At 37.5% G+C, this 72,089-nt stretch overlaps 3 protein-coding genes across 4 annotated transcripts; 1 reads left to right on the top strand and 2 right to left on the bottom strand.

The window, feature by feature from the left end:
- Nucleotides 1-7,857: 7,857 nt before the first annotated feature.
- Nucleotides 7,858-9,666, top strand: LOC131649908 (uncharacterized). The gene is made up of 2 exons (XM_058919648.1): nt 7,858-9,013; nt 9,128-9,666. The coding sequence occupies exons 1-2, from the start codon at nt 7,858-7,860 to the stop codon at nt 9,664-9,666; spliced, it is 1,695 nt and encodes a 564-aa protein (XP_058775631.1).
- A 23,495-nt stretch (nt 9,667-33,161) lies between these two features.
- Nucleotides 33,162-55,812, bottom strand: LOC131651943 (uncharacterized). Of its 2 annotated transcripts, XM_058921672.1 has the most exons (15): nt 55,611-55,812; nt 52,046-52,131; nt 51,779-51,932; nt 51,011-51,149; nt 50,446-50,746; nt 49,827-50,010; nt 47,824-47,925; nt 47,373-47,699; nt 47,206-47,289; nt 46,934-47,092; nt 42,965-43,048; nt 36,297-36,434; nt 35,953-36,065; nt 33,965-34,125; nt 33,162-33,619 (listed from the first exon to the last, which is right to left on the bottom strand). In XM_058921672.1, exons 2-15 carry the CDS (start codon nt 52,129-52,131, stop codon nt 33,543-33,545), a joined length of 2,109 nt encoding a protein of 702 aa, XP_058777655.1. In that variant the 5' UTR covers nt 55,611-55,812; the 3' UTR covers nt 33,162-33,542. The 2 variants fall into 2 exon arrangements, with proteins under 2 accessions (XP_058777655.1, XP_058777656.1); XM_058921673.1 differs by lacking the exon at nt 52,046-52,131.
- A 3,650-nt stretch (nt 55,813-59,462) lies between these two features.
- LOC131649907 (uncharacterized) lies at nt 59,463-59,924 on the bottom strand. The gene has a single exon (XM_058919647.1). It carries the CDS (start codon nt 59,922-59,924, stop codon nt 59,463-59,465), a length of 462 nt encoding a protein of 153 aa, XP_058775630.1.
- Nucleotides 59,925-72,089: the final 12,165 nt, after the last annotated feature.

Here is a 72,089-nt window from a genome sequence, read left to right as displayed (position 1 = left end):
AGATGATCATATTAAGAACACGTGAAACAAGCCAAAGACTGCAGATCAGAAGCAAGATAAGCAACAATCAGAGACAAGACCACTCAGAAGAACAAGCAATATCAATGCTTACTGTAATACGGTGAACTGACTTTTATTTTAAAGAAATGTTGCGGTAAGCAAGAGTCGCCACCGACTTTTATTTTATCCAAGTGGAAAGGCTAAAAGAACAGGAAAGACCTTTTGAAAGATTTTGAGTTCGGGGGGTAAGTTATACAAAGGGAAGGTGTAAGGCACCCTTTGCATCCATGGTTATCCATGGGCTCTTAATTGCTTAGCTCACTTTGTTTGAAATGTTTGAAAAGATTTTTGAAGAAGAACTTTAGCTTGTAAATAAGCATAGTCTTTTTGAATTTGATTTGGAAAAGAGGTGTAAAAAGTAATTTGAACTAGAGCAAGCAATTAGTAGCAACTACCCTAAGTTAAAAAAAGTTGTTCTTTTAGTCTTTCGAGTGAAAGGATCTATCCATACCATAAGAGGGCAGAAAGTCTTTCAATTGGATGTGCGGGTCATTGAAGGGTCATCGTTCACCACAAGACTGTCCCTTTGCCATAAAGAGGGCAGGTAGTCTAAGGGAAGGATATAATAGTCATTTAAGGCATCATGCGAGGATACCTTAGCAATAGGGACGAATCATCATCTACTGAGGCAACTTCGAGGGACAAGATCATTTGTTAAGGCAACTTCGAAGGAACTATGATCTTATGATGATGAACTGAGAGTAACATTTGTTTTGCTTAGGTATCCTCGGAATTGAGGGACTTGACTATTTTTACAATTAGAGGCAACAAGCAACAAGGCAACAGAAGAGGTTACCCTAAAGGTGAGTGTGTGCACCAATCACGTGATTGTATTCAGATAATATTTATCTTATAGTTAGTTATCTACTTCTGTTAAAGGCTTGCACTCCCTAAGATTAATAACCACGCAGTTAAAATCATATGGAAATTAAAGGCGGAAAGATAAAAATCCTACGCTATTACAATAAACACCTGCGGGAATGGGGGAAATTAAAACATAAATTTAAATTGCAGTCTTCAGCCTTGATCTTCCTCGAACCCTGATTGACTCTGATCATTGACTCTGATCATCTGAGACTTAAACAGAAAATGATAGCGGTAAGTGTATGAGTAATTCATTGACAGTGGAAATAACCCTAATTCTAATTTAAAAATTAAAGTAAAATGACATTTGAATAAGAAAGGGTTAGGAACTTAGCTTTTCGATTGGTAGGGCGCGTAATCGGAGGATTTTGGCCAACCCTGAAAAATGAAGAAGAGAAAGGGACAGAACTGGGTGCAAAAAATAAAAGCAAGGAGAATGAAAAGGCGAATAGAATACAGTAAAAACATGGTTACCTTATGGGTAAAAAACCTAGACAAACCCAAAGATTAAAACCCAAGGGTAAAAACTCATAGTTAATAGACAACTCTTGCATTGTTGATATTAGCCTACAGTTAACGGGAATAATTTACATAAAGGTTTCCCTCAGTTATCTACGATTTGTGAATTCGAGGGTAATTACTAAGCCTAATTAGGCTAAACTATCTAAACGATTAAAATTGTCGCAAATTAAAATTGATCCTAATTTGTTTAACCTAAAGTTAATCTAAATCTTAATTATTAAAATAATTAATTAATTCAAGACTTACTAAAATTAAAGGGGTTTAATTATTTTAAATAATTAAATTAAAATTAACCTAAACCAATTGAGTTAACTTAATCCTAAAATTAATTAACTAATTATAATTGTGTTAATCCTAATTAATAAAAAGTTAGAAAAGTTTAATGTAAAAAAACAAAATAAAAGGGATAATAAACAAGAAGAAAAAAAAAGTATGGAAAAGAAAAAGTAAAAAGAAAAGATAAAACCTGGATGGGGGCGCTGGATCTAGTATGGCACTCCATTGAGGGTGCATGGTGTGCCTTCACATCTGTGTGCGTTGGATTTGGAATTGAGATAGATCTGATGGCTGCAGCTGGAAGTGCTTCGTACGCGCGTAGGACTGGCTGCACTGGATCTGAAACTAGTTAAATGTTTTAAAAATTTTGACGCTGTGGGGACTCGAACCCCCATCTCAAATGTTACACCATTCTTCCTTTTGCCAAGCCTGCTGTGTCAGTTTACTGATAATAATGCCGTTCAAATCAAATAAATATAAAATAAGAATTAATGGAACAAAGTCTAAGGAGTGACTCAGCCTGGCCCCACGTGCATACGCCCGAACCAATAAGATTGGGGAAGAGACTTTTGACTCGTTGACCATCCAAAGAGTGAGCGCCACGCGTGGAGATTGGTGTTTAAGATTATTGATTGGCCAGTAGGAACTCACGAAGAAGCCACGCGTGCAACAAGTAGGACCACCTACTGTTCATCATCCCTGTCAACGAGATCCTCCCAGGTTACCTGCAGATTTTATCACGAATACAGCTGCGGATTTTCTCGCGATAAAACCTGGGAAATTCTGGAAAATTCAAATCCTGCAAAAACACATGAAACCAAACGAAACAAAGACCCTAATCGACTAATTAGAAGGCTAGGAACACGACGGCGTGGTTAGTTTGGTCTGAATCCTCCTGTAGATGCGAAAACGAAAAGGGATAAGCTCCATGCCCTAATAATGGTGAGCTTCGTTTGGCACGTTAAAATTCCAGCACTATGATTCGAATTCCCTCTAAATGATTTCAGGAACTCAAAACAATGATTAGTTTACATTAAAACAAGCTGAAACATGGGATACGAAAATTCAAGAATATGCATGAAGTCAATGAACATGGTATGCGATTCTTGGACGTGATCAAGGCCTGAAGATTACCTGAACCTACCTTATAGTCCCTTGGAAGTTGAATGGGGTGTTCGTTTGCCCTTTGTCATACCCCAAATTTGTCCTACCCTTTTAACTTCTAACTGGCTTAGGCTTTACATTCATGTACATACATCACTTAGGTCATAATCCATACCCATGCATGCATATCATTGGTCAATCAAAGACTAGCAAGAAAAAGCTCTGTGGCAAAGAATTTTGACCAGAAAATAAGGAGACTGAGGTATAATCATGTGGTTCCATGTTCAAGGAAGTCCTCATAGATTGGGGTTTTTCTCAATCTCAAGTCAAGGCATTGATTGAAGGATACTGGCCTGCAAATCATCTGGTTCCTTAAATCAGGGTTTCTTTGACCAAAGTCAACCAGTTGACTTTCTGGTCAACATTTAATCAGGAATGGCTTCTATGTGTGGAGAGCTTCTCATACCGACTGTGTGGATGTGTTTGTTTGACTGGATTTGGCTAGAAGAGATTTAATCGGGAATTTCATCAATAGTCGGAAAAATCAGAACAGTGGACTTTTGGGTCAAAATCAGAAGAATTATTCAAATATTGACTTTTGGTGGAAAATTAATCAAGGAAAGTCAAAGAATGGATAAAATCGGGAGTTCGACAAAAAGTTGCCAAAATAGCAAAAAAGGGAAATTTCAACACTTAGAAAAATTTTGATGCTTTAAATCTTGTTGAGCAGTCCACTTCAGCACTGGATTACACGTGGCAAATGGAAGTTTTTGAAGAAAATTCCAACATCAAAGTTGTTCCTCTCATAGAGGAGAACAACTTTGTAGTTGGACACTTTTTCATTTAAAGCTTGTATGAAGAGTTAAAGTGGTGTGAAGTTGCTGAAAATTCATTTGAACCAAGTCATAATCCAGGTCACAAGTCAGGTCATGACCTGGCATTTTAACAAACACATGGCATGCCAAATCTCCAGCCATTTTTAGAGCTCTACAGAAATGCCATGAATGCAAACTTGGTATCATTCTCTTCCTTGTCATCTCCTCTATCCATTGAAACAAGAATTGGGACAATCGAACAAATACTGAGTGAGATGCAAGCCTTCAAAGTGGTGCCCCAACACTGACCAAATCCTACATGCAGCCAAGGCAGATTCTTAGGGCACACGAGTGCATTTCAGCAAACACATGGTGGGCCAAATCTCAATGTGTTTTCCTTCCTCCACAAGTTTCCATCTTGAACAAGCTTGATATTGAATTGTTCCTTGCCATGTCCCCCATCTATTGAGCCTAGTCTCATTAATTTTGGACACGTATGGAGCAAGTTACAAAGCCCCAAAGTCATGTTTCTACCAAGCTATACTTCTGCCAAGAGCACAATCCCATAGTCAAGTCACACGCATGCAGCAACAATCCACCATGTTCTAGCCCATTTTTCTACACTCCCAAGCATCATTTCAAGAAGCCTCCAACTTCAAGTTTGTTCTATGTCATGAGCTCTTCAAGATTGACTCAAAAGTTGAATAAGATAGTGATCCATAGCCATAGCTTTACATGAGCAAAGGAGGTGTCCAAGAAATGTATTATGTGAACATGTTGCTAGCAAACCATCATCATTCATTGCCATAAGAGCCCCTGCAAAAGCTGATACACAAAAGCTATGTGAAGACCATTCCATATTTGCTAAAGTGTGATCATTAAGAATCCTGAGTCCCACACCCAAGAATGACTTTGCTGCAAAGTCTCATCCACTAAGGCCCCACATTCAAGAAACCCTCCCCATTCTCCACACACTCGCCATATAAAAACAGTCACACCCTCACTTCTCACACACGACTCATTTTCCAGATTCTTTCACATCTCACCCTCTTCTCTCTCCTCACTATCTTACCCTCTCTCGGTTCTCTCTCCACCATAACAAACCTCCAACTAACATAACAAATCTCCAACCACCGTAACAACTTTCACCGCCACATCAACTTTCATCTTCGTCTTCAATATAATCACCGCGATCAACATTATCATCATCTTCGCTACACCTATCATCATCATCACCGGATCCTCGACTAAACTGAGTTCACTTTTCATTTGGAGAGCTACGTGGAAGATCCATATCAATCATCAGCGTCATCATCAAGGAGCTTCAAGCTTTTGTAGAAGAGTTCTTTCGTTCTTGGAGTCCAGATTCAAACAAGTGAGTTTTCTGATCGTTTCAGCATGATAGAAATATGCGATAGGTCATACAGTGATTATGTTGCATTCGTATGCCTCCTCTGTTCTTGCTTTGTGATTCGGTTAACATGAATTGATTGCTGTTAGGAGGTTTTAGGCGTTTCTTTAGGTTATGTGAATGCTCAGAAACACGACGCCGTGTTTAGCTTAGGAACTGCCGCTAGTTGTTCATGATAGGATATGAGGATTAGCCTCAGTCTGGTAGATGGAGAGAGAGTTGATGAAAATTAGCATCGGATCCATGCTCAGCACGAAAATCCGAGCGGGATGGTGGTCTCGGTTACGTTTTCTGGGCAAGGTGCGACGGAGCTCCGACGAGGACGATCGCAGAAGGTGATCGGAAAATAAGGCCGGTGTAGGGTTTACACACTGTGTATTCATGCAGATAGCTGAGGTGGCACGATTTCATTTGGCCTCGTTCCTAGCGTTTTGGTTTGTTTTGCCTTCCTTCACGTGAGTGCAGCATATCGTGGCGGGATGTGATTGGCTGGAGCCTGTTTTGTTCTGTAGCATTTTAAGTAGAGCTGACCTATTGATACGAGTTACCAGTTTTTTTATGTCACGTTCGATAAAAGAAACCACATGAAAAACCATAATAATTGCATGCTGATAAGTAAATTGGATAATGAAATGACATAGAGATAAGTCTGGGCCACGTCTGCGTTGGGCCTTAGAAGCGCTTTCCTTTCCACACCCCTGATTGGGAGCCCAATGCGCCTGTGGTTATAGTTTCTGTTCATATGCAATTGCTTTCACACCCCCCGGCTGACTAAAAAAAAAGAAGCAAATAAAAATAGTTTTTTTCTTTTGCTTGACATGTGATTTTTGCTTAAATAAAATTGTGATAAAAAATATTTCCTTAACCAATTAGATTTTTAGATTTCATAGTTTGTTTTTTCTTTAGAATTTAATAGTGGAATTTCTTTGAATTTTGATTGGTTCTAATAATAAAAATGCATAGTTTGTCTTTAGTCTTTAATAAAATAGTTTTAGACATGATAAAAATATAAAATTTGCTTGTAATTAATTTTCATGAATAGTTTAGACTTTAATTCTTTTCTTTTTGTGAATATTTTCTTATATTGTGAGATGCTTAAACAACTTTCCCCCATTCCATTAGGAATTAGAATAACACTAGGCTTAGAAATTAGGCTAGTCCCCCACTTTCATTCTTTTTCTTTTACAACTTAAAACATCTAAAAATACTTGAATAAAAATCCCCATAAAAAATACAAAGAAAACACTTAAAACACTAATAATCAAAGTGAAAATTCTTAAAAAGGGAATGGAAGCTTGAACGTCCCTTGCTTAAGGGAATGTTTGAGTGCTTGGATCTCCCTTGCTTAAGGGTCCCATTCAGGCGTAAGTTCCCAACTTCTAAAAAACACCAACCAAAGAGTAACTCGAGTTTCCCTTGCTTAAGGGATTTCCTCGAAACACTCAAACTCTCTCTCTCTCTTCTCTCCTTTCTTAAGGGCATTGTTATCTCCGCTCTATTGCATCCTAGGTTGCCCCATTATGCAAGAGCGCGAGCGTTAACTCCGCCCAACTAAAAAACACAAAAACAAACAGAAAACCTTGAGCCGAACTACGACGCTCTGATTCCTGAAAAGGATACGTAGGCATCAAGTCGCGGGGCTTGAACGAGCACACTTGTAAATATTTCCTTCTTTTCCCCGTATTTCTTTTGCATTCATTCGCATGTAGACATAGACATAGTACACACCCTTTAGATAGAAACAAACATAGGTGGATACCATCGAGTACGATGGGCGTAAGGGGTGCTAATACCTTCCCCTTGTGTAACCGACTCCCGTACCTTGATTCTCTGGTCGCAAGACCTTGTTCCTTCCTTTGTTAGGTTTTCTGATATTCCTTTCCCTTATGGGATAAATATATTGGTGGCGACTCTGTTCATTTTTCGCGAGCGTGCGACAGCTGGCGACTCTGCTGGGGATAACCTAAGCAAGTCGATCCTAGCCTTTGTTTGTTTTATTTTATTGGGTGTTTATTTGTTTTTTTATGTCTATATCTTGTATATATGTTTGCATGTTTATTTTCTGCTTGCATATCATGTTTATTTCTGCTTGCACATCATGCATCTGGACTATATTATGGGTCCCCGTGGGGGCCACATATTTTTCTGCTTTGTTTTGCAGGTGGGGGTTTTTGAGGTAAAAGGCCCACTACCCAGGCCAGTGACACATAGGATTAGCGTGGATGCTCATGTTGACTCCCGTAGCGCTTGCTATGGCTGAGTTTGACATGAGGTACCACAACTGGGCGAGGTTCTTTCATGGAACACTGTGTCTGGCACGCTTGTTGCCTCAAACACTTTGTACCCCATGGGAACTGTAGACCCTGGTGACCATTAGGGACCACCTATCCGTGTCTAGAATTCATACCTGTGAGTTGGGGAGGGACAGGATACTAGCCTTCATCACACCCGGATTTCCATTTCGCAATCTGAAGTCGGAATTTTGAACCTGTTACATTCAGTGTTACCCAGATGTCCAAAGTTGCGAGGGACATTTAGTCTCTCACCACATTGCACACATGACACATCATGCTATTGCATCCACTCCACTTCATTTGTGGAGAATCCTAAAATCTATTTCCAAAAAAAAAAGAGCATAATGTATATACCTTTTTGCAAAAAAAAAAGGGAAGAAAAGAATAGAAGAAAAGAAAAGAAATAATGAAAAGGCTTTAGGATTCTCCCAATGAAATGCATTCCGCCATATCATTTAACATGCATGTTCATTTATTTTCAGGAACTTTTGGCTTTGTCTCCGACCAACACATGGCTCCACCATTGAAGACTGGTAGTCGCAACATCTCCTATACATTCCCGAATCCAAATCTGGATTCTCTTGGGTGTTTAGCAAAGAAGATCACGCCAGATGAGTCGACCAAGTTCCGAGAGAAATATGGGTATATTCTGAGCCTTCTCAAAATGCCATTCACCAAGTATGAGCAAGAGGGAGTTCATACCCTGCTTCAGTTCTACAATCCTTCTCTGCGCTGTTTCACGTTCCCTGACTATCTCTTGGTTCCGACATTGGAGGAGTATTCTCTTTTCCTCGGTGTTCCGGTCAAAAAGGAAGAAGTCCCGTACTATGGCACCATGGAGGCCCCTACGTCCATTGAAATTTCTAAGGCTCTTTATTTGAGCAGGTCGGTCGTGGAAGCAAATCTCACCAAGAAAGGAGGATGCTTTGGTTTTCGTATGGAGTTCCTGGTTAAAAGGGGTTGCGATGCTGCTGAAGCAAAAGAATGGGACACATTTAGGGCTATCCTGGCTCTAAGTATCTATGGTATCATGATGTTCTCAAACGTGCCCGACTTTGTTGATATGAATGCCATTCACGTATTCATTCTGCAGAATCCGGTTCCTACACTTTTTGGGGACGTTTATCACTCCATCCATCACAAGAATAGTCAAAAGGGAGGTTTGGTTAGATTCTGTGCCCCGTTGTTATATCGTTGGTTCAGGTCACATTTGCCTGAGCGTGGTGCTTTCATTGATAATAGACACACATCTAAGTGGGCTGAGAGGATTATGGGACTGAGGGCTAAAGATATTGTCTGGTACAATAGCGCTTTAGATGACATGGAAGTTATTATGAGTTGCGGAAAGTTCAAAAATGTACCTCTCATGGGTCTTAGGGGCGGAATCAACTATAACCCTGTCCTAGCTAGAATAACATTTGGATATGCTTTTATCAGTCCACCTGAGCAAACAGAGATAGCTGAGAACATTTTCTATCATGTGGCCACCAACATTGGACAGATGGCAGAAGCTGTGCAAGCCTGGAAAAGTATTTGTTGGAGAGATAAGAAGCATTTTGGTCAAAGAGACTGTGCAACTTATAAAGACTATATTGAATGGGTCAAGACTGTGGCTAACACCCAAGGGATGCCTTTCCCTCCTAAGGATCCCTTATATCTTCCTGCTGGTGAACAACCCAACATTGTCTCCATGCCTCGTTATAATCGAACTGTTGAGCAGAATCGGAAATTGACTGAACAAATGGAAACAATACAAGTTAAGATGAATACTGCTAGGCAAGAGAAGCTTTCTGCTCTCCATAAGTTGAAGATAAGAGAAATAGAGCTTGAAGAATTGTATGCTAGAGGAAGTACTTCTCAGAAAAGGCCAAGAGTGACTATAGACCCTAAATCTACTGAATCTCAAGAGAAGAAGCTGAAAGAACATTACGAGGCCCAGTTGGCAGATTTGACTGAAAGACTCCAGATTCAGACTAAAGAAGCCAATTCAGAAAGGGCTCGTCGAAAGAAAGCAGACAAACTCTTGTTGGAACGCCAAGGAACCTTAGAAAAGTGCTATGAAGAAATCCGAAAGCTGAAGGGTCAAGTAGAAGAAAAAGGCCAAGGTAATACCCAAGCTCAAGAGGAAGCCAGATGTTGGGAGCTGAAGAACCGCTACATGGAAACTATGCATTTCAGAAAGGACCTCCTGATTCAAGAAATCATTAAGAGGCCAACCCGTGCTGAGACTAAAAAGCTTTTTGAAGAAATGAAGACCTGGAGCTATAAGAACATTGGAGATAGCCCTCTTCGTCATTTGGACATGGGGGATCCTGCTTAGTGTTGACTCTATTATAGAATCACCACCAGACTTGTTGGATGGGATTCTTATTTCTATTGCTGCATTTGTTGGCTCATGGGAGCAGAATATTTTGTACTTCAAGAACTTGGTTGCAGAATTAATCGATCATGTTTGCTTATCTTGGTTATGCTTCAATTTTCCCCGTTATCTTGTGTTGTTGGTTTGAGACAAAGCTAAAAAGCCTTGAAAATAATAAAACATGCACACATGCACCCATGCACTCATATCATATTGCATTTACAGGTTTTTATCAGATTCTAATTGGGGTCCCTTCCAACAACATATTTCTTTCCCGACGACGAAGCTGACTTTCTTACATCCTTACCGCACCAGAAACAACGAGAAGAGAATCATGGACCAATTTGAACAGAATCAAGCTGCCCTCCGTAGGGATATGGATGTTATGGGGGAAAGGATGACCCAACTTATGGAGACCCTCCATGTCGTTGTCCAAGGACAAGAAGAGCTCAGAAAGAGCGTTGCTGGATTGATCAAAGATACTCCTACCAATTCTGTTGATGGAGGGGTGAAAACTAAGGAGACTCCTATCAATGAGACACTTAAAATAGTGGATGACCACCATGAGGTTATTGATCTTGAACATGATCTTACTGCTGAGTTGACAGAAACTGCTAAGATGTACCAAGCTCTTGAAGAACGCCTTAAGGCCGTTGAGGTTGCTAAAACTTCGAGTTTCGACACTGCTGCTTTGAGCTTGGTACCTGGAATTGTTATTCCACCGAAGTTCAAGGTGCCAGATTTTGATAAGTACAAGGGAGTTACCTGCCCAGAAACTCACATTCGTTCCTACTGTCGTAAGATGGCCGCTCACGCCGAGAACGAACCTCTGCTTATGCATTTTTTCCAGGACAGTCTCACTGGAGCCCCGTTGGAGTGGTATATGAAACTTGAGAGGGCTAATGTCAGTACTTGGGGAGGACTTGTTGATGCCTTCTTGAAACAATACCACTACAATACTGCTATGGCTCCTAGCCGTGCCCAACTGCAAAATATGTCACAAAAATCTAAAGAATCTTTCAAAGAATACGCCCAGAGGTGGCGTGAACTTGCTGCTCGAGTTCAACCTCCTCTTCTTGACTGAGAATTGATTGATCTGTTTATGGGTACTCTGAAAGGGTCGTACCTTCAGCACATGGTTAGTAATACCTCTCCGTCCTTCTCAGATGTGGTCATCATTGGTGAACGGGTTGAGAACTGTGTAAAAGCTGGTACCATTCAAGGTGTTACTAGTCCTAGCAACTCAAGTGGTAATGGTAAGAAGCCGTATTCTGGGTTTGTGAAGAAGAAAGAAGGTGAAACCAGTACTGCTTCAGTTGACCAAGGTCGAGCTCCTGTATACTCTGTTGTTCCACCTCCTTACTACCCGATGCCATATGATGTTCCCAATCCGTATGCCCCTCAGGCATACGCTGCCGCATTTCCACAACCATGGATGGCACCCCAACAGCCTTTCGTACCACAACAACAAGCTGCTGCTCCTCAGAATCGTCAACAGAATCCTAGGCCTCAAGGTCAAAGAGCTCCACAAAGGCAGAGGTACCCTGAAAGGCGAATAGATCCGGTTCCGATGCCATATGCCCAGCTCCTTCCCCAACTGCTCGCTGGTCAGTTGGTGCAACTCCGTGAAATGGGCCCTCCGCCTAGTCCTCTTCCTCCAGGATATGATGCTAATGCTCGTTGTGAATTCCATTCAGGTGCTCCAGGCCATACGATTGAAAAGTGTAAAGCATTAAAGTACAAAGTTCAGGATCTTCTCGATGACAAGCTTATCTCGTTCACTCCTACTGGTCCTAATGTGCAGAATAATCCTATGCCTCCCCATGCAGGTACGACCAATGTTGTTGAATTGTGTGACGAACAAATCCTGGTAACTGATGTAAATGAAGTCAAAATGCCGCTTGCAATTGTCAGAGAACATCTTGTGCAACAAAGGGTTCTGTGTGAACTACATGACTTCTGTTTGCAATGTTCTTCTAATCCAGAGGAATGTGCCAGGTTGAGGGATGAGATCCAAAAGCTGATGGATGAAGGTGTCATTAGAGTGGAAAAAATTATTCCTGATGACGAAGTGGCTATTCTAGAGATTCCTTATTATCCTGCTGATACGACGAAAGCCCAAAGTACTCCTTTAATCATCCATACTCCGAGTACTCCTTTGGTTATTCGCACTCCGAGTACTCCTTTGGTCATTCAGGCTCCGAGAACTCCGTTGGTTATTCAAGCTCCAAATGCTCCTTCGGGCGCCCCTCCTCAGGTTCCATCTCCTGCATCTCCTGCTCCCTCTTTGTCGATTAACTCTAAAGTTGTTCCTTGGAGTTATAATGTTGTGTATATCCGAGGGAAGAAATATGATTATCCTCCAGTGGGTAATTCGAGTGTCACTAATATCGCCGGGACTAGTGGCATCACTCGTAGTGGTCGAATCTTCGCTGCTCCTCCTCCACTTCCTAAAGAGACCAACAAAGATGCCAATGCACAAGCAAAGGGGAAGCAAGTTGCTGTTGATCCTCCTGAGACCCGTACTGCACAAGACGCTGAACAACTTCTGAGAATCATTAAGAAAAGTGACTACAAGGTGATTGATCAACTTGACCAAACTCAAGCTAAGATTTCCATCTTGTCCCTTTTGGTGCACTCAGAAGCTCACCGTGATGCTCTAATGAAAGTTCTGGCTTCCGCTCACGTAACTCAAGACATTACTGTGCCTCAGTTTGAAGGGGTTGTAACCAACATTGCTGCTGGTAATTGTTTGGGCTTTTGTGATGATGAACTTCCACCTGAGGGTATAGCGCACAACAAAGCGTTGCACATCTCCATAAAGTGTTTGGATGCTGTGTTGTCCCGATTTTTGATTGATACAGGTTCTTCTCTTAATGTGATGCCCAAAACTACTTTGTTTAAGCTGAGTATGGACGGGGTTATGATGAGACCGTGCACTATGAGTGTCAGAGCGTTTGATGGTTCTAGAAGGTCCGTAGAAGGGGAAATTGATCTGCCTGTTTTGATTGGTCCTCATATGTTCTACATTGCCTTCTATGTTATGGATATACGCCCTTCGTACACTTGCCTCCTGGGTCGTCCTTGGATTCATGCTGCCGGAGCTGTGACATCTACTCTCCACCAGCGGTTGAAATTTGTTGTGAATGACAAGATTGTTGTGATCACTGGTGAAGAAGATCTGATAGTCAATAACCTGGCAACATACCGCTATGTGGAAGTGGAGGGAGAGATACAAGAGACACCCTTTCAAGCCTTAGAGATTGTGTCGATGGACAAACTCCCTGTGGTCGAGAATAAGAGGGAACTTGGAGCCCCCCTCTCATCCTTGAATGACGCCAAGGCCTTCCTGAAAGCTGGTGTTCCCCATGGTCCCTGGGGCAAGCTGATTAATGTTCATGAGAAGCGAGACAAGTATGGCCTTGGGTACCAACCATCCTCCTCTACTCAGCTCAGCCCAATCCTTGGAAAGAAGGTGATTCCCCCGATTTCTCAGGTGTTCGTCAGTGCCAGTACTAGTTCTGGAAGTCAGGTTCTCGCCGTGGATGATGATGATGAAGAAGATCTCTCCATATTCATTTGCCATGCTGCGCCTGGACAGGAACTCAATAATTGGACCATATTGGACATCCCTAGAGTCACTTTTATGGAGATGTAATTTTCTTGTTTCAATAAATCATATGCTTTGCCCCAAGCATTTTGATCACTTGTATAAAGAAGGGCCCCCCATGTTGTTTCAATTTGTTTAATATTGAATGAAAAATCATATCTTCGCATGCAATTACTGTTCCATTTCTTTCATTTTTTTTTACTTTAAAAACTTTTTCAAAAATGGCAAAGCTTTTCTTTTTCTTTTTATGTGTTGCATTCTAAGGCATAAATCATCCATCGTGCAGATCCGGCTCGAATTCCATCAAAAATGATAATGTTACAGTTCCATGTATTGATATCTTTGAGAATCCAGTTGACCAAGCTGATGAGGATAGTGGGGAAGATTGTGAAGTCCCTGAGGAATTGGCAAGACTTTTGAGACAAGAGGAGAAATCTATTCAGCCGCATCAAGAAGCCATAGAAATCATCAACCTCGGTACAGAAGAAGCAAAGAGAGAAGTCAAGATAGGGGCCGCTTTGCAAACTGATGTAAAAAGAAGGTTGATTGAGCTGCTCCGAGAGTATGTTGACATCTTTGCCTGGTCATACGAAGACATGCCTGGTTTAGACACGGATATAGTTATGCACAGGTTACCACTCAAACCAGAATGTCCGCCTGTAAAGCATAAACCACGAAGAACTCGACCTGATATGGCTTTGAAAATCAAGGAGGAAGTTGAAAAACAGTTGAAGGCTGGTTTCTTATCTGTATGTGAATATCCTCCTTGGATTGCAAACATCGTACCTGTTCCTAAGAAGGACGGAAAGGTACGCATGTGTGTCGACTACCGAGATCTGAATAGGGCAAGTCCGAAGGATGATTTTCCTCTCCCTCATATTGATGTGTTAGTCGACAATACTGCTCAGTATTCGGTATTATCATTCATGGATGGCTTTTCTGGCTATAATCAAATAAAGATGGCTCCTGAAGATATGACCAAGACCACTTTTACCACTCCGTGGGGTACGTATTGTTATAAGGTGATGCCTTTTGGTCTTAAGAATGCGGGTGCAACATATCAACGAGCAATGGTGACTCTCTTCCATGACATGATCCATAAAGAGATTGAGGTGTACGTCGATGATATGATTGCAAACTCCCAAACTGAGGAGGAACATTTGGTATATCTTGAGAAATTGTTTGCTCGTTTGCGAAAATTCAAGTTGAGGCTTAATCCAAACAAGTGCACTTTTGGAGTACGATCTGGAAAGCTACTTGGATTCATCGTGAGCCAACGAGGGATTGAGGTCGACCCTGATAAAGTAAGGGCAATACAGAATATGCCAGCACCGAAGAATGAAAAAGAAGTTCGAGGGTTCCTTGGGAGATTGAATTATATAGCCAGGTTCATTTCTCATCTCACTGACACTTGTGAACCCATCTTTAAGTTGTTACGCAAGAATCAAGATATCTGTTGGGATGATCATTGTCAAGAAGCCTTCGAAAAGATCAAACAGTATCTCCAAGAGCCACCAATCCTCATGCCTCCGGTTCCTGGAAGACCGCTTCTTATGTACTTAACTGTGCTTGAAGGATCTATGGGGTGTGTGCTGGGCCAGCATGACGAGTCTGGTCGAAAAGAGTGCGCCATTTACTACCTGAGCAAAAAGTTTACCGATTGTGAATCCCGTTACTCACTACTCGAGAAAACTTGCTGTGCTTTGGTATGGGCCGCTCGCCGACTGAGGCAGTATATGTTGACTCACACCACTCTATTGATCTCCAAAATGGACCCGATAAAGTATATCTTTGAAAAACCAGCCCTTACAGGAAGACTAGCCCGGTGGCAAATGCTTTTATCAGAATATGATATCCAGTATGTCACACAGAAGGCCATCAAAGGAAGTGTCCTTGCAGATCATCTTGCTCATCAGCCATTAGAAGAGTATCAGTCAATGAAGTTTGACTTTCCTGATGAAGATATCATGAAACTGGATGGTAATGAAGGACCCGAACCAGGAGAGCGATGGACTCTCACGTTCGATGGTGCATCAAATGCTATGGGCCATGGTATTGGGGCAGTTTTGACTTCTCCTCGTCAAACTCACATCCCTTTCACAGCTAGAATATGCTTTGATTGCACAAACAATGTCGCGGAGTACGAAGCTTGCATAATGGGCCTCGAAGCAGCCATTGATATGAGGATCAAGATCCTTGAGGTTTATGGGGATTCTGCCTTGGTCATACATCAAGTAAGAGGCGATTGGGAAACACGACACCCCAATTTAGTTTCTTATAGGGACTATATCTTGGAGTTGTTGCCCGCTTTCGAGGAAATCACTTTTGATCACATCCCACGAGAGGAGAATCAATTGGCAGATGCTTTGGCTACTTTGGCAGCTATGTTCAGAGTTAGCTCCCCTAGAGAAGTGCCAGACATAAGGATCCTCCGTTATAAATAACCTGCACATGTATTTCCTGCTCATTGTCTCGCAACTGAAGGGGTGTATGACGAAAAGCCATGGTATTATGACATCAAAAGGTATGTCGAAAAGCAAGAGTATCCCGAGGATGCTACGATTGGTGATAAGCGAACGCTTTGAAGGTTACCATCCAAAATCTTCTTGTCAGGAGACGTCCTGTACAAAAGAAACTATGACTCAGTTTTGCTCAGATGCGTGGATAGACACGAAGCATAATTGATCATGCGGGAAATCCATGAAGGATCTTTTGGAACTCATTCCAGTGGACATTCTATGGCCAAAAAGATCTTGCGAGCAGGATATTATTGGATGACGATTGAAAGTGATTGTTATGTGTATGTGAAGAAATGTCACAAATGTCAAGTGTATGCCGACAGAATTCATGTTCCTCCAACTCCTCCGAATGTCCTGATCATGATTGGACGAATTGAGCCCCAATCTTCAAATGGGCACAGATTTATTCTTGTTGCTATCGACTACTTCACCAAATAGGTTGAAGCTGCTTCTTATAAGAATGTAACCAAGCAAGTCGTCACTCGCTTTATCAAGAAAGAAATCATATGCCGATATGGGGTTCCAAACAAGATCATCACCGATAACGGGTCCAATCTTAATAACAAGATGATGGCAGAGTTGTGCGAAGAGTTCAAGATTGAACATCACAATTCATCACCTTATCGGCCAAAGATGAACGGCGCAGTCGAAGCTGCTAACAAGAACATAAAGAAGATTGTCCAGAAAATGGTTAGAACGTACAAAGACTGGCATGAGATGTTACCATTTGCTTTGCATGGCTACAGAACTTCAGTTCGTACTTCAACTGGGCAACTCCCTTCTCTCTTGTCTACGGTATGGAGGCCGTACTTCCCGTCGAAGTGGAAATTCCTTCGTTGAGGGTCTTGATGGATGCCAAACTTGATGAAACAGAATGGGTTCAGACGAGGCTTGACCATCTCAATCTAATTGAGGAGAAACGCTTATCCGCCATTTGCCATGGCCAGTTGTACCAAAAGAGGATCAAGAAAGCGTATGACAAGAAAATTTGGCCTCGAGAATTCCACACGGGTGACCTAGTCGTAAGGAAGATCTTGCCAATTCACACTGATCCAAGGGGCAAATGGACTCCCAATTATGAGGGACCATACATTGTGAAGAAGGCATTCTCTGGTGGTGCTTTAATCTTGACAAAGATGGATGGGGAAGACGTTCCACTTCCGGTCAATTCAGACTCAGTCAAAAAATACTACGCATAAAAGACCCGCTAGGTCGACGTACCTAGGCAAAAATAAGGGCATCCCGGCAAACCAAAAGGGTTTGGGCAAAAATTAGGGATAAAACAAAAGAGAATAACCCGCTAAGTCGAAAATCCGAAAGGGCGACTTAGGAAAAAAGGGGTATCCCGCTGGATTGAAAACCCGAAAGGGCGATCCAGGCAAAAGTTAGGGATCAAAAGCGAGAGGCTGCAGTCTGAATATCCTTCACAAAGACCACCATACGCCCTTGGCAGAACGGACAGATCAATCCAACCATTACCCTTCTGAAGCAAAGCATTGAGAGGATCAAGGATATGGGAACTGTAGCAATATCAGTTTTAATGGAAATTCGAGCATTTATCTTTGCCATTTTGCTCTTTGCATTTTATTTTCTTTTTCGCAACCACCTCATTTAGGAGTTGCTTCCTTGTACAGAAGCCTATTCATAGGCATGCAATCAATAAAATGATCCTATTGTTAAAAAGCTTTCCTTGTTACTTTTCATTTTTCGTATGCGAGATGTGATTTAATTCGTTATTAAACATTGCATTGGAAACATGGGGGAATAATGGTTATGCCAAAATGAAACATGATGTTACCTAAACATAAAAGTGCTCTAAGGGGCACCATTTTCATCCAAACGTTGTTTTCTATGCAGGTTGCAGGTTCTAGCCGTCATCTCGGCTTACGACATGTCACAAAGGTCGTCATCATCCCGCGCGAAAGTTCAAACGTATAATTCATCAGTACTGGTAAGCATGGGGCACCTGAAGAGGTCCATGTCCCTCTTCCAGATGACAGACGAAGAATGGTTTCTCAAAACTCATGATTCCCCAAGTCGTATAGGTGTCATACCCCAATTTTTGACCTAAGATACCACCTCACATCATTTGCATATGCATCATTTGCATCTCTAACAAATTGCATAGCTTGTGTTTGCTACTTGTGACTCAGCAGGATTTGATCAGGAAATCACTCATCAATACAAGTAACAATCAATTAGGGTTTTGTTCTCCCTTCATTTCAAATGAATCATCTTCATCAACAATCAACATTTGGTCCTCAGAGATTCATTTCAACAAACTCAACAGCTTTGAATCGACTGAATTAGGGTTTTGACTGAAGATAGCATACTCTTGACTTTTGCTCAGGATTTGACCTAATGACTTGGGACATGACCTCAAGACCCCAAGTGCATCATTTTGACCTAATCCATTGGCTCAGAACATCTCCTATACAAAGATTGATCAGACAAATCATCAGAATTAGGGTTTTGAACTATCAGGGACTGAAATCAGGGATCACATTTGGGAAACCCTAAAAATCCCCAGGAAGTCAATCAAAGGTTTCAATCATCTTCAAATAATCCCTATGACAATATACAATGGAAATTACATCTCAATCCAAGACCTACAGGCATCAATTTCATCAGGTCGACAATTAGGGTTTTTGACCTAATTCACTGAACCACTGATTTTTTAATCAGGACATGGTGCCACAACTCAAACCATGGCTCAATATCCTCTAATGCTTCAATATGGTCCATTCATACTATTCATTTGGTGAGGATAGCCTGTTTCATTTGAAATCTCCAGAAACGCGATTCGTCTGAAAAAGTCAACTGTACAAGATCACCATTGACTTTTGGGGAATTTTGGTCAACCATGACTTTTGAAGTTTTGAATCATCAATATATGATATGAGAAGTCATTTGATCAAGAAAAATCAAGAAAATCAATCAAGAATCAAAAAGTCAAAAGTTTGACTTTCATACTTGGAAAATTTTTCTAAGTGTTTTTCATGGTTTTTTCCAAACTTTGGAAGGGAATAACTCAAAATTTCACCTACAAACTGAAAAAAACTTCCAACATGAAAGTTGTAGATTTTGATCCAATAAACAACTTTGACACATATAAATTTTTTCCATAAGATCAACCATTTAAGAGATATGGTGCTTCAAAGTTGGTACTTTTTGAAAATTTCACTTAAAACTTCATTTTCATCAAAGTTCATGGATCTTTTTCACCCATTTCCTTAAAGGTCTTGAAGAAACTTTCAACTAGGGTTTTGAAGTGTGTAACATGAGCTTTCCAAAATGTCCAAGAGCATGAAAAAATATGGAGCATAGCTATGGTTTTGAATTTTGACATTAGTGAACTTTTCACTTGAAATTTCAAGCCATTTTCACTAAGTTTCTATACTATATGGCCAATGATCCAAGTGATGACACACCAATGCAATAATTGATAGATATTTTCTGGTTTGAGATCAGAATGGAAAGAGATAAGAAGCATAGCCAATTTTAACCATGGTTTAGTAACTTTAACCATATGCATTAAATGGTAAGATTCCATTCTATCTCTTAAGTGCCAAATCACCATTCTTGATCAACTTGCAAGAGCTTTGTATTCAGAAACTTTGGCCTATAAATAGAGGTCCAAACTTCATTCAAATTCACACCAAAACCTCATAATCATAGGTTTTCTCTCTTCTTTCTTAAGTTACAAGTTTCATGAGTTTCAAAGAGGGAGAATTGCAATTTCCATCTCTTGCAATTTCTAAGCAAATTGAGGGTTCTAACATCCCATAAACATCAAATGTGAAGTGTTTGATCCATCCACACACCCCAAAAACACCCAAAACTCAGAATCATCATCTCACCTCCAAATATGCATAACCTAAGCCTTATCATGCCAAAATCAATTCCAGGTCATTTCTGTCCAAACTAACACTTCAAACACCATCCATATACTTCATATGAACTATCCAAACACTCATCATCAACCTGAAACATCAGAATCATCAAGCTCGATTCTCACTTGCTCCTACTGCAGATCGGGTTCCACCAACTGATCCAGATGTTTTCAATCCACTCCAAGCATCCAGACACCTTCCATATGGTCCATTGAAGCTATCCAGATCAAGAAACAACTTCTGTAACACCTCTATTGCAGAATTCGAATCCCAGCTTGGCCGTTTTTGAGGTAAGTACTCATGAACTTCAAACTCTATGAATCATGCATCATAAATGAAATATTGCTTTGCCATCTTGTTTCTGCACCTATGAGGATCATTAACCCTCAATCAATTGCATCATATCATGATCATACACGATTTCACAAAGATTTGTCATATTAGGGTTCTTCGTGTTCATCAGAAAATTGATCACCCAAGAGTGAAAATAAATGGAATTAAATGGTACCATCATGTTCCTTATGAAAAACCGAGTAAGATACACCCTTCACTTGATCAATTTGGTTCAGTTTTGAAGATTTTCAAATTCAAATGGGGTTGGTGTTCTTGGCGCGTTTTTTTGGTTCAGAAATTTCAAATTCTTGTTTGTTAATATAACTAAATGGACGCGTATATGTTACAAGCCACAAGCGTGGCTCAGTTGGCTTTTGTTTTGAGAAACAACCTCCAGGTCGTGGGTTCAAGCCCTTTGGAAGACAAAACCAATTTTTTTTATCACTATTTTTCTTCAATTTCTTCACAACTTCACCAATTAATTTAACCATTCAAATTAATTTATTTTCCCTTCATTTTTTACACACTTCTTATTTAATATACATATTTTGACAATATCAAAAAAAATCACAAAAAAATATTTATTTAATGTGTTTTTAATTAGGTTTAAAATGACATGTTTTTAGGTATTTTCAAATACTTTAAATATTGTTTTATTTGATTTTTTCAAACCTAATCACTTGTAAATATTTTTGTGATCAAACCCTAATCACTTAGATCCTAATTAAGCATTAAAACTTGTTTAAAACTTAATTAAGTTGATTTCTTTCAAATTCAAATCGTTTTAAAACGAGCGATCGCGATTCTTTTCAAAAACGATAAACCATTTCTTTTTGAACTATTGATTAAATCTTTTTAATTGATCAATTGATTTTCAAAACGAACAGGGGCCTCTCGAATATTAGAGAGTATAAGACCCACTCTTTTTTTCCTTTTACAGTTTTTCTTTGTACAGAAAGCTTTTTCAAAACAATACTTTTTCAAACAGTTTTTCAAAACAATAAATCTCACATCTTTTTTTCAAAACCACCCACCCTGTTTTATGAAAATAAAACAGGGGCCTCTCGAATATTAGAGAGTGTAAGTCCCATTTCTTTTCTTTTTTGTACAGTTTTTCTTCAAACAGAATAAACTTTTAAAACAAACCTTCAAACAGTTTTTCAAAAGCGAAACCTCGCGTCCTGTAAATAAACAATCAACCATGTTTTGTAAATAAAACACGGGCCTCCACGTAGGTATAAGTCCCAAGCCCCTTTTTGTACATACCCATTCCAGTACATGAAATTAGGTATTTCATTGTACACACACTGTTTTGTACATATCTCGATCAATTTGATTTTTAACTTTGAATAACAAACCAAAAATGAAGGTTTTTCTTTAAATCTTCCCAAAAATATACCATGGGCCTCCATGTAGGTATAAGTCCCCAGCCACTTTGTAAAAACCTGTTTACATAGCTTTGAATAAATTCAAGTGGACCTCTCCCCGAGTGTGAGTCCCGAGCCCTGTGTATACAAATGGATCATGCTTACAGGTATATTTCCTTCATAAACTCCATTATATACACACACTTTGTCATATATATAATTGTTCATACCTGTTCATGTTTGTTCATACTTGTTCATGTTTGTTCATATGTGTGATATGTGTGCTTGTTCAACTTAGTATAACACTAGGTTCCCCATAGCCTCCTATTGGGCTACGTGCAAAGAATCTCCACTAGTTTAGGTTAGGACATAGAGTATGGTTTCCCGGTGAAATCGCTCTAAGAGCTCAGACCAACTATACCATGCCTCCCCTTGGGCTTTGTACAAACGAGTGACCCTCCCATAGCCTCCTCTTGGGCTTACAATGCAAGGACCCTGGATTGTCCCTCCCATAGCCTCCTCTTGGGCTTACAATGCAAGGACCCTCGGATAGCCTCCTCTTGGGCTTCGTACAAGGACCCACGGGCTTCTTATAAGCATCCCCAATATCCAAATCAAAAAACCTAGGAGATTAGACATTTATCATCTCTATGATAGGAGTATCTCTTCTATATCATCACAAACAATTAATTTATCAAACTTTTTGCCACAAGGCTGGCTAATCAATCAAACTTTTTTGCCACAAGGCTGGCTAATCAATCAAACCATTTTGCCACCATACTGGCTGATTAATCAAAGTTTTTGTCACAAGGCTGACTTCATTGAAACTTTTGCCACGAGGCTGGCTGATTAATCAAAACTTTTTGTCACAAGGCTGACTTCATTGAAAGTTTTTGCCACAAGGCTGGTTAAACAACAAAAAACATCTTTATCATTCTAAGCACCCTAAGTGGCATGGCCCCGGGCTTATAATGAAAAGATTTTCAAACAAAAAACAAGCAGATGTATGTGATGATATAGATTAGATACATCGAACATTTAGATGACATTTGTCTCTTATCCTTTGCTTCCACTAGCATAAGTGGGAACTACGATTGCTCTGACTTTCTCAACATCCCTTTGAGAATACGTAGGCACAAGGTCGATCCTTGGCGAGCAAAATAAAACAAAAAAAACCATTCAAACCTTAGCACCCGTAGACCCCGAGCTACAGATGCTCTGATTCCCTCTACGGGATATGTATGCAGAGGATAGCGATGATCTTTGCGAGCATAATCAAACAAACACCTTAGGTCCCACCTATTTCACAACAGAACCTCTCAATAACATGGAATGAAAAACAAAGCAAAGAAACCTATAGAGTACTATAGATACGTTGGGTGCTAATACCTTCCCTTCGTATAACCGACCCTCTTACCCAAGATCTCTCCCCCACTTTTAGGTTATTGCAACTTTTTTCCTTTTCCTCTTTTGGAAACAATAAAAAGTTTGGTCCGTACAAAAGAAAAATCATTTTTTTGAGCACTCGAGCCCAAAGAAGGCATCAGGTGTCTCATCACAAAAAACAAACGATTTTTCCCCGCGACAATAGGATGTAAGGAAAGTCGGGCGAAGTCACCTCCTCCCCAACGGAGCTATGTTCTAATCTTCAACACTGTTGCCAATAATCTTTGGTACTGAGGTTTCCAACGCCCACTCACAATGGCGTCTCAAGAGAATAAGCAACGGACCCCAATGATCCCGCTCTGCTACCTCATCAATGCCTTTATTTGGCACTCTGCATATAGCGTTCACTGCATATAACATTGCATCCTCAAAAGCGTAGCATATCCGTCAAAGCGGATCATTACGCCATAGAAAAATTCAAACATGCATACAAAGCATAAGCCAGATAATATAAATCAGCACCCAATCGAGACAATGATACTTCCCCACATAAAATATTGTCCTTACAAACTTCGATTGATATCTGCTACTACATTACAAATCTCCTTATGCCACTGTGCTGATACCTGGTATCCCTAATCCCCGGAAGAAGTCTCATCTTCCCTCCCCAATGTGGATCGGATGCAATGTCTTTCTTCGTCAGAATCGTTGTCTCCGAGGTTATTTCCCGCGTGCTGCGTGCAGAATAGAGCGTGAATGAGGGTGGGCATTCAACCCATCTCATTTTTCAATCGTTTGAATAACCATACTTGGTGTGTGGCAATTCGAACGATTGCCGCTCTTGAAGAGTTACACCCCGCCTTTGGCCTGAGGGATTCATGTAATTCTTATGCTTCGCAAGCATCAATATCTCCGTAATTCCCAGTGGTTACTTCCATCTTCTTGTCAAGTCTAGTCGTCACTAGTCTTGTTGTGGTTATTTCCCGTGTGCTGCGTGCAAATTAGAGTGCGAATGAGGGTGGGCATTCAACCCATCTCATTTTTCAATCGTTTGAATTACCATACTTGGTGTGTGGCAATTCGAACGACTGCCACTCTTGAAGAGCTACACCCCGCCTTTGGCCTGAGGGATTAATGTAATTCTTATGCTCCGCAAGCATCAACATCTTCGTGATTATGTCTTTTGATCGAGTCTAGTCGTCACTAGTCTCCGTGGTCCCTTCCCCCGTATGGGAAAACTTTTCAAGTCCAACCCCCGTGTTGCGAATCCTTTGCCTTCCGACCTTCAAACCATTTCAAAGCCCAATTCGCATCCTGGCAAACCCTTTCAAAACCTAGTTTCTGTCCTGGCAAGCCATTTCAAAACCAATTCCCAATCCCTAGCCTCAGTGTTGTCAATAATCTTCTTGTGCTCCGGCCTCATTGTTGATCCTCGTCTTTTTCATTCTTGATGATCGTAGGTCCGTTAACCTTATCCTCATCTTTTTCATTCTTGTGGATCGTAGGTCCGTTGACCTTATCCTCGTCTTTTTCATTCTTGTGGATCGTAGGTCCGTTGACCTTATCCTCATCTCTTTCAATTCTTGTGGATCGTAGGTCCGTTGACCTTATCCTCATCTTTTCCAATTCTTGTGGATCGTAGGTCCGTTGACCTTATCCTCATCTTTGCCAATTCTTGTGGATCGTAGGTTCGTTGACCTTATCCTCATCTTTGCCAATTCTTGTGGATCGTAGGTCCGTTGACCTTATCCTCGTCTTTTTCATTCTTGTGGATCGTAGGTCCGTTGACCTTATCCTCATCTCTTTATATTCTTGTGGATCGTAGGTCTGTTGACCTTATCCTCATCTTTTCCAATTCTTGTGGATCGTAGGTCCGTTGACCTTATCCTCATCTTTGCCAATTCTTGTGGATCGTAGGTCCGTTGACCTTATCCTCGTCTTTTTCATTCTTGTGGATCGTAGGTCCGTTGACCTTATCCTCATCTCTTTCAATTCTTGTGGATCGTAGGTCCGTTGACCTTATCCTCATCTTTTTCATTCTTGTGGATCGTAGGTCCGTTGACCTTATCCTCGTCTTTTCCAATTCTTGTGGGTCGTAGGTCCGTTGACCTTACCCTAGTTTCTAGTCATGGATCGTAGGTCCTACCTTTCCATCAAACCCGTATTTTCAAATCACAGTTTCATACAACAATCATTTCCATTGAGAACCTTGTATTGGCACCTTGGCTACGTTACAAGCTATCACCATCCAACCATTGCTTACCATAAACTTTTCCACCAAAAAAAAAAACATTCCTCTTTCCCCAGCAGATATCAAAACAAAAGCAAAAAATAAGGATATCATTTACCATCTTCTCTTTAGGACAAATTTGTGGCACTTTGATATTTAATCTTCTTCTACCTTAAATGTTCGAAAGGCTAGCGCCAATCTCACATTCAGGTTTAAGACGATTAAATAGGGGCAGCTGTCATACCCCAAATTTGTCCTACCCTTTTAACTTCTAACTGGCTTAGGCTTTACATTCATGTACATACATCACTTAGGTCATAATCCATACCCATGCATGCATATCATTGGTCAATCAAAGACTAGCAAGAAAAAGCTCTGTGGCAAAGAATTTTGACCAGAAAATAAGGAGACTGAGGTATAATCATGTGGTTCCATGTTCAAGGAAGTCCTCCTAGATTGGGGTTTTTCTCAATCTCAAGTCAAGGCATTGATTGAAGGATACTGGCCTGCAAATCATCTGGTTCCTTAAATCAGGGTTTCTTTGACCAAAGTCAACCAGTTGACTTTCTGGTCAACATTTAATCAGGAATGGCTTCTATGTGTGGAGAGCTTCTCATACCGATTGTGTGGATGTGTTTGTTTGACTGGATTTGGCTAGAAGAGATTTAATCGGGAATTTCATCAATAGTCGGAAAAATCAGAACAGTGGACTTTTGGGTCAAAATCAGAAGAATTATTCAAATATTGACTTTTGGTGGAAAATTAATCAAGGGAAGTCAAAGAATGGATAAAATCGGGAGTTCGACAAAAAGTTGCCAAAATAGCAAAAAAGGGAAATTTCAACACTTAGAAAAATTTTGATGCTTTAAATCTTGTTAAGCAGTCCACTTCAGCACTGGATTACATGTGGCAAATGGAAGTTTTTGAAGAAAATTCCAACATCAAAGTTGTTCCTCTCATAGAGGAGAACAACTTTGTAGTTTGACACTTTTTCATTTAAAGCTTGTATGAAGAGTTAAAGTGGTGTGAAGTTGCTGAAAATTCATTTGAACCAAGTCATAATCCAGGTCACAAGTCAGGTCATGACCTGGCATTTTAACAAACACATGGCATGCCAAATCTCCAGCCATTTTTAGAGCTCTACAGAAATGCCATGAATGCAAACTTTGTATCATTCTCTTCCTTGTCATCTCCTCTATCCATTGAAACAAGAATTGGGACAACCATGTCCCCCATCTATTGAGCCTAGTCTCATTAATTTTGGACACGTATGGAGCAAGTTACAAAGCCCCAAAGTCATGTTTCTACCAAGCTATACTTCTGCCAAGAGCACAATCCCATAGTCATGTGCTTGACCAAAATGGTTGAATTCTGATAAACAAACATACAAAAGTGAAAACTTGAAAATAGATGTTCTGGAATTATAACATGTTCTGATAAAACTGAAATTCTAAAATATATTCCAAACTTGTGTCCCAGAAGTATTTGTTCGAATTCCCAGAAAATACATGCATACACAGTTTAACATCTACCAATTTTTTCTAATAAAAACAAACTAGAAATTATTCATCTCAGGGGGAGATTGTTAGAACTCAGGAGTGTCTGAATCAGAAACAAAGAGGAATACTTAATTCAGGGGGAGCCATAAATCAGAAGTTAGATCATAGGGTTACCTAACTCATGGGAAGACTATACATCTCAGGGGAGAAATTATTTTTAAGTCTGATCCAACCTTCTTAAATTTTTTTATGATAAAAAAAAGGGGGAGAAAGAAAGAGTTTAGTTTTTGATGAATAAATCAGTTGCTTGATTGAACATGAAAAATGAGATGAAGTTTACTTGCTTAATTATTATCCTCTCATAAAATTGTTCCATCAAAATACATGGTTTTTGTCATCATCAAAAAGGGGGAGATTGTTAGAACAAGATTGAGAATCTATATTCAGAATCTAGTTTTGACGATAACAAGCATATATTTTGTGAGCAACAATTTTATTACTAATGGGTTCATCTAGTGTGCAGATATTATATGATAAATCTTATACATGATTCATCATAAAAAGAGTACAACAACTACATCCAAAAGATTGACGAAGCTAAACATCATTCATCAGATGTTCTGATTAAGAACATGTCAAACAAGCCAAAGATTGCAGATCAGAAGCAAGAGAAGCAACAATCAGAGACAAGACCACTCAGAAGAACAAGCAATATCAATGCTTACATACAACAAGCACAGAATCAGAAAAGTACATCAGACAAGCCTCAAGAAATTACAAAGAATTATCTGATACATGAAGTCTCGGTACAACAAGAATAAAAGATCAGAAGTTCTGATGTTGCAACGCAGAAATTCAACCAATTGAAGACAAAAGATCAAGTCATCACAAGCAACATCATCGTCTACTACAACATCTATGGAAGATACTCATAACTCAATAGTCAGAAGATTCAGAAGCTTCAAAGACAACTAGCTTTGATAAAATAAAGAGACGATCGCATGACATTTATTCTTTGTCTACAAAGTACAAGAATAGAAGCTATCACATAAAAACAATATTGAAAGGAGAAAAACAAAGTCTCAGAATCTAAGGGAGAACCGTTACAAACATAATCATTAGAAAAATGGTTACAACAATTAAGTGGAATAACTCCCAAGGTTGATTGAAGAAGCAACCCACATGCAGCGCGTTGGGAAGACAAGCTAAACCAAAGAAACACACCGCCAACTGTAATCATCTTGTTGAAGAAAAGGGTCTTCCAGAGAACAACACTTGCAATTAAAGGATCATACGAGACAGAGCATTAAAAGCAAATCTTCAAACAAGTCTCAACAGCTAGATTCCAACGGTAACCACTCATCAAGATATAAATTGAATCAAACTTCAAACTTGATAGTGTGTGAGGTGTGTGCCATCAAGTGCCCATTCGAACACCCAAAGTACATCAAAATGTAAATCCAAAGTATGTATCCATGGAGCAACTACATAGTGTAGCAAAAGATAAATCTTGAGAGGAATTTTGCAGAGAGAAGCTGCGCTTGACAATATAAATGAAGAAATATGAAGTTATGCATCAGAAGATACATAGAGGCAACACATACTCAATATGTGATGAACTAATCCATAGTGTTATTATACACTAATCATCAGCCTAAGTGAAGAAGACATCTGAAAAAGAAGAAGTCGATTATGCTGTTAAGCAGCATGCTCCATTGGAGATTATGAACTATACTCATACTTGATCAATGCCTACATTGTTCATGTTGAATAACAGAAGTAACTGAATGCACTGAGTTGTTGCTCGATAGTGATTCATGTATACTGATGTTCATCGACATGCCATCAAGCTGTAACAAGCTTTATGATCAGAATTGAAGAAGGAGTAACTGAAGACCAATATGAAGAAGCATATAAAACAGAACTGCTGTTATGAATCTGCTTAAGGAAGTAGAAGCACAAGAAGCAACTCAAATAAGAGCTGTTGCTCTTTATCTGCTTATAGGAGAAGAAGATGATCATCATTCTGAAGAAGCATTCTCAATAAGGGTTGTGTTCCTTAATCAGCTTTCAGAAGATAAAAGAGATCAAGCAAGAAGCATCCAACATAAGAGTTGAGTCTCTTAATCTTCTTACGAGAAGAAGGAGAAGATCTCAATCAGAAGATAAAAGAAGAAGACTACAAGTTCTCTTATAACTTGTAATAAAATGTAAAAACACATAGAGTTGTTTCTCGTAGTGTGTAATATCTTAGGAACTTCTGATAGATTGTTTAGGCACCAGAAGTGACTTCCAGTCAGAGTGTCGTAAACATATGTGCTTAAGATAGGAGAAAATCTGCTTGAATAAGAAGCACTTTTGTAATCTCTAGTAGACTGGTGAACGTTATATCCTGGTGGGATCCCTGAACGGTTCATCATCTAAGGTTAGTCACAGTGGTTTGCTGTGCAGGGTTAGTCACGAGCAGTTGGCTTGTGCAAGGTTAGTCACTCGCGGGTAGCTTGTGCAGGGTTAGTCACAGCAGGTAGTCTGTGCAGGGTTCCTAAGTCAATGAACGTTATATCTCGTGGAGATCACTGAACGAGTTACTATCCAGATGGTTAGTCACAACAGTTGGCTGTGCAGGTTTGTTAGTCACGACGGAGGATCGTGCAGTTGTAATCATGATTTGGTTATAGTGGATTAAGACCTCTGTTGAGAGGAAAATCAATTGAGGAGGGTGGACTGGAGGTAACCTTATTCAGAAGGTGAATCTGGATAAAAATGAATGTGTTTTTTACTTTCTGCACTATTCATTTTAACTTAGAACAATCAAGCAAAAGCTCCTCAGAACTGTACTGAGCAAGTCAGAAGTTCTGATGACACACAGAAGTTAAAATGAATATCTAATTGGTTATGTAGTTCTACATCTTCATGCTTCTGCAACATCAAAAGCATAATCCAATAGATGATAAAAACGAAAGAAAGAAAAGACATTTCTAAAGAAAGGGAATTTTAATTGATAAAGAACACAATTCAATCCCCCTTTTCTTGTGTTTTTCTCCACCTTCAGGTGTTTGGACTGCTGTGAATAGATGTCGAACATGATGTCCTGACAACCTTCATATGAATGAGAAGAAATTCTCTATGCAACTATTTTTAGTAGCTTTTGAAGAGAGTAGTTACATACCTATACCCAACTGTACTTACCCATACCCGGACAAAAGCCATAAGTTTATTTAGAAAACAACACAAAATGAGAGAAGTGAAGGAATAACCTCTTTAAATAACTGAGCAGTTACTTAGGAAATAACAATTCTTTGACCGTGACGATGGTCTTGGTCAATGAGAATGTTATTTGAGGAAGATAACAACACAAATAAATATGCATCGTCCAAGTCAGTTTTGAATGGATTTATTGAATTTGGACTTGTTCTCTTGAAACGGTAGTTCTTAGATTTTTTACCGGAAACTTCAAAAATTTTGGTGCTTTTTGAAGCATTTTGTACCAGAATTTTGAAATTTCCAGTAGTACAAAATTTTAAAAAAATACCGGGTATTTTAGAATTTCTGGTAGTATAATTTTTTTTAAAAATTTCAGAATTTTTTACAGTACAAGTTGTTTCGAAAAATCCCAGAAATTTCAGAATTTCTGGTAGTTCATTCTTTAACTGGTTTCTTTTTTGATTTTTTTCATTGTTTCAGTGAGGACCAAGGATAAAGACAATCCCATTGTGGGTAGGCTGACTAATAGAGCGGAAGCTAAGGCCCGGAGGGATGACGCAGAGGCTTCCCTGCTACGGGCTGAACGACATCCTCCGACCAATTTTGATTGGAAATGGATGGTTGAGCAAGCAAAGGCTACATAGTTCTGTGCACCCCGACGCTGAACTGCTAGAGTTGCTACTATTGGGGTTGTTGTGGAGGTACATGTGCATGTGGCTGAGCAGGTAGTTGTGGATGAGTCGACTGTTGAGGTACCCATTGTGGAAGAGCCAGCTGTTGAGGTACCCGCTGTGGAGGATGAGGTACCCACTGTGGAGGTGGTTTTTGAGGAGGCTCTTGCAGCGACTGAGCAGGTTCTTGTGGAGGCTGATGAGGTTTTTCCTACTGATACAGACGTCACGAATCATACGTCTACAGAGCCATCAGTTCACACTGATGGAACCTCTACAGGAGGACTTATTGACAGGTTCGGGCTCATAGGGTATGTTGACCATGTCGCATTTGGAGTATGGCAGTGTGAGGTATACATGTTATATTTTTTATTGCAAATTATTCATTATGGATCGAATGACTATCTGAAATTCCCATATATATGTTGATACTTTTTTTTAACTTTAGTTGAAGAAATTCCCATAGGGGCCTATGCCTGAGCAGGTCAGATGTATTGTTACTAAGTTTAGCTTGCTGGAGTTTGCCGAGTGCTTAGTGACCATGCTCAACGCCTCCCTCTTGTCAGCTTTTATTGAGCGGTAGCACCCTGAGATATCATCCTTTCATCTTCCATTTGGGGAGATGACATCACATTGGATGATGTCTCCTTATTGTTCCATCTTCCCATCGCTGGTACATTCTTCACTGGTCCTCATATTAACCAGGTGACGGCGCTAACACAAGTTGTAGAGGATATGGATGTTGATGAGGGTGTGGTGCTTGTAGAGTTTGCCTTTAATAGAGGCTTGCATCTTCAGATGGTTTAGATGAGGGATATGTACAAGGACCACGTCCAGGCCTAGAGGTATAAGGTTGCCGCTAGGGCGTACATGCTACATCTAATGGCATATACTCTTTTTGCGGACAAGTCAGATGTTTATAGATGTTCGCTACCTTTGGTTGTTTAGTAGCCTAGGCACTCCAAATTGGGCTTGGGGAGTGAGGGTGTTAACTATGCTCTACACGACACTCGGAGTGGCTTTTCGACCTGGGATCAGACAACTAGCTGATTATTTGAGCCTATTACAAGTATATTAACATTTCTTTGTTGATTTTTACTTTGTTTAATGAGTCTATTAGTTATTTGTTGGATGTCATATTAATCAGTTTTAATTTATTCAATTTTGGATATACGAGCATTTCCCCCAAATTTATGATAAGAGACAACAGCGTCTCCTAGCGAGTGCTCCACTAGCGAGGAGATGGAATGACATGAAGTTGGTTCATGGTGATGTTGTGGAGTACAGGAGGAGGCTTGATACTCTGACAGTAGATGATGTCGTTTGGACACCATACACGGCTCACCGCTCCCATTATCCATTTAACGACGTTGCATTGTATTCAGGGCATAAAAGGTGGGAGAACCACGTGGCTAGACACTTTCTTGAGAGGTGTATGTGAAAATTTGGTTTTGTCCAGGGCATCCCTCGTCCAGTTCCTAAGGCTCCAACTGGTGGGATTGACAGATGGTTTTAGAGCCATATCATCATCTCTACCCGTAAGATTAGAGCTAGCGCAGTTCCAGTACAGTATCCTTCATAGTGCGAGGATGGTTACTTGGAGTGGTATCATAGTATATTACACCATCTTCTCATATCAGCAACTACATGGTATTCTGATGTTCTAGGGTCTTCTGGTGCTAGGGTACAAGCAGACGACGTCCCGCCACCACCACCTCCACCTCCCGCAGGAGAACAAGATAACTGCCTCCAATTGATTGTTGTTCTTGCAGATAACCTCACGGGTTTGCTAAATCCGGATGGTGAGGTTTTTACAGGATTCTCTAGAATAGCCGACATAGCACGTGGGGGGCCTATGTAGGTGTATTATATTTTGATTGTATTATATTTTGCCTATGTATATGTATATTTTATGACACAGACTTCTTATCCCCGTACTTATTTATTGCATAATATTTTGGGAATTACATGATTCAAAGATGAACACAACATAAAATAGTACAACAAACATAAATTAAAAAGCACTAAACATGAAAGCTTAAGTACTATTAGATGATTTTGGACGTTTCAACATCTTGATTATGTCGTCGACGGGTCTTGTTATCTGCACATCCAACTCGATCGGACCTTTAGTTATCCTACGACAAAATGATTTTCACATGGCCTTGACTTCTTCGTCGGTCTTCAACTCAATCAAGTTGTATTTTATCCTTCTATTACTATCAATTCAATATTCACGAAACTCGATCTTTCTCACCCTTATGTTACAGTATCAGGTAGTAATTCATTCAACTTGTCTGACAAATTGGAGAGAGACGTGGCACCATCCGAAAGCTTGAATTCAATAGGAGGATTGTTTATGTTGAAATACACTCCCACCTTAATCAAAAATTGAGGAAGAGACATTTTTTTGAGATGCCTTTCTCTATAACATATGCCCCTATTTATACAAACGGCAGTTCATTCTAGACCACACAAATTTGTCGGTGCAAAAAAACCATCCAAAGATGTCGACAAAATTCGGTTAAAACATTCGTAATCAATACACTACCGAAAATTTTAGTATACCACTAAATTTCCGATTCTCAATGGTAAATTTGAAATTTTTCAGAAAAAATTTAACCATACTGAAAATTCAAATGAACTACTGGAAATTTTAATTGTACCAGAAATTTCATATGAATTATCAGAAATTTTAATTGTACCAAAAATTTCATATGAACTACTCGAAATTTTCTTTTTACTAAAAATTTCGTCTGAAATTTTTTTAACCGTTTCATTAGAGTCATTTCTGAAATAATGAAAAATAGAGAGTTCCAAGAATAATTTGGGAGGTGGCAAGTAAAATCTCCTTATATTGATAATCACAAATCTAATCGAAAGTATTCTTCAAAAGACAAGTTTAGGGAATTTTTGCCTATAATATTAACATGTTAGAAAGTATTCCTCAAAAAATGAGTTAATGCGGGTCTTTGAGAATATATTGCCGTGCGACATCTTTGGTTTGGGCTTCCAAAACCTCTGAATTTGTGCAGAATGAAGACCAAAAAGAAAAACATCTTTCAGGAATTCGTTTTAACTTGGGTGGTTATCTCTTTTTCGATTTGGACGAGGATTTTGATTCTTCATATCTTTGAAGGTCCCCTTTTCAACCGCTTCAAGGCTTGATGTTTTACATCCTCAGAATGGGGTAATTTTCCATCTACAAGTAAGTTGAGATGATAGCAAGAATTAGAAATGAATGAAGCTAGGTTATATTCTGAAGCGAAACAGAAGATTACGCTAGCAAAATAACAGCCACGCATAATCATGAAATAAAAACAACTAGCATATATTTAGCAACCACGACATCATCATACTTTAAACTACCTAATACCTATGTTCACACAATTGTTTTATTTTTATGAATATGCATATATTTTTTTACTAAATTAAATTTTAATAAGATAAAGAGTTGAAAGGCACACTTTTAAATTTCTCTCGAGTACTTTAATAAAAATATAACATATATAATCAGCCAAACAAGTATAGTTATCTAATGTGTAACCTGTGTTAGTAGCATCTGAAACAGCTTCCACCTTGTTACTACAAGAACCTTTCGGCGTGGAATCATATCCTGATCGCTTTGTAGAAACAATGACTATGCCAGGCTTCACCTTCTGTTCAGCATCTGCACATTTTCCTTTGAAAGGCTCCATATAACAAAACCTAAAATGACAACGTTCACAATGAAATAATGAACAATACATGCAATCATAGCATATTGATAAAGAATCACATTTGTAATAATTGTAATTATATATCCCATCGTTTCCCGGCCAAGTAGGAACTCAGTTTTCGTTGTTAGTGTTGTTTGTTCCCTTAATATGACCAAAGACTCCATCCATCAAAACTAACTACTTTTACCGTATAGTAGTATCACTAGCAGCCTAACAGGAACAAATAATATCAACACAGAAATAGAAAAGTTTTAACAAACATATATGCTGGTCGATTAACTTCATTTAATGGATTGCAGGGATGTTTGAAAACCAAAAGTTTCAAGTTCCATTTGATTTATCCTATAGAAGGAGTTGCTAATTAGATATAAAATCTTGAGAAAATACAAGATAACCTGAATTGCTCGAGTGAAATACAATAGGCATATGGTGGTTATATATAAAACAGAATAATTATATTGCACAATATACAAAAAAATAAATAAGACAGCATTTCATAAAGTAATGGTTCCAATCAAAGTTGTCACGATCAAGACCGTTAGGGTTTTTATGCGGAACCGAGCCCCTCCCAAACAAGAGTTCGTGATTCTCTGTGAAAACTGAATGTATTGCATTTCGGTATGAATAATATACAAGCAATATATGGAGCATTCTAGTTTAATGGGCCTGACCGAAGGTCAAAACAAATACTACTAATAATAATAGTAATAATCACAATACTAATAACAGGTCACTAAGCATTGTAAAATTTTGGAGAATAGAGCAAGTGGCTTTGTTGTAAAAGGAAAACTGGCGGAGGAGAGTTTTTCTCTCCTATTTGTCCTATTTTTTCAATAGAAGGGTTCTTTCTTTACGGTACAAATTATGGATTCATTACACTAAGATACTAATGGAAAATACCCAAAGCCTAAAGGTTTATACATCCCTCACGTTATAAGCCAGTTTTGTAGAGATGAGTTATTCCAAATTCTAATTTTATCATGGTATCACGAGTTGGGCGTAAGGGACTGTATTGGAAAAAACCAAATCCCATGTATCGACAATTCGTGCCACCTACCGTTTATATCCATGCACCAAGTTCAATAGTGTTGGATGTGAGGGGAGTGTAGCCTAACTCATCCCTACAAAACCGATTTGTAAGGTGTGGGGTGCCAACCTACATAAACCCTTTATATAAATGGTGAATGGCCTAAATTGACAAGCGCTTGATACCATAATAGAATTAGAGTATGGCTTAGCGGAAGCCATCAATAATAGTTCAAGGAGAATCGAAACAAGCTCAAGATACCAGATTAGAATTGCCCTCACTTATTAGGGGAAGATTGCTCTCACTTATAAACATAAGTGCAGATCATATATCCGATGTGAGACTCTTAACAAATATATGAGCAGCTTCGTAGCTGCAATGCATTGTCAATGTTATCATAATACCACATCTTCAATAAATATCTTCAATAAATAGTAACTAATATTACAGTATCACTATTGAATTAATAATGATAATAGAAGTTTATTTTTCAATAATATTTATAAATTAACACTATCTCTCGGTGTTTCCTTATAGTGAAATCGTTATCAGTTTTTATTCTTTCTTTGTATTAACATTCCTTCCTCTTATACCTTGATAGGTTTTAGAATATGTGTTGGGCCTAACTCAACTCCACAAAATCAGCTTTAAAAATGAGGCATGTGTCTCACTTCTACATATTTTTCAGGTAAATGAATGTGTGAGAGAGAAAACTGCTAACACTGTCAAGCAATGATTAGTCGGTCATAATTTATTCAGATATATGAATTGAAGTGTTTGTTAGCATACCATTGTGTATCCAATGCTCGGCTGTCAAAGGTCGAAGGCAACCTTCTCCACTTTCGGCATTTGTCACATTGCACCCACTCACAATCTGGTTTGTAGACACAATTATCCTCGTCCTAAGGAAGAAATAAAAGTAAAGTTCAGCAAACCTCCCTGGTAGAGGAAGAATAGGAGGACATTAACCATTCACAATTTAAATTAAGTTACTCTTATCAAATTCATTTATTTAGTCTTCAGACAGCCCACATGGAGAAAGAAACTTCAATTTAAAACTTTTTTTTAGCCTCAAGAAATAACCAGAATTTGACGATCTTTTATAAATGATAGAATCGAAAGAAAAATTATACCAAATTAAGTGAATCAAAATTAGTGTCCAAGTATTCATCTGCTTTTTCCCCAAGCCACTTCTCAAGACATGCATATGCTTCACAATCTTGGAATCCCTGCTTGTTATTATGCACCCACACACGACCATCCCGATCATCCTATGCCAAATAGGAACAAAAAGTATGGGATTTCAAATGTTGTGAAGATGAAAACAGCAATAATTATTAGTTAAGTACTAAGCATTTGGATTGAAGATTTTGATAATATAGTTTTATGATGATTCCTTGACACATTCTATGCAAAAAAATAAATTCCCTTCTCAGAAGTACAATCCAGAACTAAGCCAACTTACACAGTATCATTTCGGCAGATTCTACAAGCATATAAATCCAGTTGCAAAAAATTAATATCCAAAATGAAAAGCAAAAAAAAAAAACATAATCAAGAACATACTTTTTTCTCACAAGTTTCAATTGATTTGTGCAAAACTAGTTCTATAATATGACATAAAGAATAATAAGTTAATAACAAAAAATTAGGCAATCTAAACTTAAGTGTTACTCCAGCCAAAAGTTATGACATTTCCCTGTCTCAGTTAACATACATAATATTCAAATTTTAATAATAATTAATGATAGAATTAGGTATAAGAGAAAGAATTGAAAGAAACTCTCATTGTATTATCTAATTAAACAATGATACAAGGGGCTACTATATATAGCCATGTTATCCTAACAGAATAGCTGTGAGGAATGTAACAAACTGACAGCTCATCATAACAAGTTGACAGCTCAGCATAACAGAATAGAAAGATAAAGGAAATAGCATATATTGTAAACTACTCTATTAGTCCCCCTTAGAAGCTGCTGGCAGGTTTCCCAAGGTAGTTTTATCCCACACACGCAGCTTGGAACGAAGAGGAACAAACTTGGCAGCAGACAGGGGCTTGGTGAGAATATCAGCCCATTGGTCTTGAGCTGGTACATGAACAACAGTCAGATTTTTATTGAGTACTTTCTCTCGCAGAAAGAAGATGTCAAGCTCCATATGCTTAGTCCTGTTGTGGAGAATAGGATTGTGAGCCAAGGTAACAGTGCTCAAGTTATCACACAAAATCTTAGGAACTTGAGGAGAATAATGGAGTTCCTTAAGCAAGGACTGAATCCAAATGAGTTCAGCAGCTAGCTGAGCCATACTGCGATATTCTGCTTCAGCACTGGACCTTGCAACAAGTTGTTGCTTCTTGGACCACCAAGAAACAGCATTAGGACCAAGGTATATACAGGCCCCTGAAGTGGACCTCCTATCATCAGGGTCTGATGCCCAGTCTGCATCAGAGAACCCTAGCAACTGCATTGGTTGCTGAATGGGAGCAGGCTGAATAAGAAGACCATGGTGTAGAGTACCACTTAGGTACCTTAAGATTCTTTTAACAGCCTTCCAATGATCCTCTAAAGGATTGGACATAAACTGACAGACTTTGTTGACTGAAAAAGAAATCTCTGGCCTAGTTAAGGTAGCATATTGAAGGGCACCAACCACAGACCTAAACTGAGTAGGATCATCAACTGCAGTAGACCCAACCTTGGACAATTTACTACTAGAGACCATAGGGGTAGGCATGCCATTGGCATTCAACATATTAAGCCTTGAAAGCAAATCTGTGACGTACTTAGTTTGGGATAGGAGAAGAGAACCATTGGAGAGGTGAGTCACTTGAATCCCTAGAAAATAATCAAGTTGTCCCAGCTGTTTGAGAGAGAATCTGTCATTGAGATGCTTGATCAAGGAAGCTATAAAAGGAGCAGAACTACCCGTGATGATGATATCATCAACATAAACCGGAATTAGAATCTGAAGTTTACCTTGATGCAGCAAAAACAAGCTAGGATCACATCTACTAGCCTTAAAACCAAGTTGAACCAAGGCACTCTTGAGCTTATCAAACCAGGCCCTAGGAGCCTGTTTTAAACCATAAATAGCCTTATTTAACTTGCAAACAAGAGTTCTGTCAGCAACTTCAAAACCAGGGGGCTGTTGCATAAAGACTTCCTCTTCAAGAATGCCATTGAGGAAGGCATTGTTAACATCAATCTGCTGCAATGGCCACCTGTTTGTAACAGCAATAGAAAGGACAATTTTCACAGTGACAGGTTTAATGACAGGAGAAAAGGTCTCTTGAAAATCACTACCAGCCTTTTGATGAAACCCTTTAGCCACTAATCTGGCTTTATACCTGTTTATGGAACCATCAGGATTCTCCTTAGTCCTGAACACCCACTTACAGCCGATAGGCTTCCTTCCAGCAGGAGCTTTCACCAAAGTTCAGGTCTGATTTCTCAGCAGTGCCTGATGTTCTTCCTTCATGGCCTGAAACCAGTTAGGAGCAGCCAAGGCTTGCTCAACTGATGGAGGTTCAAGATGGGCTAATAATAGAGTAGGGTGAAGTCTAGGGAGAGTGATTCCTCTTTTGGCTCTAGTTTGCATAGGGTGGATGTTTTGAGGATGAATGGAAGGTAAAGCTGTGGCAGCAGGATTGGAGATAGGGCTAGGGCTAGGGGAAGGTACAACTGAAGGAGAGGAATATGAAGAAGAGGGAGAAAGAGTACTAGCTTCAGCTGGAGCAGAGAGAATGAGGGCAGGAGAGGAAGAAGGAGAAGAGGTTATGGGAATGGCTGTTAGAGGTTGAGGGATAGGCTACTGACCAGAAGAAGAAGAAGAGTTGTTAGAGGGAGCAGCAGAGGAAGAGGAAGAAGACATGGGAGAAACATGAGGAACATTGGGACTGCTAGGCTGAGTAAAAGCAGAATTTGAGGAAGAAGAAGTAAGACTAGGGGTAGAGGGAGCAGAGGGAACAGGTGGAAAACTGAGAGAGGGAGAGGAGGAGGATGCTGAATTAGGAAGAGAGAAAGATTTAGAAGGAGAAAATAAGGTGGAATAAGGAAAATTTGCTTCATGGAAAACAACATCCTTGGAAATAAAAATACGACCATCTGAAGCAAGACATTTATAACCTTTATGAGAGGTAGAGTATCCAAGGAAAATACACAATTGAGATCTAAAATCAAGCTTATGAGAGTTATAGGGACGAAGAAAAGGATAGCAAGCACATCCAAAGACTTTAAGAGTAGTATAGTCAGGGATTTTATGAAGCAGTTTGAAATAAGGTGAGACATTATCAAGGGTAGGAGTAGGAATTCTGTTGATGAGATATGCAGCTGTGACAAAGGCATGATCCCAGAATTTTAAGGGAAGAGTAGACTGGGCAAGGAGTGTGAGACCAGTCTCAACAATGTGCCTGTGCTTACGTTCAACAAGACCATTTTGGTGATGTGTATAGGGACAAGTAAATCTATGAACAATCCCCAAATCTGTGAGATATTTGGTAAGAGTAGGGATGTCAATTGCATCTGTTATTGGGGATCCCTGTGGGGAATATCTGTGCGGAGATCCGAAGTTGGGGATTTTTTTCCCCGTGGGGATGGGGATGGAGGGAAAAGTTCCCCCGATAACACTTTGGGGCGGGGATTGGGAAAGTATCCTCCGTCCCCGTGGATTCCCCGACTCCGAAGATATATGTTAATTTATATATTTTATATATTATATAATTATATAATTTTACAATGTATTAGAAAATGAAGAGTCATTAGAAGTTATTGATTTGTCACACATAATCAACCACTTGCGCTGGACGACATCGGTATTGTGGTAGTAAAATAGTGGAAGCACGGTAGCAAGAAGTTATGTTACTATTTATTTATTTTTTCGTAAAAAATATTAGCAACATCAAGTTCTTTTGCTTTTTTTATTTATTATTGATTCAAGATGTATTTTATTTTTTTTATAAAATAAAGATGCAAATATATGCGTTTTAAAAAATACGGAAAAAAAAACAAAATACTAGTGTCATAGTTTTGATCAAAAAGTGTAGAAATTTTCTTAAGATTCGATCTCCGTGGATATCCGTGGGGATCTGTGGGGATGGGGATGGAGGGAAATATTCCCCCGTGGCGGGGATTGGGGATGGGGACTAAATTTGGGGGCGGGACGGGGAGTGGAGAAGCATCCTCCGAACAATATCTGCCCCGTTGACATCCCTAGGTAAGAGGCCTAAATTCACCTCCCCCATCAGTTTGGACACATTTAATGGGACAGTTGAACTGAAGTTCGACCATTTTCTTAAACTGAAGAAACTGAACCATGGTGTCAGACTTAAGTTTGAGAGGAAAAACCCAAACAAACCTAGAGAAGGCATCAACACATGTTAGGAAGTAGGTATAACCACTGGAAGATTGCATAGGGGCAAGACCCCAGAGATCACACACAACCAGCTCAAAGGGATGAGAGTAAAATGTGGTAGATAAGGAAGAAGGAAGTCTATGAGACTTGCCAATGCAGCAAGCATGACATAACTCTGCAGGGGGTTTAGATGGAATGGACAGATTACACAGTTTAAAAATTTCAATAAGAGCATGATGGTTGGGGTGTCCCAGCCTAGTATGCCAAAGCACATATTTATTGGATGCAATAGATGTTGCTTTATTAGAGTGTGAGGAAGATAAAACAGTACTGGCAGTAGCAAAGTTTAGAGAAGGATTGAAAAAGGAACTTGTAACATTATAATTGCAAGATTCATTACAAGGAGACAAATGATTTGTAGTATGATTCTCAACTGATTCAGTACAATGAGATATAGAATCTGTTCTATAGGGAGTATTACAATTGTATGTTGCAGGATAACTATAGCTAGAACTATAAGAGGAAAGAGACTTGGACAACGGAGGAGCAGCAGGATTGGAGAATTTATAGAGGCCATCAGCACCAACAAGACCACTGAGTAAGACTTCAGAAGTAGCCTGAGATTTGACAACACAAAACTTAGGATGAAATTCAAAAAATACAGCATTATCTTGAGCAAATTTGCTCACACTCATAAGATTTTTTGTGATGGGAGGGACATGTAAGAGATTTCTAAGGGTGAGAGATAGGTGAGGTTTGTGAGGTAAGGGAAAAGACATAGATCCTACAGAGTTGATGGACAAACCTTGGCCGTTACCTATGAAGACTTGTTCAGTTCCAGGCACAGAGGCAGAATCAGACACATTAGAGGCATCAGGAGTAACATGATGAGAAGCTCCTGAGTCAGGATACCACCACTGGTTTGCGCTGCTAGCTTCAGTACCTGCATAAAAGGCCTGTGGTGCAGAAGATCTGGGAGGTGCAGCTCTGGGAGAAGCATAAGCAAGCTGCACAGGATAAACAGCACGAGGAGCCACAAGGAACGGATTGAAAGAAGCTCGCTGATGTGGATAACTGGCACCACTGGAATTTGCATAACGATAGTAGCATACTGAAGCATCATGACCAGGTTTGTGACAGATCTGACACGTGGATTTCCCAAAAAAACCTCCACCACGGCCAAAACGACCACCACCGCGACCAGAACGACCACCACGTGCGCCATAGGAGTGATTTTCAGCATTAGCGGTAACATGACTCGTTCCTTGAGGAAACGCCTCCGAGACGACTTGATCAGAAGCGACCGGAGCCGGAGAAGGTGTTGCCTGAGTGAGATTGACCGTCGCCGTCGCCGGTTCTGCAATCGCAGCTTTGCGATGCTTCTCCAATCGCGACTCATGAGCAAGCAAGGAAGACTCCAATTCTTCCAAGGAACTAACGTCATCTTTGCTATTGACGGCGGCAACGATAGAATCATAATCCTCAGGTAGCGAATCAAGAACAATCTCAATTAGGTTACGAAGAGGAACAGGATCACCAATGGAGGTTAGCGACTCACTGATCTCTCGTGAACGCGTCATAAGCTCGGTAATCGTTAGTGAACCCTTCGTAAGGCGTCGGAGTTCTGAACGGAGTTGACGAGCCTTGGTGGAGAGAAGAACATCAAAGTAGCGATGAACTTCTGTCCAAACCTGCCACGCGTGCTTGCATTCAACGAGCTTAGGAAGAAGAGCATCGGAGATGGTAGAGAGAAGCCAGGTGCAGATGAGAGCATCCTGTTGCTCCCACTCAAGAAACGCACTGTGAGATGCAGGATCTGAGGGAGACGGTGGCGGAATCACCGGAACAGTAACAAAGCGTTGAAGACGATGGCCACGGACGACGCCATCAATCTGCTGCTTCCACTGTTTGAAATTCTTGTCGTCAAGCTTAACAGAAATTAGGTGAGAAAGCTTCACCTGAGAGGAAGGGAATAAAGGTTCCATGGATCGAAAAAAAACTTAAGCTCTAGATACCATGATAGAATTAGGTATAAGAGAAAGAATTGAAAGAAACTCTCATTGTAGTATCTAATTAAACAATGATACAAGGGGCTACTATATATAGCCATGTTATCCTAACAGAATAGCTGTGAGGAATGTAACAAACTGACAGCTCATCATAACAAGCTGACAGCTCAGCATAACAGAATAGAAAGATAAAGGAAATAGCATATATTGTAAACTACTCTATTAATTAACCCACTGCAGTTGTGTATAACAGAGGCACATCATATCATATCATTTGGGCAGATTGTGAAATCAACAAATACATTTCTAGACCTAAGCAGCACAGATTAATAAAAATATCCAAGCAAACACATTATTTTCTCAAAGGCTCCAAATGGTTAATACATGTAAATCAATTCCAAAATATAGTATTTGTATTAATGCAATCAGAGGGTACATACGATTAAATTGGTCACATCCATGACACCAATTACACCCCGACCCACATCTGCATTATGAATCATGCCACCAACCCTCTTGTAAGCCTACAAAAGTTAGGAAAAAATGTTATGAAAATTATAAAAGTTTAAATAAGGAGGATAGAGAAAAATCATGAACACTTTATGTTACAATTTAATACAAAAAGACAAAGCACCAACTCTTAGTTTCTTCAATGAGTGGACTCCTGATTCTAATTAAATGAAGAAACTAACCATGGCGGTTACTAGACCCAAAACCTTAATTAAGACAGGAAACAAAACAAGAAATATGAAAATCAATTGTATGAAATAGTTTAACACTGCTGTAAGCTAAAGCTAACTGAGTTTTAATTTAAGTTTGTTAAAAATAAACTCTCTAGGAAAATATTATACGCAAAAAATATGGCTGAAAAGCCAACCCAGTGATGTCAGAGATGTATGTAGATGAACAGTGATAGAATCATCATCAACCAAAAGAGTCTGTTGGTGTGTTGCATACAACCAAGGATAGAAAGACTCATTGGAATTATTGTCAGCGAAAATTTCCCACCAGGCAATTACAAACAGCAAAAACTAGAAATTGTCCAAATTTAACATTTCAGACCTTTTAACCACATGAAAATTTAGGATATCCAAAAGAAAGTGTCACCATAGCTAGTGTCTATCACAGCCATTGATAATTTATCACGGCGTGATTCATAAGTGAAATAGGAGAGATCATTATTGTAATAATTCGCTGAGGAAGGCGGGTATAGATCACAATATTTGATAACAAATTACCATTTCTATAATACATTACTGATTCCAAATTGTTGAGATCAAACAAAATTTGGAATGGTCAGCTCATACTATTCGAGATATTAATTTAGAATGTATCTCATTGGTGAAATACGAGAAATCGCCATTGGGTATAATTCACAATAGGAGGCTGTTATAGAATGCAATTGAATCACACCTAACCCTAGGTCTATACTTAAACTAGATTCCTGATTTGAGTTAAATTAGGAAACCAATCAAGATGCTAAGAGAAAAGGAATGAGAGGCGCATGACTAAATCCATGGGTCTAAACTACAAAATGGAGCTATAGATATAACATACAGAAAACAAGGAATAAACACAAGAACTTTTGATTATCCTAATTACTGTTATTCCTGAATACAAAACTCGGTATAATTACCATAGTTTTATTCTGTCAATTGTAAATATTAATGTATTTATTAGAGATTACACTGTTATTTCATTCCCCACTATCAGGCTTAAATAGTTTCAATAGATAGCCTAGGCTTATTGATAAGATTCTGATATCACGGGATCGTGTTTCTCTTTGCTTCACATATATGTGTTTATTATATACATCTCTAAATCCCGTATGAATATTGTGAAATATTCAGATTCAAGTTTTCCTATCTATCAGTAGCCCTCAAGTTGGAGAAAATAGGTAATACACATAAAGCTTGCTACATATTAATCTTACTAGAGGTCCTTAAAAAAATATAGGGAAGAGGAGTGCTAGAAACACTTTCCTTTCAGCACTCACTATAGCACTCACTCTTTTATGAGGTGAAAACTATGTGGATTATTGTAGATAGAATGTAATTTTAGTAAAAGGTTAAGCGTTTCTATCATATAGGTGAAAGTTTCGAGATCATATCATACCACATATTACGCAATTTTAAATATCTTGTGTCCATAGTACAAAACAACAGAGAAATAGAATGAGACAAACCATCGAATTCAAGTTGGGTGATTGAAATGGAGAAGGGCCTCAGGTGTTTTATGTGATACTAGAGTACCGCTCAAACTGAAGGAAAATTTTTATTAGACGACCTAAGACATGTGAGGTTGTATGAAAAAGAATGTTGAGTCGTAAAGAACCAACACAAAAATAAATAAAACGTAGCAGAGATGAGGATGTAGTGTTGGATGTTTGGTAAGACTACACGAGATAGAACTAAAAATGACAACATTAAAGAGAGTAGTTGGGGTAGAACATGTAGAAATGATGGTGGAAACTAGGTTTCGGTGGGTTTGAACGTGTAGAGAAAAGATTTGACGATTCTGTAGAAAGAAGAATAGATCTGATGGAGGGGAGTCAAACCATATGGTATAGAGATCTCGAGATTAATGAGTTGGATAGAAACATGGTTTTTGATAGAATATTATGGCATCGTTTGATCTATGTAGTCGATCCCATTTAGTGGGATAAAACTTGGTGGTTGTTATTGTTGTTGTATTGTTAGTGACAACTTGTATTCGGACCTTGTCCATTAAATAGGCTTATTAGAATCTAGGTTGTCAATAGCGCGCTATAGCGGTGTAGCGTAGCGGTAGAGGACCTCGCCGCGACGCTTTTGGGCTGCTAACCGCTATATGAAATAGCGGAAATAGCGGCCGCGATTTGTGGAGGCGTAGCGGTGGAATAGCGGCGCAATAACGCTTTACAAACCGCTATTGTGAAGATGAGGTCAATACTGTAATTTTGAATTTATTTTAAAAGAAAATTTGAATTTTTCTCTTTTATTTCACTAATATAAAAGCTAAAAGTGAGACATTATGTCATTTACATTCTCTCTCTTCACTCAAATCAGCAGCCGTTCTCCTTCTCCCCTGTTTTTATATCACACTTCCACTTTTGCTCTTCACAGCGAGTTCTCCTTCTGAAGTGAAGATGAGATTGATGTGATCTAGTCATTTTGTTTACGTTTAGAATTTGATTTAGTCATTTTGAGTACATTCCTAATTTGAGTCATTATGTTTGGTTTATCTATGTTGCAACTTTTGGTATATGTATGTTGCAACTTTTGTTTTTAAGTCATTATGTATGTTGTTGGAACCTATTTTAGTATTTATGTTTTCATATTAAATATTTACCTTGATTTTTAAAAGCTCACAATAGCGGTCATCCCGCTATCCGCTATGCCACTATAGCATTTGGGAGGACCGGCGCGTAGCGCCGCTATTTGAGATTAACAACCTAGATTAGAATAGCATAGTCTTTATAAAGAGATTAATATTTGTACATTATTCATACCAAAATATATAATATTCAGTTTTCACATATACTACTACTTTATGTAGGACCCATCACCCATATCTAATAATAGTGAATGAAGAATGTAAGATCAGCTTACTAATATTATTGATTTATTATTGATTTGATGAGTATTTATACATAGGGAAATACTTGGATCACAAGTAACAGAAATAACAGTTAACTAACATTTATAACTAACTTAACAATCTAAAACGGCTATAAATAAAACACGTCCACATGTTCCATTAAGTCAGCTCAGTCAATAACTGTGCAGGGACATCATGCGTAGGGGCAGATTCGAACCCGCAACATCCTACTTGTTCACCTTTAAATGGTGAATTCCACCACTAGGCTACTTGACCAAAAAAAAAACACTTCCATATTGATTTCATCAAATAAGAGAGCAAGTATTCGATTGAATGTTGGGAAGAGAGAGTGTTCATGACACTCCTCTTTTGGAAAATCATCAGTCTTTTTAATTTTGCCCGCACATTAATACACCAAAGATTGATGAATAACAAATTATTAAGCAAACTGCGGGGCACTTCAGTGCAGCCAATACTTTCAGAACAGCACTCAGCTCACCCAAGACCTTGGAAGGATGCATTTGGAATGCAAGTGTGAGAGATATGACGGTGCCCAGATCCAATTGAATATGTATTGTATCCATCATTCATAACAGATTCAGTTTCAATCTCACAAATTTCACTCATCAAACAGCCTGGATCTTAAGCAAACTTTGGTAGAAAAGACATAAATAAACATTTGAATTTTGATCTTTATGTTATAAAAGTGGGGGATGGGGGAAGAACACGAGTAAATAAAAAAAGGGCACGTTTTATTTGTTCACGCTTTGTTCAATGGATTCCGAGCCCTTTAATAGCTTCAAATATACACCACGAGACTAAATCCTTACCTCAATTAAGCGACCATGCCAATACAGAAATACTCCACAGTTTGCTTGATCCCATTCTAATTGGCTAAATCCTAGAGTCAATTCAACTGGCCTTCTCAATATCTCACCACTTACAATAACCGTCTTAGTGAGGAAATTTGCTAGCGGTTGACTTTTAACCTAAGCAAAGATAAAACAAACAATTAGAATGAGAGATTGAAGGTAAACAAAAAACAAACAAAAAAATCATCTTGGTTCCATTGAATACTTAGAACTTGCAAGAATGGAATTACCAGTTTCCTTTGAACACATATCTTCATTCGTGGAACTAAGAAGATGACCTCCAAATAAGCTCGTAAAGAGTAATCCAAAGGAACCTGAAGCCACAAGAAATATGAAAAAAAGCATGTTTAGTTTTTCAGTTGATGATAATCTCATAAAAGCAAAAGAGATGCCAAACCTTTTGATTAAGTTGGCCTAGACGAGAACGACTCCTTCTGCTGCAGATGAAAATATCACCTTGATGAAAAGAACTCCCACCTTCCAATCCGTCATGCCACTCTAGGCAACACCCTGACCCCCATTCATCCAAGTTCCATATATATATTTGGGTTCCCGTACCACCACAAAACAAGGCTGCCTTTTCACCAATAAGATACTTATTAAACGGTGAGAACTCCTTAATAGCTTTTAAGTTGTATTTTGCCAAATTATGTGATTGCGCTTTTGTGTCAACTTCCATTTGTTGTCCTTGCCGGCAGTAACTAACGATGGGAATCTCTATATTCTGCAACAAATATTAAAACAATAGTATCAACATAGAATAGTGAAGTCAATCATCATTAGTTTTTAAAGTGCCATCACTATTGTCTTCAGTATAATTAAAAGAAAATACAGATTGTTTAACGTACATCCTTGCCTTCATTCAATGATTGTGAAAGAAAAGCTATAGATCTGGAATTAGCAGTCTGGGTTAGAACAAGAACATCTTTGCCAAGCCTCATTGCTCCTGTCTATTATTGTAGGGGGAATAACAATGAATAAAAAGTCAAAATTTCACTGCAGCAATAAGATACAGGTGTGATCAAAGCTAGATTATAATTTGTATTTCTTCTAATGCAATACAATACTACTAATAGCTGATTGTGAAAAATAGCATATTTTCAAAAATCCGATATGAGAAATAGCGGATGACGTAATAGGTAAATAGAGGAAGCCGCAAAGCGGTTGAAATATAAGTAATTGTCTATAAAATAAAGCATGTTGCACACAAATAAAAGCTTCAAAAATATAAATTAAAATAGTAACCGACGTAAAACTCAAAATCTCAATATTTCAGGCAACTAATAAAGCATGATGCATAGTTGCATTCACTGCTGTAGAAAGCCAAAAACAGAAATCAAAAGTGGCTTAAAACTCAATCTAACTAGTCCAAAATAACTAACAACTGGCAGTTCTAATTAGTGATAAAAGATAAAAATATCTAATTATTCTCCTCTTCCCAAAAATAATGACTACCCACATTTTCAGGTTTTTGTACTTATTTTTTTTAAGAATTGGCCATCATTTTAGGTTTAGTAATTTTCTGTTTTAAATGTTTGGCCAGTGCTAAAACTCACTACTCTGCAAACACCGATACATAATAGCGGTATAGCGGCGCTATACCAGTCTTTTAACAATACTGAATAAAACAATATCATGATTTAAATCTTACGAGTATATTATATGTCTTCCTTGTAACATCAGAAATCCAAAATCAAAATACATTAAGGAAAAACAATCTAACATTAACCAGTGCTTTAGTCAATGTTGAGAATTGAGACAAACTGTCTATTTTCTCCTTCCTTGTAAATGTTTTTTCGATATAATTAATAATTAAAGTAGGTTATAGGTAAGAAATAGTTGTAGATATCATATCGAATACCTATCATCAAAAGGTTCTGATTTACATTTCTCATTAGAAATTCACAAGGCTAAGAGTTAATTAATCTTTACTGGCAAGTTTGTCTCAATGGCCCTAGCTATAGACCACTGACATATCCTCCCCCATAACGCTGCTGCGAAATGCCTGTCCCAAGCCCTATAGCATGGTTTGGAAGATTTGGTACATTTCTTCAGGAGCTTGTCACAATTCATATCACATTCAGTTTGGAAGATGATAGTAATATCTCTAGAAACTCGGCATCAAATTCAGTCTCAATTTCTTTTATTGAAACTCAATCTCATATTCAATTATCGATAATAACAATCATCGTGACAAACTATCGCTGGTAAAGGTAAGAAAAACTCTCGGTGCAAAATAACTAAGCAAGCTAAACAACACCTAATGAATCGTATTTTCTTCTTATAAAAGATTAATCGACAATAAAAAATACTCCTCTAGTCTACCAAAAATTCACACAATTCACTTAAAAGCAGATAATCTCCTTGATCTCATAAAAAAATTAAGCATATTCACAAAATAAAAAATAAAATAAAAAACCTTTTATGATATTTATTATTGACTAATCTCCTTTCAATTGTCTCCTAGCACTACTGAAGGGTATTAAGGAAATAATAGCAGTAAATACTGTGAAGGTAGTTGAAGATTGCTTATATTTGAGAGCAAAGAATATGAATATTTTTGTTTACAATTGAGACTAGAGGGAATAATAAACTATATAACTAAAGAGAATATAAACTCTTAAAATTGGGGAGCAAATGCAACAGAAAAGAAAAACACGAATCAAATGCAAGACCAAACAACTCCTTTCAACTATTTGAATATGCATCAGTGGTAGCCCACAAAAACTACACTGATTAAACACAACATAGAAAATAAAAGCCATTTAGACAAATATTGTGTACCAAAAGGCCAAAATGAAATTAAAAAAACACTTGGGCGAAAGAAAAAAGAGAGCGGTAAGAAAACTACCTTGAATCCAACACCAAATCTACCAATTTGGTCCTTGTCGTCATAGTCAGATTTTTTGTGCCCAAAAGATACCATTCTCATAATCTCGTCATGGTTCATCCCGTGCCCATCATCAATTACTGACAGCATGGGTACATCGTTCCCAGATTTCTTCATCTTTATCATATCAACAAAAATATCAATCCTGTTGCATCAACATCAAAGAAATAACATGTATCTTTTTAAATAGATAGTCTAGTTACAAAGATAAGAATGGGAAACTCTATATATGCTACTCCTACATTTACTACATTCAATCACCCACATTTACTACATTTCAAATAAATTGGTATTTTATGTTTAAAAATTTCTATATATGAAATTTATCTTTTTGAATTATATGATTCTTTTATAATGAAATAGATTGTAAATGAGGTTTATCCATATTTCTTAGAGGTGCTGAAGATTGATAAATTATTAATATTCCTTAAAATGATCAATATCAAACCAAAAAGGCTATACCAAGAAAAATTCTAAAAAGGTTAGAAACACTAGAGTAAAATATATATTATTGATGGAAAGTTTGCCAAGAAGGACAAAAACAAGACAACAGTGGCAGAAAAAAAAAACATAAACCTACTTAGTTGCTTTGGCATCCCGTGAATTATCAACAAGCTCAGCTATTCCACCAAAGATCCATCCAGAGTGAGCCTGGCCAAGAGTTTTCAGGTAACTTGGGTCTGCTCGTATGAAATTTCTCTCAGGAAGTCTTTCCTTCATCGCATGTGATTGAATTCCGCCACAGGTTTCAGATGTAAAATGATGTGCGCGATCTTCCGCGGGGGGAAACTTTGGAAGTGAGGAAGAGGCATCTCCACCATTTGGTGGACCTCTTGCCATGATAGTATTGTGTCCACCATCTTCCTCAGCTAAGTGTGAACCTGTTAAGGAAGCATCTACTATAATTATTTAACTCCACAGATGAGGCAAAGGCCAAGCAAAGGCCAAGCTTAGATAAATATTTTCACAGGCTTCTTTTTCATGCATAAATAAATTTCAATTTCTATCCCAAGGTTACAAAAAGAATGTCCATAAACTATTTAGATTTTAGATTCAAGCTAATTCATTTTTTGCGTGCAAAACATTTTGTTTGTAATGTTTTCATAGCATTTGGCATCGACTAGTTATAAAATAAGAATGAAAACCTGATTCACAATCTCTTGGACGGGTATCTACAGTACATGTGCTGCCTATTTGATATGCAACATTAACTGAGCATGATATAGATGCTTTCGGTGGAGGCAAAAGGTATAACTTGCACTGCTCAAAGCTTGCAATAGCAACCTGAAAAACAGAGTCATAATGATTCTGGTTCAACCATTCAAAAGAACACAGAGGGAAAAAGTACTAGTTTTACTCTATTGTTAATCATGGATGAGAATAGACAATTAACACAATTAGGAAAACTGGCACATAATTTTTTTTTTTTTTAAATTTAATAGTTACAGCACCATGTAAATGAGAATACAGCTGGCCATAATTTTTAAAAATTTACTTTATAATAATATATACATACAGAAGTACACAGCCAGACTAGCATATTGTAATTTAACTAGCAAACAAGGGCATACCACTACCTGAAAAACCTGTGCATAAAACACATTAGAAATCTGTATTTTCTCTAGATCACTAAATACCAAAAACATATTTGCACCCGTGTCTCACTAACAACAAGAATCTGGCTGGAACACATGAGGAAAACGATACCAAACAATCAAATAAATAAAAAATTGTCATAAGAACTGCCACGACATCATAATATAAGTATATCATTAGACGCTATAAAAAGGCATAACAGAACTTCTGTCTCCTACTTGAAAGAACAATTGGTCCTAATATACATGAGTAATCTAGAAGACTTAAATTAACTCCAACATCATAACATAAGTAATCAAATAAATAACATGTCATACCACGTCTTGCTTGTGCATGTAAGTCGAAAACCTTCCCCACTCATTCTTGTCACGTGTACACTTTGGAGCAGGTGCTACTGAAAACTGTGGCAAAGCAGAAATATCCGATATATTTCCCCTTGAAACAAATGAATCTATACTCAACTCTCGTGGCCTGCAAAAAAAGGTAGGTCAACATATTCATTAGTAAATAGATCACACTAAAAAACTTGTTAGTCTCGTCATAAACTACTTTTAATAACATAAAAGGTTCTCCAGTAAGTATACAATCCATATAAGTCAGCCGGTGGATGAAGACACTCTATGTGACATATAGGTTTCCTATCTTTTTTAAGAGTAATGATCATGCTCATCTGCATAAGTTCAGTAAAATAGAAATTAGATTTACTACAAAAACCTCTACAAAAAATGATCAGTAAGCTAAGCTTGTAAATGTATTTTTCTTCCCAACAACAAAGATAAAGATGATAATATTAGAGGTAATAGAATAGGAGTATAATAGCTGCTTGTTACAATGTGTAACTAATTATGTAACTGAGTATGTTGAGTCAACACAGTCTATCTGAACTATATAAGCTCAGTTTCTCTCTCTCTGTCTCTCTGTAACTAACTTCAGATTTGATATCAAGAGCTTAAGTTCAGTTACAACGAAAACAAACTCTCTCACTCTCTTCTTCTCTTTCTCTCTTTCTATCGTGGTATCAAGAGCTTAAGTTCAATCCTTTTCCATGGCGTATGAAGAAACCTCTACCAACACTGAGTGTGCATCATCTTCATCCCTAACCTCCAACACGACAAATATTTTCAAAACCTTTGCTCAACATGTCACGCTGAAGCTTGATGAGAACAATATTCTCTCGTGGAAGCAACAAATCGAAGGCATAACTCGAACTCATAAACTTCAGCGCTTACTTGTGAATCTTGTTGTACCTCCACGCTATCTCATAGAAGAAGATCGAAGCAATGATGCAGAGAATCCTGCATACGTAACTGGGATGAGATCCACAAGTACATCTTCGCACATACGAACGCGAAATCACACCAATTGCGCTCTGATTTGAAGTCCATCATAAAAAGTGAGAAATTTGTTGTTGATTACCTTGCGCGAATTAAAAGGATTGTTGATATCTTTTAATCAAATGATGATTTGATTTCACATTGTAATCAACTGGAAGCTATCTTAGATGGCTTACCTGATGAATTTAATGCTTTAGCCTCTATTATCTAGTATCGTACCACTCCGTGCCTTATCATTGAAGCTGAATCAGTGCTTTTGTCTAATGAGGCAAAACTGGAACTTGCAAAGAAGTCTATCCTCACTGAACCTTTATCCATCAATGTAGTACAGGCTTTAAACTTCATCCTCAATGTTAATACTGTACCTTCATTTGAATCTGTTCTTCAATTCAATGGGAATCGTGCATTCAGAGGTGGCAGAGGTTTCAATCGTGGCATAGGAGGCAGGTTTGGAGGTCGTTTCAAGGTTCATAGTCAAATATGCTACAAAACAGGGCATGATGCTAGTGTGTGCTATCACAAGCATTCAACTATGATGCCTACTCCAAATCAGTGGAGCTACTCAGATCAGGATCAGGGGAATAATCCAGCTCAAAATCAATGGCAAAAACTTCCATCACCAAATCGGAACCAGTGGACAAACACATCAACTCAGCAAAGCTCTAATCCAATCAATGGATCACACACGCCTCACGTGGACCTCCACCAGGGTTTTCACCAAGGCAAGCTCATCAACCTTAGGTGTTTCTCACTGGCACAGGGAATGAAGCCAGTAGCATCTTCACAGCTAACAGTCAGAGCTGGTATCCTTCAAGTGCCACACATCATGTGACAAACAATGCTGACTATCTTTCAAAGAGCTCGTCCCTTCCTGGTACAGATTAAATTCTCCTTGTAAGTGGCCAAAGTTTGCCAATTCTCTCTATTGGATCTGCTCAGTTCAGTTCTCCACACAAGGCACACACTACACTCACGATTAAAAATTTATTGTTGGTGTCTGCTACCACAAAAAATCTAATCTCTGTTAGTAAGTTTGCCATGGACAATAATGTGTTCTTTGAGTTCCACAGTGACAAATGTCTTGTCAAATCACATGCCTCTTTTGAAGTTGTTCTTCAAGGCATGGTGAATAAAGATGGTCTGTACTCCTTTGGCTCCCTTCCAGCCACTCCTACCTCAAGTGCAACCATCAACACTCTCGCAAGACAGTTTTTACCTAATAAGGCTTCTACCTTAGAGTCTTCCTTATATACTATGTGGCATAATAGGCTAGGGCATTCTCACCATGAGGTTCTCAAAACAATTTTAAATTTGTGCAATGTTAATGTTCCACACAAATTCACTTTGGATTTATGTAGTCCACGTTGTTTGGAAATGTCCACAAATTACCTAGTAGTTTATCAAATTCTACTTACTCTAATCCCTTTGATTTACTGCTTGCTTATGTGTGGGGTTCCTGCACCTATGACTTCTATTATAGGGTCCAAATATTTGCTAACCTGTGTTGATGCATGTCCTAAGTTTACTTGGGCTTTCCTTCTTAAACTGAAATCTGATGTGTTATATCACCTCCACACACTTAAGCACTGCAATAGAGGTCCAATTTAGGACCTAAAGTCAAGTCAGTTCAGACTGATGGAGAGGGAGAGTTCACAACTTTAACTACTCTACTATTCAACACCAAAGGCATAGCACGCAGGCTTAGTTGAGCACAAACATAGGCATGTTTTGAAACTGACCTTGCTTTACTTGCTCGAACAAGTCTACCCTTGAAGTTCTGGGATCATGCTTGCATGACTGCCACCTATCTTATCAACACAATGCCCACCCCTTTACTAGACATAAAGCCTCCCTATTTCATGCGGTATCAACAAGTTCCAAATTACAAGTCTCTCTAGGCCTTTGGGAATTCCTACTACGTACTACCCTCATCTCGGACCTTATTCCTCTCTTAAATTCAACTTTCACTCACAAGAACGTGTATTTATAGGGTACTCATCTCATCACAAGGGATATGAATGTCTAGCACCCAGTGGCAGAATTTACATCTCCAAAGATGTATTATTCAATGAAATTAGATCCCCTTATCAAACTATCCCCTCTATCTCAGCCACATCCAACAAACCTACTCCTATAGTACACTCTCCTAGTTTTCCATTCTCCACAAATATATCACCAGATCCAACTTCACCTCTCTCTACCACCATCAACCCTCCTAATACTTCTACTATTTCACCACCTCAACCCACTCCTCAATCAGTCCTGATACAACCATAAATAACACCAATCATGTCCCACATGGTTTTAAAAAATGGTCTGCAACTACGAAAACGGCCACGACAAAACAGTTTCGCCAGGTGCCGATACTAATACCGTTATCACCATTTTTATATTAAAGAACAAATTGTAGTTAATTCACATCCGACAACCGCAATCAGTGTCGCGACAGCTATACCGACAAAAATCGCGAAAGCCTTTACGCGACGGTTTTCTAAAACCCCCCATCAAATACACAAAATGTGTCTACATCTAACACCTCTGAAACCTCACAAGAATCTCATTCACCATCACTCAACCTCCCATTCTACATCCAAATAACATTCATGCTATAACCACTAGAAGAAAATGTGGTATAGTCCAGCGAAGACTACACCTTACCCCTAACTACGAAAAGAACGAAAATAAAAAATTCCTCAAAATTGAAAAGTTGATTATGAGAATCGCAATGCAGTGATTAATAGTAACAATTGACGAAAAAAAAAAAGCAACGATAAGAATAGTAACGATAAAGCGAGGAATGAAGCGAGATGAAAACCTAGAAGTAGAGTGAAGTGTGAGAGTGAGAAAACGACGTCGTTTGCGGGAAACCTTGAAGACTACGGAAGCGCGAAAGAGTTTGTTACGTGACTCAGTGCTGTGATTGAGCGAGCGAGTTGCCGAGAGGAAACGAAATAGTGCAACTTAAAATGTGGTACGATACGGTTATTAGTGCGTTTCGTTTCCTCTGCTGTGGTTGAAGCTCCAAATTGTTAAATAAAAAAGAAAATGCTTCATGTACCTCTCACTTTTTTAACCTCCTCTTTTAATCATGCGTAAAACTCGGTTTAATTTAATTGAATAGATAGTTAATTTAAAAATTATGATTGATTCATTTAATTAACTGTGAATTATATTAGTTATTTACTTAATTTAATTTATCTTTTTTTGTATGTAATTAATTAATTAAATATTTATTATAAATAGGCTTAATTGCAACTTTGGTCCCCCTATTTTATCTTTTTTTCGATTTTGGTCCTCCTATTTTTAAAACCACGATTTTGGTCCCCCTTTTGAGTTTTATGTTGAAAAAGGGACAACAATAGGGACTAATTTTGCAGAAAAAAGCAAACCAGGGGGACGGAAATTGCACAAAAAACTTAAAAAGGGGACTAAAATAGTGGTTTTTAAAATAGAGGGATCAAAATCAAGAAAAAGACAAAATAGGGGGACTAAAGTTGCAATTAAGCCTTATAAATAAAAGTCAACACATTTATATTTAGCAAAATCGATTAGACTTTTTAATTTGGAAATTGAGAAAGAATATTTAGACATTAAAAATTTGATGTCAAATATATTTTTATTCTATTTTTAACATACATATAAAGTTTAGAAAGTAAAAAAAGTCTATATCTGTACGTGATTATTTACAAAGAGTTGGCGAAATTCACAAAACATAAAGCAAATTAGTGAATAATTGCAAATTGGAATCTGAACAGTCAATACTATCATACACTTTTTTACTAAAATCTACTCCCTCCGTTTTTTTATTATAAGTCGTTTTGGAAAAAAAATTGTATTTAAATATAAGTCATTAATGCTATTTTTCCTATTATATCCTTAAATATTTATTATTCTCTCTCCTTTCAATTATATAAATTTATCTTCCATATGTCATTAATGAAGGATAATTTTGTAAAAACTTTCATAATTTCTCATTTTCATACAACAATTATTATTTTTCTTAAACTGTGTGAAATTCATCATGTGGTTTTTTGGACTACTAGTGGGTAACCTGTGCATCACATTAGAATAAATTACAATTTTAATAAATATATTTCTTTAATTAGATAGATATTGCCAATTAATTCTTTAAGTTATTAATATAGGGGCAAAGACAATAAGTCATTCTAATTCTAGAAGTCTGATTAAAAGAGGGGAATGGATTCCATGACTTTAAGGTTGTATAACTTTGTAACTTTGGACAATTTAATAGAATAACAAATAATTAAAATATAACATTTTTAGAGAGGGTGTAACATCTTAGGATAATACGTATATGGCATTATAACGGTACATGAAAATCATACGTAAGCAGCAGAACTGGATAAGTATCAGTACAGAATTACAAAAGCCGAAACATCATGGCCAAAAACATAGGATCCCATGTGTACTAATACATAATCCCAAAATACAAAAGCTAGAAGATACAAAAGAAATGAAACATCACCAAGAAACATCTCCGCAAGACTAAGTTATCTTACCCTTGTCCTTGTTCTACCTCGAACCGCCTGAAAAATAATAATTGGAATGGGGTGAGATTACTAAATCTCAGTGAGTCTCCCTATGTTTTTGAAAAACAGCCCAAACATTGATGTAACCGGTTCCATGAATCATGTAACGGGTTACATGACCCCAAAAGTGTGTTTTACCCTTTTTCACACATGTAACCGGCTACATCAACCATGTAACCATGACTGACAGACCCCAAAAATCTGCATTTTAAAGTTTCAAACTCCAATCCAACTTCACTCCAAATCAATCCCAACATATCACAACATTTTAAATCATGTTTATACATACATATGTTAGAATTTGACATGAATGAACATATATTATCAACATACAACTAGAATTTCTCATAAAATCCCATAAACTCCAATTTCATACATTTCCCCAAAACCCCAAGTCTCTATCTATTCAGACTCACCTTGATGATGATGGAGAAGTTGCCTTTGACAGGTTGATGGTGATGAGGATTCAAGTTTTGATCAATCTCTTGGTGCATGCAAGTGAGATGGAGAGTTGAGCTTGAACACAAAAATAGAGTTTTCTCTTCTTTCCTCTTGTTTCACGTTTCTTCTTTCTCTCTACACAAAATCTGGTTTTGCTTCAAATGAGAGAGTGAGATACCACCCAAACAAACCCTTAATTTGACATTAATGGTGTAATGACAAGAATACCCTTATGAACTTTATTTATCCCTTTTTCTCATAAAACAAATAAATAAGGTGCTAGTATACTTGTATCTACAAATGTTCTCACCAAAATTAATTAATGACATCAAATGATAATTAAATCGGGTATTACAGAGAGAATGATAGTTTTAGAGAGACATAGGAGTGAAAGTTACAAAGTCACCGTTATCCAAAGTCACCCAAACTTTTTCCTTAAAAGAGACAACAAAACAATTTAGAAGAAATATTATAAAAAAAAAGTTAAAAAATAGAATGATATAAAAGTTCTTTGATTCTATTACTAAAGCATTTAAAATATCAAAATTTTAAAAATTACTTAAATTTAAAATTATTTAAAAAATAAATAAAAAATCACTTTTCAATTGTGCATCACTGAAAAATTATTAAATATCAAAATTATTTTTTAATTTATAAAAAAGACTAAAATTTATTTTTAACTTAATTATTATAATTAAAATTTTGACATTTAATCATTTAAATATTAAATAATAAAAAAATTACATAATCCAAATCACATACTATTTAAAAATATATATATATATATATATATATATATATATATATATATATATATCTCAAAAACAATTTGCAATAAATTTCTTTTTAATAGTTTGAAATATAATTTTTTTTCAAAATTTTGATAGTTAAAAAATGTCATAGTAAAAGGAAGAATATCTAAAATAATATTTTATAAAAATTTATTTAATTTAATTTTTATTTAAATTTTAAAAAAACTAACCAATATATATATAATAGTATACAAATCATTTTAGAATAAGATGAAACAATATTTTCTTTCTTAGATGATCTACTTAAACTTTTAATTGTCTTAATCTATTTAAATTAAAATGAATAATGTTAGAAACAAAAATGAATATAAGATTTTTTAATATTTTTTTACACAAGACTTTTTTATTTATATTCCTTAAAAACACAATTAAGATTTAGGACCATACTAATACTCCCCTTCGTTTTTTATTATATGTCGTTTTAGACTTTTCACACAGTTTAAGAAAAATAATAATTGTTGTATGAAAATGAGAAATTATGAAAGTTTTTACAAAATTATCCTTCATTAATGACATATAGAAGATAAATTTATATAATTGAAAGGAGAGAGAGTAATAAATATTTAAGGATATAATAGAAAAAGTAGCATTAATTATTTATTGGAATTGTAAAGCGACTTATATTTAAATATAATTTTTGTTTCAAAAACGACTTATAATAAAAAACAGAGGGAGTATATCATGGGTGACATAATAATATTATCACCATTTAATTACTATAAATATAGCTTTAATAACCTACCATAGCAAAAAAAAAAATATTATTACTAATTGTATTGATTTTTTATTTTTTATTAGAAAGTGGGCCTAAGCCCAAAGGAGAAGAACAAAACTAAAGAGGCATTTCACTAGCAAATGTCAAACCTAATTCGAATAAGTTAATACAAACTCCTTCATATAATCAAGAGTATATCTATAAATACAATAATGCTTAAGAGCACAAGCCGCATTAGCAAGCACATCAACACAAACATTTGTCTCTCTATACACATGAGAAACTAAACAGCTATTGAAGTCCTCCATGAGCTCACAAATTCTTTTGATCAAAGACAAACCACTCACATTATTAGACTTCCCGATCTCCAGAGCTACAACCACTAACTGAGAACCAACATTAATTTCCACCTTTCTCATCCCAAGAGTTCTAGCAAGTTTTCTCCCTTTTAAGACTCCCCATAATTCTTCCACGAACGCCTTGCAATTTCCCAAATACCTGGAGAAGCCACCCAACCTATTTCTCTTTCCATCCCAAATGATTCCACCACACCCAGCTTGCCTATTATTTTTGATAGCCCCATCCGTATTAATCTTCACCATGTCATTCATAATAGGCTTCCATCCCCCTAACTAACTCTCAACCTTCCTCTCCATAACCGTATTGTTACATTTCTTCGACCTCTTGTAAGGAGTCTATCATGCTTCAATTTCTAAATAAAGCTACGACATCTCTCAAGCACACCAAGCTTCCAGGTATGCTTCAAATCTTCTTCTACCAAATGATCATTAAGACCATTAGTTTTATTGAAAAGCTCCTTGAATGAGAATTCTCCATTAGTTGTACCTACGTTAAAAAATTGTCAGCTTTAAACTCCCTCGTCAGCGGCAAGCAAACAATTATCTTGCCTCTCACTTCTTACGACATTCAACCATTCAACATGTTCCAGTTCCAATCTCCATTATCATCTACTAAATCACACACCTTCAGCCCAATGAAACCATATGGAATGTTATTGATGCAGTCTTCCAAACAAGCATTCATACTTCCATGCATTTGTACTCCTGCCATCTCCAATGCTCTAGGTGCCCGAGTCAAGTATCTATGCAATAACTTTCACTATATCCTTCCAAAGGCTAGAGTCATTTCCTTTAGCCATAATAGATTTATCAAGACCATTAATTTTATTGAAAGGCTCCTTGAATAAGAATTCTCCATTAGTTGTACCTACGGTAAAAAATTGTCAGCTTTAAACTCCCTCGTCAGCGGCAAGCAAACAATTATCTTGTCTCTCACTTCTTACGATATTCAACCATTCAACATGTCTCAATTCTAATCTCAATTATCATCCACCAAACCACACACCTTCAGCCCAATGAAACCATATGGAATGTTACTGGTGTGGTCTTCCAAACAAGCATCCATACTTTCATGCATCTATACTTCTGCCATCTCCAATACTCGAGGTGCCCGAGTCAAGAATCACTGGAATAACTTTCACTGTATCCTTCCAAAGGATCTTTAGCCATAATAGATCTATCAACCTCTTCCATTTTATATTTATCCCTCATGACCTTGCACCATAAGTCCTTTGCATTAATAGCAATCTTCCAGCCCAGCTTCATCATACACACCCTATTCATCGTCTCCAAGTTGCGGAATCTCAGGCCCTCATTTCTTTAGGCTTTGATATCGTATCCAACCCAACAACATGGACTCTTCGATGCTCATCAATATCACCCCAAAGAAATTTATGCTGCATTCTATGTATCTCTTCTATACAAGCCTTTGGAATCTTATTGGTCATCATCATATAAAGAGGGATTGTTTCTATCACACTTTTGACAAGGGTGTTTCTTCCTGCTAACAAAAAATTGTTTCTCTTCCAATTTGCCAACTTTCCTGTGACCTGGTCTATGACATATTGGAAATCATTTTTCTTCAGCTTCTACCTTTTAAAGGAACTCCCAAATATTTTTCAAAGCTGGTTTTGACCTTGTACTTCGCAATTGGGCAAGCTTCAATTGCATACTGCGTGGGAATTTCTTCGGAAAATGCAAACTGGTTTCATCTTGACTTACATCTTGGCCAGACATCATACAGAAGGTATTCAAGGTGTTTATTACACATCTCATTTGCTTTTCGGTGGCTTTTCCAAATAGTAAAAGATCATCAGCAAACATTAAGTGTGATATGAAAATACCACTCTTCCCCGCTCTCATGGCTTTCCAATTCTTAGCTCTAACCTCTTCCTCAATAAGATGAGACAATTTGTCCATGTAGAGGACAAACAAATAAGGAGATATCGGGTACCCTTGGCAAATTGCCTGTTGTGGGCGAAAGAAAGCATTCCTAGCACCATTCCAATTGACATTTGTCTCAACACTCGTAATTGAGTGCATGATTACATTCATGATTTTTTCTTGTACGTTGATTTCTTGGAGAATATGCCAAATAAATTCCCAGCTAAACTTATCATAAGCCTTCACCATGACAACCTTAATAGCAAAGAAGCCTATCTTGCCTTTAAGGTTATCCATGCTATGCATCACCTCTTTGGCTATAATGTTATTCTCATGAATCAGTCTTCCTAGAACAAAACTTGTTTGGAAAGGAGATATCCACGTATCCATATGTACCTTCAATCTCCCAACCACAACTTTACTTATTGCTTTGTAAACCGCGTTACATAATGATATAGGCCAAAACTGCATGACAGACCGAGGTTGCTCAACCTTAGGGATTAAACATATGTCAGTTTAATGAATAGTTGCTATATCTATCGACTTATCCCATATGTTTCTAACAAAATCAAAAACCTTATTACCCACAATATCCCAAGTTTCTGATAGAACCCCGAAGGGAACCCGTCAGACCCCAGAGCCTTCCACGGTTTCATACCAAACATGGCTTTTGATCTCCTCGTTACCTACAAGGGCATCCAAGTTTTGTAATCCACCCCCATCAATTCTGGAAGTTATGTTTTTACATAATATATACATCTTACCCTTAAAGTTATGTTTTACATAATATGTATTTATTTTTAGAATTGATTTGAAGTGTGAAAGAGTTTTTAAATATTAAATGATACATTTTATTCAAATTAAATACTAAAATTTTGTAATTTTTTAAGGTTAAATACTCTATTTTCGTCTTTTACTTTGACTTAAGGTCTAGTTTGGTCCTTTAATTTTTAAAAAGACAATTTTGATCTTTAACTCTGCAAATTGGATCATGTTAGTCATTTCTGTTTAAATGTCAATAACGATGTCAATTCACCTTCATTGAGAAAATGAACATCTTACTTGCCACCCCTCAAATTATACCTGGCAACCCCCATTTTTCATTATTCCATAAATGCCCTTGAAGAAATGGTTAAAAAACTTCTGGACGAAATTTCTGATAGTTCATATAAAATTTTCGGTAGTTCATTTGAAATTTTTGATATGGTTAAATTTTTTCCGGAAATTTCAAATTTACCAATGATTATCGGAAATTTAGTGGTATATTGAAATTTTCGGTAGTGTATTGATTCATAATTTTTTAACGATCAGGATTTTGCCGATATCTTTGGAGGATTCTGATTGCACCGACAAATTTGTGTGGTTTAGAATGAATCTCCATTTGTATAAATAGGGGCATTTGTTATAGAGAAAGACAACTTAAAAAATTTCTCTTCCTCAATTTCTAATTAAGCGGAAGTGTATTTCAACGGAAACCACCCTCATGTTGAATTCAAGCTTCGGGATGGCGCCATATCTCTCGCCAATTTAATAGACAAGTTAAATGAATTATTTCCTGATACTGATAACAGAAGGGTGAAAAAGATAGAGTTTCGTGAATATTGAATTGATAGTAATGGAAGGGTGAAATACAAATTGATTGAGTTGAAGATCGACGAAGATGTCAAGGCCATATGGAAATCATTTTGTTGTAGGATAACTAAAGGTCCGGAAGAGTTGGATGCGCAGATAACAAGATTCGTCAACGATATAATCAAGATGTTGAAACGTGCATAATCATCTGGTAATTAGAGGTGTCAAATTTAGGGGCCAAAAAATTTGAGCCCTAGCCCACTTAATGAAGGGGCCTAAAAATATCTAAGAATAATGAGCCCCTAAACATATAGGCCCCATAAGTATAAGGCCCTAAAATTTAGAAGGGGGCCTTGGGCCCCAAATAACAAAACTTGTTTGATAATATAATTTCTAAAACCAATTTTTTAAATAACAAAATTATTTTTGATAATCTGTTTTTAGAATATGTTTTATGATATTAAATTGAAAAAAGAAAAAAAAAAAAAGAAAACTACTATGATATATTTTTTAGAAATATTTTTTATATATAAATAAAATATATTTTTATGTGTTAACGATATGTATAAAATTCATTTTTTATATTATCTAAAACATATATGTCATGTCATTATTTATGTATTAAAGATAATTTTTGTCTCTTATTTATTTAATTAATTGATGAAAAATTATTTGTATCATATTCTTTATATATTAATCAATAACAAATAATTGGCCCATGTTTTTTATATAGCAATGACAAATATATGACACATTTTTAAAAAGACAAACAAATAATAATTTGTTAATTGTCTTTTTAATACTACTCATTGTAAATATTTGTTTATTTTTTTAATAATGTAATTTTGTTTCTTTAGATTCATTGTATCATGTCATGTGAATGTATATAGGTGTATCTTGTTGTATTCTCTTTCAAAGAATGCAAATATTATTAACGTATTAATGAAAATTATTAAAAATTACATGTTCTCTGTATTTTTTAAGTTTTAAAAATTTTAAAATAGAAAAGAAAAATAGCTGAAACCACTTTCGGTTTTTTAGTTCTCAAAACTAGTTTTCTAAAAACTGTTTCCAAAATTATATTTTTAAAACTGATTAATCAAGGGCCTGTTTGAATTACTTTTCCTTTTCAATTTTTAAAATGTGTTTTATAAATCAATTTTGTAAAAGTGTTTTTAAGAAGAGAATTATAAAAAAATTGTTTGGTAAACTAAGTTTTTAAAAACTGTGTTAAAAATATAAAAATTAACAAAAAATTGTTTGTTGGTCTAATTTTCAAATACTTATTTTTTAAAAAGACAATAAAAAAATCGTTTGGTCATTTGATTTAAGAAATCTATTTTAGTATAACTAAGAATTAAGTTTAAAGGTGCATATGAGTATAAATGAAAATTAAAATCAATCACTCAATAAATAAATTTTATTCATAGAAAAAATTAAACAAAAATCTTATCCAATAAAAATAGTAATATTTTTAAATTCAGTCACTCAATATGAATTTGTAATAACGGAATGGAAGACAATGTTCAATAAAAAAAATCAACACATTATTTGTTATCTGCTACTTAGATAAATAAAAGAAATGATTATTGTGTGCATATTATTTGTGAGTGTGCCTTGATTGAGAAAAAGATAGTTGTTTAATATTACAAGTACTAGTTTTCCCGTGTTTTCAATCATATGAAATGGAAAAACTAAAATGGAAAACATGTAGAAGCTGTTTTTGTTTTTTAGTTTTAAAAACAGGGAAATTGAAAACTGTTTTGAAATACAGTATTAGAAAACATTACATTCAAATAAGTTTTTAAATTTTTAATTTTCAAAAACTAAAAAACAGTTTTATAGAAGTCTTCGATTTTCAAATTTTAAAAAACTTAAAAAGAGTTTTCAAGAACTAAATCAAACAGGATCTTAGTGTAAAGTAAATGCAAAGATGAAAATTTTGAAACAAAATAAGGCCCTCTATTGAGGGCTCAAAAATAACATATTAATTAAGGGGCCTAAAATTATAGGGCCTGAAAAATTTCTCATTAAGAGGGGGCTTAATAAAGTGGGGTTTTAATGGGGCCAAAAAATTGGGGTTTTGAAAAATTGGGCTTATTTGACACCTCTACTGGTAATACCTAGGTTTTCATGCTTATTTTTTTTAATTTGTGTTTGTTGTACTGTTTTATATTGTGTTCGTCTTTGAATCATGTAATCCCCAAAATATTATGCATTAAATAAGTATGATGATAAGAAGTATGTGTTGTCGCATGCTCGCGAAATGTGAACAGAGTCGCCACCAATATATTTATCCCATAAGGGAAAGGAATATCAGAAAACCTAAGATAAGGAAGGAACAGGGTCTTGCGACCAGAGAATCAAGGTACGGAAGTCGGTTACGCGAGGGGAAGGTACTAGCACCCCACGCGCCCATCGTACTCGATGGTATCCACCTATGTTTGTTGCTATCTAAAGGGTGTGTACTATATAAAGCTAAATGCAAATGAATGAAAAAGAAACACGGGGAAAATAAGGTTTTTAAATAATTGTGCTCGTTCAAGCCCCGCGACTTGATGCCTACGTATCCTTTTCAGGAATCAGAGCGTCGTAGTTCGGCTCTTTAGTTTTGTTTGTTTTTGTGTTTTTTAGTGGACGAAGTCACATTCGCACTCCGCTGCTCGACCTCTGGAGTCTTAAGCTGGGAATGGAGCGGAAATAACATGTCCGATTAAAGAATGCCTCGGAGGCGAGATAGAGAAAAGAGTTTGAGCGTTCAAGTGGCACCCTAAAGCAAGGGAGACTCGAGTTGCTCTATGGTTTGTGTTTTTTAGAAGTTGGGAACTTACGCCTGAATGGAACCCTAAAGCAAGGGAGATCCAAGCACTCGAACGTTCCCTAAAGCAAGGGACGTTCAAGCTTCCATTCCCTTTTTAATGATTTTCACCTTTTTATTAATGTTTTATTAAGTGTTTTCTTTGTATTTTTTTTTATGGGATTTAATTTGGATAGTTGTTAGGTGTTTTAAAGTTGAAAAGGAAAAGAAACTAGCCTAAGTATGAAGGGAATTTCTACCTAATGTTATCATGGTTTCTACCTAAAGGTTAGGAATAAAGGAGCATGAAAATAAAAGTCACGATTATAAGTCATAAGTAGGATACATGAGCAAAATTAAGTAAGGATACAATGGTACAAAATTATACACAAGCATGAAATAGCAAGTCAAAAACATAGTACAAAGATGAAGTAAAATACTACTATTTTTTTATATGGAATTTTTATGAAAGAAATTGAATCAAGTAAAAGACTAAAAACAAATAGCCTAAAACTAATATTTTTTAGTGATTATTTTCTATGTCAAGGATTATGTATTTAAGTCTCAAAAGATAATGGAAAAGTTAGTATTGAATGTCTAAAAACAACAAGAAAAGTTAGCATTTTAACACCTAAAAAAATCTAAGTACCTAAATTTATTAATGGAAACAGGGGGGTGCAGAACTGAATACAGTGGTGTATAAGCAAGGGCGCAGGGCCCAACAGGATTTGGCCCAGCAGAGTTTTTTGTTACAGATTTTTGTTGCCAAAGAATGGCGCAGCATTGGGCCTCAGGAGGTGTGAATTGCAACTCGGCCCAAGGTGGTTTTTACACAGATTTTCCTTATAGCAAAAAACTGAGTGTGACAGTGGGCTTAAGGGGGTGTGATAGCAGTGATTTCGGTGGCCCAGAGTTAATGATCCAGATTTTGTTTAACGATTTATCATAATTAAAATAAAATAATAATAGTAAAAATGAAACAAAGAGAAAGAGGGCTTAGGGTTCGTGTACCGATTCAACTTCTTCGTCTTTCCACCTCTCTCTCGACGAAATCAACGGCGGCGAGGTTCTTCCGCTCAACTTCCGATTGAAGCTCCTTTGGTGAATTGCTCCGTTCGACGACGCTACCACGAGGCACAGTTCGCTACTTCACGGATTCTCTCTTATCTTGTTCCGATTTGGCTTCAAGTTCTTGTTGATCGTGTTATAGTGTGATGATGAGGTTGATTCGAGATGATGATGAACGTTGTTGATTGCTGCAGATGATTGAAGAAGGCTTGAATCGTGTGTCGATTGTGCGATGATGATGTTGTTGCTATGCCTTCGAACTCGTCGAGGAAGAACAATTGGAGAATCGCTTCAAAGACTCAGGTTATCGTCCTCTCTCTTCTGAATTCATCAACATCTTTCTGAAACCGATTGCACTGCGATGATGTCGAATTCTTTGTTGCAGTGGTGTTGTTACAGAGAAGCGATGAAGCTGATTGAAGGTTGCGAAGAGGTTGAAAGGTTATGAAGATTGATGAATGTTGAGATACTGAGGATGGCGGTGATTGCAGAGAGGGAGAGATGAAGATGGAGAAACGGTGGAGTGGAGAAATGAAGAATGGTTGAATGTGAGGGATGAAGATGATGGAGCTTTGAATGAAGGTGGAGAAGAGAATTTATAGGTGGTGGTGAATCAAAGAGAAGGTTGAGAATGATGAAGTCTCAAGGTTTGTTTCTTTACTCTAATTTTCTGTTATGATTCTGTTGGCGGTTGTTAGGATATGTGGTTAGAGTCTGTTATGGATTGTAACTGAATTCGGTTAGGGTTGGTTTAGTTAGTTAGGAAGTTAGTAATTCTGTTGATGGCTGTTAGTTGAACTTGAACTCTATTTTATTTTGAATGCTGCAGGGGGAGTTTGGATCTGTCCTGGATTGAATGATATAGCTAGTAGTAACTGTTAGATTGGCTTGTCTCAGCATGGTGGTTAGAAGTTTGGTTTGTGATGTTAAATGACTTGGTTTAATTTTATGAACTTGTATGTTGTTGGTGATGTAAGGCTTTAACCGAACTGGTGTAAAAAGCGATTTCAAAACTGTCCCTTCTTTTGAATTGGTTTTGCAGTGCACAACTTGTTCACACTTACTTTTGAAGGTTGATGCAAATTGAACTTCACATGAATGCCTTGAATTATTTTCTAGACCGAGCCGATTTGTTCGTATAGAACTGAATGGTTTTTTCTCTTGTATTTACTGTGTGCAGGGCTGCCTTGGCGTTGTAGGATGTGTGATGATGTACTGGTGAATCCGTCGCTAGCAGCTGTGGCATGAATGTTTCTTTTTGTTGTTGTAAAGATAGAGATATCATTTCTCATATTTGTATTGAATTCAAGATGTGGACTGTATGTTATCCAAAAAGGCCATGTTTCTTGAATTTGTGAAGCTGGTAACATTTTCTTATATTTCTTTCAATTTCTTGTAATGAGTAAGACCTATGCTGATTTGCACTTGAATTTTTGTGATAAATTATGAATTTCTGGTAGGGACCTTTATGAATGTATAATTGACTTTTTTGAGATAAACATTGATCTTCATGAAAGTTCTTTCCATTTGTGCTTCAATTTTCTAAAAGGAAACAACATGAAACAACAGTGACGCGTATTGATCGAGATGGCTTTTGGTTCATAATTGAGTGAATGAAATAATGAGTGATATGTTCTCGGACGAACTTTCAAATGAATTCCAAGTCTTTTTTGTAAACCAATGGCGCAAGGAAATAATGAAACTTGAATCGATGAATATGATGAACTTAGTGATCTTGTAGATTACATTTTAAGCAAACCGAAATGAATGAATCTTCCTTTTTAGCATGCATTAGAGAACCTCGATCCAATATTCGAGTGCAAATCCACCCTATATCTCTTCGAATTCAAACTCTCATACTCAGCATAAAGGCCTCCCGCTTCCTTTGCTTGAAACGCCACAATGATCAGAATTTAATTGTCATACTCACCCCAAACTGGATATGAAACCCTAAGCTTTTCAAATCCTTGATCCTATGCCTATTTCAATAATGAATGATGCATGACGGGTTAGATGACCTAAAATACAAATGAATGAGATATGTAAGCCAATTAGAAGCAAAAATCAGATGGGCAAATTTTGGGGTGCAACAGCTGCCCCTATTTAATCGTCTTAAACCTGAAAGAGAGATTGGCGCTAGCCTTTCGATCATTCAAGGTAGGAGAGGATTAAATACCAAAAGAACCTGAAAATTTGCCTAAAGAGATGGAATCCACTGGGGAAAGTGATAGTGTCATTTATTGAGGAAAACTGCGTCAATTCTGGATTGAACGAAGTAACTCTGGGTTAGAAATGAAATAGAATTCAACTCTGAGCTGAAGAAGAAAAGTGGGTCAACTCTGGGTTGAAGAACGGAGAAAAGTCAACTCCGAGTTGGACAAAAGATAAACATCGATTCTGGATCGAGAAGGGAAAGAAGAACATCAGCTCTGAGTCGAAGATAAGATGAGGATATCAACTCTGGGTTGAGAAAAGGAAGAAAGAACAATTAGGAAGGATCGTTAACTGTGGGTTGAGGAAAAGATAGGAAGAAAACCGTCGACTCTGGGTTGAGTCGGAAAGATAAAAGATAACTATCAACTCTGGGTTGAATGGGAAAGGAAACAAGATAACCATCAACTCTAGGTTGAACGGGAAAAAGATAAGGGTCAACTCTGGGTTGAAAAGAAGGCGACCGTCAACTCTGGGTCGATTAAAAGGTGACCGTCAACTCTGGGTTGAGTGGGAAGAAGACAAGAATCAACTCTGGGTTGAATAAAGGAGGACCGTCAACTCTGGGTTGAGTGGGAAAGATCGACTCTGGGTTGAATAAAGGAGGACCGTCAACTCTGGGTTGAGTGGGAAAGATCAACTCTGGGTTGAATAAAGGAGGACCGTCAACTCTGGGTTGAGTGGGAGAAAGATAAGCATCAATTCTGGGTTGAATAAAAGATGACCGTCAACTCTGGGTTGAGTGGGTAGAAGATAGGGATCAACTCTGGGTCGATTAAAAGACAAACATCAACTCTGGATTAACTAAAAGGTGAGAATCAACTCTGGGTTGAATACAAGGTGACCGTCAACTCTGAGTGAGTGGGAAAAAGACAATCATCAACTCTAGGTTGAATAAAAGACGAACATCAACTCTGGGTTGAACAAAAGGTGACCGTCAACTCTGAGTGAGCGGGAAAAGGAAAGGATCAACTCTGGGTTGAATAAAAGATAACCGTCAACTCTGGGTTGAGAAAGAAAGAAGATCAACTCTGGGTTGAGAGAAAGAAAGAAAATCAACTCTGGGTTGAGAGAAAGTAATTCAACTCTGGGTTGAAAGAGGGAAGATAGACAATTAGGAGTAACCGTCAACTCTGGGTTGAGTGGGAAGGAGAAATAAGATCAACTCTGGGTTGAATAAAAGAAAAGATATCCTTCAACTCTGGGTCGAGAAAGGAACAAGAAAAAGATCAACTCTGGGTTGAATAAAAGAAGAGATAACCATCAACTCTGGGTCGAGAGGGAAAAGATAATTAACTCGGAGTTAAAAGATGAATGGAAAGTCAACTCTGGGTTGAACACGAAAGTATCAACTCTGGGTTGAAGAAAGATGAACATGATTGACTTTGGGGGATGACACCACAACGGTAACTCTGAGTGATCCAGTGGAATATCAATTGATTGCTTGTAGGGACCTCATCTGATGAGTAACTTGGCTTATGCTTCACATGCAAATGTTTGATTTATTTGTGCACTTATGGAGATGCAATGCTATGGATTCTATATGCAGTGTACTGATTGATTAGGGTTTCTGCTTTTGTAAGGAATAGATTGGATGGAGTTCAGAAACTCTGTTTGAAAATCAAGGTGGGGTGGATGCCCCAGCTTTGTTGATGATTGGATTATTGAGGGAGATATTCCGATGAGAATGCAGTGATATGCATGATGCATGTATGATTATGAATGGGATGATAGTCTCCAAGATGCCAGGAGTGGATGGAATGTGCCCTTGGGGAAGGTTGTTGCTTGAAGGATAGAACTTGTGAAGATGAGGTGTTTGGCTTGACTCCTCGACACCTATCTCGATATCCGACACTTGCTTGGGGATGAAAAAGGAATTGTCACTAGTTTGCCCCAGCTTGTATGATCTCTTGACATAAAGCTTTGATAATGCTTGAATCATGGAGATTTGTAATGGTCTGCCCCAGCGTAGATCATGGGATGAATGCCCCAGATTGAAAGGAACTCTTCCACCGAACGGGTTCTTCAAATATTTGCTTAGTGGATGACCAACCTTTGCCTTTGTAAGATTACTCAATGGGATTTCAATGTTGAACTTTCCTTGGTATCAAGTACCTATTTTCAAGTTAGAGACAATTCTTGTTTTGGAAAGATAATGAGAATGCAATGCACATGTTAATCTCAAAGTAAAAGTTTTTATTTGTCAAAATGTTGTACTGATACTAACACAAATGACACAGCAACATTAGGAGTCAGTTTTGACATGATTTCACAGTTTGTACGCTTTCAGAACGAACCCTGCTTCAATCAGGACTTTTGAGGGTTGTAACGTGGTCGGGGTCACTGTTTAAGAAACAAAGGATAAAGGCTCAAATTCTACTTAACCCACCCCTTCTTCGTGATGTTCTCCAGTCCTACATTCAGTTAGTTTGACACAAGTATTCTCCTTTCAGAAAGGATTGTGATGGATGAGGATCCTTTGGGATTTTGATGGAGGTGGCCGTCACCCTTTGGTGCTTTCGTTGATGATTATAACAACTTGTCCCTTGGAGAATTTTTGTTCTTGTTCTTTTCTTTTGCTTTCCCTAATTTTTGCCTGGACAGAATGTTTCTTTTGGTTTTTGTTGTCCAGCGGGATGTGCCCTAATTTTTGCCTAAGTCATTTGCTTCAAAGCTTTTTGTTTTCTTTCTTTTTGACTTAGCGGGCTATTGTTTCTTTCCTTTTTTCTTTTGATCATGATTCATAATTTTCTTTTCATTTTTTTTTGTCTCGTTCGGGAACAAGTTGTGTGACTTTTGTGAATGACTTGAAGAAAAGGTTGTGACTGCCTTCTTCTTAGTGGATGAGAGACATCCATTGTGGATAGTGCTCTTCTCCTTTTGCT

The sequence above is a fragment of the Vicia villosa genome, linkage group LG2 (assembly GCF_029867415.1).
Source record: "Vicia villosa cultivar HV-30 ecotype Madison, WI linkage group LG2, Vvil1.0, whole genome shotgun sequence".
In the NCBI taxonomy this organism is placed as follows: domain Eukaryota; kingdom Viridiplantae; phylum Streptophyta; class Magnoliopsida; order Fabales; family Fabaceae; genus Vicia; species Vicia villosa.
Note: the sequence above shows the minus strand (reverse complement) of the source record. Positions and strands in the feature narration are given on the sequence as shown.

Bases quoted from the DNA above. Each gene is read 5' to 3' on its own strand.
- LOC131649908 (XM_058919648.1), top strand. From the start codon at position 7,858: ATGGCTCCACCATTGAAGACTGGTAGTCGCAACATCTCCTATACATTC. The intron at 9,014-9,127 runs GTGAACAACCCA...CTGCTAGGCAAG, and splicing joins TCCCTTATATCTTCCTGCTG to AGAAGCTTTCTGCTCTCCAT.
- LOC131651943 (XM_058921672.1), bottom strand. From the start codon at position 52,131: ATGAGCATGATCATTACTCTTAAAAAAGATAGGAAACCTATATGTCAC. The intron at 47,700-47,823 runs GTACGTTAAACA...TATTTGTTGCAG, and splicing joins CATTGAATGAAGGCAAGGAT to AATATAGAGATTCCCATCGT. The intron at 43,049-46,933 runs GTAAGGATTTAG...TAACTTTTGTAG, and splicing joins GGCATGGTCGCTTAATTGAG to GCTTACAAGAGGGTTGGTGG.
- LOC131649907 (XM_058919647.1), bottom strand. From the start codon at position 59,924: ATGAATGACATGGTGAAGATTAATACGGATGGGGCTATCAAAAATAAT.